General features: G+C 36.8%; 6 protein-coding genes and 1 pseudogene across 7 annotated transcripts in view; 1 reads left to right on the top strand and 6 right to left on the bottom strand.

Annotated features, from left to right (window-relative positions):
- Positions 1 to 664: 664 nt before the first annotated feature.
- On the bottom strand, positions 665 to 3,297 carry LOC132854288 (uncharacterized). The gene is made up of 5 exons (XM_060882575.1): positions 3,259 to 3,297; positions 2,581 to 3,009; positions 2,372 to 2,488; positions 1,560 to 1,582; positions 665 to 1,073 (listed from the first exon to the last, which is right to left on the bottom strand). Exons 1-5 carry the CDS (start codon positions 3,281 to 3,283, stop codon positions 969 to 971), a joined length of 699 nt encoding a protein of 232 aa, XP_060738558.1. The 5' UTR covers positions 3,284 to 3,297; the 3' UTR covers positions 665 to 968.
- Positions 3,298 to 6,640: 3,343 nt separating this feature from the next.
- Positions 6,641 to 7,808, bottom strand: LOC132854289 (class I histocompatibility antigen, Gogo-B*0103 alpha chain-like). Its single transcript, XM_060882576.1, has 2 exons — positions 7,539 to 7,808; positions 6,641 to 7,113 (listed from the first exon to the last, which is right to left on the bottom strand). The coding sequence occupies exons 1-2, from the start codon at positions 7,798 to 7,800 to the stop codon at positions 6,707 to 6,709; spliced, it is 669 nt and encodes a 222-aa protein (XP_060738559.1). The 5' UTR covers positions 7,801 to 7,808; the 3' UTR covers positions 6,641 to 6,706.
- A 7,830-nt stretch (positions 7,809 to 15,638) lies between these two features.
- On the bottom strand, positions 15,639 to 27,368 carry LOC132854286 (major histocompatibility complex class I-related gene protein-like). The gene is made up of 7 exons (XM_060882573.1): positions 27,230 to 27,368; positions 25,281 to 25,526; positions 24,714 to 24,965; positions 17,576 to 17,704; positions 17,001 to 17,138; positions 16,799 to 16,879; positions 15,639 to 16,692 (listed from the first exon to the last, which is right to left on the bottom strand). The coding sequence occupies exons 1-7, from the start codon at positions 27,279 to 27,281 to the stop codon at positions 16,679 to 16,681; spliced, it is 912 nt and encodes a 303-aa protein (XP_060738556.1). The 5' UTR covers positions 27,282 to 27,368; the 3' UTR covers positions 15,639 to 16,678.
- An 8,403-nt stretch (positions 27,369 to 35,771) lies between these two features.
- Positions 35,772 to 48,878, bottom strand: LOC132854281 (H-2 class I histocompatibility antigen, Q10 alpha chain-like). 2 transcript variants are annotated; one of them, XM_060882565.1, is made up of 6 exons: positions 48,674 to 48,878; positions 44,654 to 44,899; positions 40,113 to 40,403; positions 37,968 to 38,264; positions 37,655 to 37,878; positions 35,772 to 37,477 (listed from the first exon to the last, which is right to left on the bottom strand). In XM_060882565.1, exons 1-6 carry the CDS (start codon positions 48,741 to 48,743, stop codon positions 37,451 to 37,453), a joined length of 1,155 nt encoding a protein of 384 aa, XP_060738548.1. In that variant the 5' UTR covers positions 48,744 to 48,878; the 3' UTR covers positions 35,772 to 37,450. The 2 variants fall into 2 exon arrangements, with proteins under 2 accessions (XP_060738548.1, XP_060738549.1); XM_060882566.1 differs by having other exon boundaries at positions 35,773 to 37,477; positions 37,655 to 37,818.
- A 3,275-nt stretch (positions 48,879 to 52,153) lies between these two features.
- LOC132855037 (immunoglobulin kappa variable 1D-33-like) lies at positions 52,154 to 55,098 on the bottom strand (annotated as a pseudogene).
- Positions 55,099 to 59,339: 4,241 nt separating this feature from the next.
- Positions 59,340 to 63,663, top strand: LOC132855376 (uncharacterized). The gene is made up of 6 exons (XM_060884272.1): positions 59,340 to 59,696; positions 60,865 to 60,995; positions 61,705 to 61,951; positions 62,311 to 62,453; positions 62,548 to 62,767; positions 63,212 to 63,663. The coding sequence occupies exons 1-6, from the start codon at positions 59,504 to 59,506 to the stop codon at positions 63,322 to 63,324; spliced, it is 1,047 nt and encodes a 348-aa protein (XP_060740255.1). The 5' UTR covers positions 59,340 to 59,503; the 3' UTR covers positions 63,325 to 63,663.
- A 5,659-nt stretch (positions 63,664 to 69,322) lies between these two features.
- The window catches only part of LOC132855035 (uncharacterized), a 3,934-nt gene continuing 1,167 nt past the window's right edge, over positions 69,323 to 72,089 (bottom strand). Inside the window, exons 2-6 of the mRNA XM_060883750.1 lie at positions 71,566 to 71,907; positions 71,213 to 71,335; positions 70,308 to 70,336; positions 69,934 to 70,011; positions 69,323 to 69,349 (exon numbers count right to left, since the gene is read on the bottom strand). Coding sequence (XP_060739733.1) covers positions 69,323 to 69,349; positions 69,934 to 70,011; positions 70,308 to 70,336; positions 71,213 to 71,335; positions 71,566 to 71,907 — 599 coding nt within the window. The remainder of the gene's footprint in view (positions 69,350 to 69,933; positions 70,012 to 70,307; positions 70,337 to 71,212; positions 71,336 to 71,565; positions 71,908 to 72,089) is intronic.

Below are 72,089 nucleotides of genomic sequence, written 5' to 3'. Positions count from 1 at the left end.
TTATAATGGATTAAAATGTGCCTCCTAGTGTAGTCAAGTCAAGTTTATTGGTTATCAGTTTAGTGAACATTCTCAAAACTTCAGTTTGAAGTTTTGGGGATATTTATTTCATGTACTGAGTTTATTTGGAATGAGTCCAAATGTTATGTATAGCAGTTTGGGTTATCTTTTGTAGCCGGGTACTTTAATTATTGTGACACTGCCAGCGCATGTGCAGCGCAGTGGCATAGTAACGGCAAAGACTGGTTGATACTGGTACTGGCAAGATGTGTTTTATTTATTTCTCTCTTAAAGCTTATTTTCCCCCATTCGTAAAATGAGATAGAAAAATGAGTTTAGCCTTTATACTGTGTGATTCGTATTTGTTTGTATTCATTGTATACAATCTTTTTGTAGTACATTCTTTTGCTGTGTTTTAGGAGTTTGCAGACACTTCCGTTCCTCTTTCAGCATTTAAGCATCTAAAAGCCGTGCTCCTACACTATATGTGTGGCTGGTTTAACAAAGCTTTTAAAAGAATGTAGTACAACACGAAGCTTCCTGCATCTATAGTCGTGATTATTCACATTTATGCTTCAGTCACACTTAAATTTATAATTAGTAAATATTTCTGGTTCATGATGAAATCACTAAATCAAAAAGGCCTTACGGGACATTGGGATGACTTCTTTTTTATTTATTTTTTTTATACAATATCATTACCAATTGGTATAAATAGCACAAATGTAGTACTCATCAAACTCTAAACTTGTGAATGTTTTATTATACTGCATAAGTAATTGAGACATTATGACAGAGGGTCATAGGAAAATTACAAATTGTATTAATTAAAAGAAATTAAAGACATTTTCCCTGATCTAATACTGAATACACATATTCCACAACCCATTCTATATATTACATAATGTAATGAAAAGATAAAAGAAAACACTCATCCCGCATTGTTTAACAGCTTATTAAAGCTCATGCTAAGCTAAGTTCTGGTATACGACACAAGTATATACATCGTGTGGAATAGCTGCTTCCTCGTGTCTGCTTGTCTGCATGTCTTTCTTGTTAGAGAGCTGCTCCTGCTGTGGCAGAGGATACACAGACAAGTCAGTTTTTTAATTTAAAATGAACATGTGACTGAATAGTCATTTGTTAGGCTTAAGTTCAGTTTAATGAATGTATAATTTCATTTTAAAAGTAATGAAATTATAATTTCATCCATAAGATCTTCCTATAGATAAACTGTTTGTCTGTTTAAAATGCTGCTTAAAACCTTTTTATGTATTTGGACATCAACAGAATCCCATAGGAAATTTGTATGTGTTTTTACAGCCAAAACATACAGTACAATTCAGCCTGACACATTATGGTTGCATCAAACTGTAAAGACAGGAGTGCTAAAAATGTGCTCCTAGAAAATAGTATGATCATTTGCATTTTGGACAAATAAATCTATAACTAATTAACTTGCACCATCTTAAATTACAACTTGGAAGTCACTACGAATTAATGGCAGTAAAGCTAGAGGTTACTATCTTTTTAATTTAAATTCAAAGTCTTAGATTTACCTCTTCATCTTGTTCTTCAGGACCTACAGTAAAACAACAGAGAAAGCAAATAATTTATTATTATAATATGTTTATGGGGGCATGGTGGCTTAGTGATTAGCACGTTTGCCTCACACCTCCAGCGTTGGGGGTTCGATTCCCGCCTCCGCCTTGTGTGTGTGGAGTTTGCATGTTCTCCCCGTGCCTCAGGGGTTTCCTCCAGGCACTCTGATTTCCTCCCCCGGTCCAAAGACATGCATGGTAGGTTGATTGGCATCTCTGGAAAATTGTCCGTAGTGTGTGAGTGCGTGAGTGAATGAGTGTGTGTGTATGTGCCCTGCGATGGGTTGGCACTCCGTCCAGGGTGTATCCTGCTTTGATATCCAATGACACCTGAGGTAGGCACAGGCTCCCATGATACGAGAATGGTTCGGATAAGCGGTAGAAAATGACTGACTGACTAATATGTTTATATATTCATTTTCAGGAGTGGTTTTCCTACACTGGTTCGTGTAGAACCTGGAGTCTATCTGTGGGGAATTAGCTCAAAATGCATGGGAAAACCAACCACAGGGCACAATCACACACGCACTACAGACCATTTACAGATAGCAATTAGCCTACAACCCATGTACCTCAGCAGAGAGAGGAAAACCCCAAAGGACAGGGAGAATATGCAAACTACACACACACAGTGGGCAGAAGCATGAACTGAACACCCAACCCTGTAAATTCTTTAGGAAGTTTTCAGCTTTTGAGTTATTAATCATATTATATTATATTGTATTGTATTGTATTGTATTGTATTGTATTGTATAATATGACTTCAGTACCTCTGTGTGTTCTTGGTTTGTGAATAATGAAGATCATGACACAGAGAGGAATCACAATCACATTCATTGCCACAGAGATCATGCTCAGTATCATGAATACACCAGAGAAGACATAATCTTGAAAAAGAGGTTATCTTACAATTAAAACTGCACAAAATGTTTCTTTCTAGAAATGAATCTACAGACATGATAAGAGAAGCTTCACAAACCTTTTAAAGAACAGAGAACTGGATCTTCTGGTCTAACTGAAGTTATGGTTATTGTATTATTTCCCTCTGAAACGTTGTCTACTTTCACATGTAAGTAGCTGGAGTTACTGAATATTATTTTGTCCAGCTCAGTGAAGCTGCAGTAATATAGTCCTGTATCAGTGACATTAACTGCAGGGATTGTGAGAGACGTGTTCTTTCTGTGTACAGACATCACCATGTGCTCAGGTTCAGGGGAGAAGTAGCACTTTTGCATTTGGCCAGATAAAGTAAACTGTTTGCACCCAACAAGAAGTGGCACTGAGGTACTTGTGTGCTTAAACCAGAAGATATAACTGGCACGATACAGGTCATGGTGGCACCAAAACGTGACTTTATCTCCAGCTTCTGCCTCCAGCAGTGAAGAACTGAGGGTCTCTGAGAGCAAAGCTGCAGGCCAATAAACAATTAACTAATTTATAACACTTCAAATACCACTTGAGTTTCTGAATATAACCTTCTCAGAAAACTTAAATCGCTAAACCAAACCCAAAAATAGACTACATATTTGTTTACTGTCTATACTTTTCATAGATAATATAATGTTTACTGGTAAGGTTTATTGCAAAAGCATTAATGTGGATCATTTTCCACAATAATTCATTAATTAAATTAGTAAATGAGATTCTTAATACTTACTTCCGGTACAGAGAAGTAAAAGCATAATCACAAACTGAACCATTGCTGCACTGTCAGGTGAAAGATGAAAAGGGAAATGTCTATCTGGTAAAGTGATCTGAGTGAAGGAGGTGTGGCTTGAGTATAGTCAGTGGACATTTAACAAGGAAGCCTTGATCCCAGTGAGTCTCTCAACAAGTAATATATTTGCATAATAACATGAGATTAATTTTCCTCATACTTTTAATCTTTAACCGTAAGCAAAAAACTAATTTTATGGCTTGTTTTATGCTATAAATGTTGCACATGAATAACATGCAAAGTTAAGACTTTTTTTTTCTGAACTAAAGAATTCAGTTGGTCTGTTGCTGGTCTTTTACCACAGCACACATTTCTAATGGACAAAACAATTACCTAAAACACACACAGAATTAAAATCCAGTTACTTTACTAGTTAAATTATAGATAGTATCTATAATTTAACTAGTAAAGTAACTGGATTTTAATTCTCTGTGTGTGTTTTAGGTATCATACTGTGATGTGATCATTTAGTGGGAAACAAAAGGACAAACTGAAATGTGAAAATGGAATTTGTGTGGGTTTAGTGCAGCAAAGGTGTGAAATAAAACACTGATGGTCAGGTCACAACTGAACACAGCTACATGTGGTTTTCTCTGGTAGATACAGCACAGAAACTATAATAATCACAAACAGAGAATGTCAGGTCTGTGGTTTAAAAACTGCTAGGTAGGGCTTCCTCTGAAATGGACATACTGCAGCATGCAAACAGTGTGGTTTGTGGTGAATCTGGTGTGTATCTACCTAAGAAACAATCCAAACAAGTGGAAAAACCTATTAAAAATATTTAGTATTGATGACAAGAACTCTGTTCTGTAATGAGTAGGAAAAGTGCAGTGTTTCACCTCCACAGAACATGCATATTTAACTTTGTTTTATCTCTTATATCTTGCTCCACAGATTATACATTCAACACACCTTTGATAGTGCTAAACAAAATTATAGTTAAGGTTGCATGGCAACAGACTTTCAAGATATTCGACTTTGAAAGGAAAAAACCTTTCCTGAAGAATCCAAAAACAAACAAAACAAAACAAAAAAAAAAAGGTTATTACTAGCCTAAGGGGGTGGGATGGGGTAAATGGAAAGTACTTAATGGTATGATCACTAGGTGCACTGGTGAGTCCTGTTGTTAAAATGTTTTCACTTGTTAATGTGAGACGTTTATGGGAGTTACTGGGTACTGGGTTAATTCAATGTTTAAACTTTAATGAAAAGATTTCAGTTCCTCAAATAAGATCACACAAAGTCCAAACATGAGCAGTCATGTTGCAGGATTATTAAAGCAATATTGTGTACAATCCTGGAACTGTACACTGAGTTGACTTCCAAGTCCCAACAGTGGAGACACGGAGCACAAGTCAGTCAATCACCTTTCAGTGCTTAACGAATTCGAAAATAGGCAATGAAAGATGTAATGTAATGTCACTCACCTAGACAAAAAAAATATATATATTCAAAAGAGCCATGGATGAAAATCAAAGAGTTTATTGAAAAACAGCGATGAACCTGAGATCAATTCATCAAGATTTCCCAAAAATGATCTGGTCTAATACCCAAACACTCTTTAATTTCTAGTATATTAGTGATGTTCCCGCCATATTTTTGAAAATCCCCATTATTTTCAAGTTTTATCATTGTCACATGCCATTGTTTTTGGTTTTCTCGTTTTCCATTAGATTTAGATTTTAGGTCTTCTACTTTACCATTATTTTTGCCTCCACCTCCTTTTTCATATAACCCCCCACTCTGAGCATTATCCACACATTCAACCTGAGCAGCCCCAGCTGGGTCCCAAACGGCCTCAATGCATCCGGAATGTATTCACAGCACTGAATTTTTTCTGTACCCTTCCCCAGATCTGTGCCTCGATACAATCCTGTCCCGGAGTTCTACAGACAATTCCTTGGATTTCATGACTTGGTTTGTGCACTGACATGCACTGTTAACTGTGGGAAGTTATATAGACAGTTGTGTGTCTTTCCAAATCATGTCCAATCAACTGAGTTTACCACATGTGGACTTCAATCATGTTTTAAACACATCTCAAGGATGATCAGTGGAAACAGCATGCACCTGAGCTCAATTTTGAGTGTCATGGCAAAGGCTGTGAATGCTTTTGTACATGTGATTTTTGTTGTTTATTTTTAATAAATTTCAAACAAACATCTTTCACATTGTCATTATGAGGTATTAATTGAAGAATTTTGAGGAAAATAATTAATTTAATCAATTTTGGAATAAGGCTGTAACATAACAAAATGTGGAATAAGTGAAGCACTGTGAATACTTCCTGTTTCATAAGCCTCATTTTCACTTAACAAAGAAGGTAACTATATACAAAAAAAGCTGATCTATGGACCTTTCTTGCTCTTTAAGTCAACTGATATATAGTTATTCCAATTTCAAATAGTCTAACGCAACATTGCCTCACAACTGATTACATCTGGTGCTCCTGTAACTTCCACAATAGATTTTTCAGAATACTTTTACAAGAGGCCTTGAGCAATCCTAGTGCGCCTATCAAATGCCATGTTACTGTTCAACTTAAAATAACACTGCAACCGTAGCACATGCCTCAGACTGCCTTATTAGATTATTGTCAAGCTGTTTTTTACTAATTGGTTCCCAACGTCTCCCAAAGTTCTCAGATAGGTCCCCATGTTGCCCACTACATTGAATTTTTGGGATCTGATTGGGTTAGAACTTCTTCCCTAGTTTTGCCAATTGTGAGGAAAATTCCCACCCTGCCAGCACTATGTGCTCGTCAGTAATATCACCTGGCTCAGTATTTCAGAAGTGTTCTTTCCAGTGTACAAACAGATACATTACAAATACATTGTTATATGACAATCCTCTTCAACATTACTAAGTCCATATTTGAATCTGTCTCCATATCTGAATACAATGAATCTGTTGGACACTCTTTCAGTTGCTATGAGTCCTTTGATAGCCCATTTATAATGCATCAAATTAATTTCCTGTCTTGCCAGTTTTCCTTCTTGGTATGTTATCTTGTCTCTGCTGTTTTCAGTTCATATTTCACAGAGCGGCTCTGTGACTGTCATGACTTGCTGAAGCTTGACTTAACCCTTGTCTTGACTTCGGGGAAGTCGTGGCCTAATGGTTGGAGAGTTTGACTCATAACCCTAAGGTTGTGGGTTCGAGTCTCGGGCCGGCCACGACTGAGGTGCCCTTGAGCAAGGCACCGAACCAATAGCAGTAGCAATTCATTGGTCAATTCATTGTCCAACCCCTGTACGTTACACATGCTCAGACAAAAGTCCATTAAATCTGACGTTCTCGTTCCTCCTCTTACTGAAGTTTTTCTTCTTCCGAACAAAGACTACTACAGCAACAATGACGACGACTACAGCAACAATGACGACGACTACAGCAATGATGATACCAGTCTGTCCTCCATCTGATACTCCACCTGTTGAATCAGCACAGAGTCTTTATTATCTGCTGCATAATTTAGGTTTATTGTTTCTACTGTATACAGTATGTGGTGTTGATCAGGACCTTTATCCTCTAACTCCTTCTCTAAGCTGCTGTGCTGAATCACACAGGTGTAGGTGTGTTTCTGCAGCTCCTCAGCTGGGACATTCAGAATGCTTCTCTTCTGGAAGCTTCCATCCTGGTTGGGTAATGTCTCTCTGAGCTCCACGTCCTCATGCACATCCTCTCCGTCCGTCCTCCAGGAGATCGTCACTACTTTGGGGAAGAAACCTGTAGTGTAACACACCACCTCTGGAGAAGGCGAGTGTTTCTGGAACACTGACACTGTAGGAGCATCTGCAGACATACACAGAATTAAACAGATGCATATTAGATCACTATAAAATTTAAGAAAAAGTGATTTTACACATAGCTAAATTTTGCTGTTACATGATTTTCTGATCAACTGATAATGATATTCTGGTTGTTATGAAAGCTTGTATTTTAGGAATACTGTAAAAGTGTAACACTTGATAAAGGGTGAAAGGATCACAGTGTGTGCGTTTATCGTATCCTTTTCACACTTCTGTGATACAAATGAGGAAGCTGGCTGGTTTAATTGAGGTTGTTAAAAATATATTAATTACAATCTGAATAAACATGTATTTCTGTAATGAGGGCTGAATATAGTCACTTTATGTTTGGATTCTGAATCTATAGCAAAGTTAATTGTATTTCCAACCAAGCCTCTTTACAGAAACAAAGCAGATCATACACTTTACCTGTCTTCTGTGACGTATTTAGGTGAGACACATATTCCTTTAAACGATCAATGCACTTTGTCTTCAGGTAGCTGATCATGTGCTGAGCCTCATTCCCTTTAATGACCCAGTTGTTTTTGAAGATCTCAGCTTTCTCGTTAAATGCAGTCCAGTTGAGATTGTTCGTATTGAGATGGAGGAAATCAGTTCCATCAACACTGTAATGGTTGTAGCTTCTGATGGTGCTGTCATCAGCAATCCCGCAGCCATAAAGCCACTGCATTGTGTGATCTCCTGTGTACAAACACACACACACACACACACACACACACACACACTATGCGGTTGTGCGTAAGATCGCTGCTGGTATGAGGCATTTGTGGTGGTACAAAGAATTCTGTGAGTTTTGTGGTTTGTTCAGATGCATTTTCACAAACTCAAGCTGCTATATTCTTTTTGGATAGACAGAGTTTTCCTAGCCAATGTTCCCTGAAAGCCATAATTATAATACTGATTGTGGTATCATAAAATAAATAAGGCTCGTACTGTCTATATTGTCTCACATTGTGGGTATTGTCTTGTATAGTCCAAGTTAAATGTATAGTATAGTGTTATTTATGTCTGTACTTTTGAGAGTCACCAACAGCTGGGACCAAATTCCCTTTGTGTGTCAACACACTTGGCCAAAAAACCTGATTCTGATTCTGATAAATATTAAGGCTGAAACGATTCGAGTAACGCGATTAAGTCGAATGTAAAATATCAGAATCAGAATTTTGTTTACTCCATTTACTGTAACTACACACAGAGCATTGAGTTTCCCTGTGTACCATTATTACTGATGCACAACCCGCTAAACTCTGGACATGTGATGTAAACACAGACTCTGCAAAAGTCTGAAAAATGCAGGAACGGGGAAAAAGCGTCGAGGGATTTTTGAAAAAATTTAGGCGAAAGAAAGCGGCTGAAAGTTTATAAAATTGTAAATATTTCAAATTAAAACAGAAGGAAAACTCTATACAATATGCTTCAACATCTCATGTGAAAACACTCAGTCCTAGCATCAAGTCTACTGAGTCGACACAAGGTAACTCTAGCTTTCGCATTTATCCTAAATCATAATGATTGCTAGTTGAAATGAAGACTGTAAAGAATGTATGTTGATTGTGGCTATATGTAGTGATTTTTTAAGACCGTAATTAATTATTAATGTATGCAATTTAAGAAAAAAAAAATTTTCCTAAAAAGAAAGAGACCGGTCTTATTTTCTCTTGCATATTTTGTATTCCTCATTAATAAAGAAAAATTACTTCTTATCCGATTACTCGATTATTCGATGAAATAATTGATAGAATACTCGATTAATAAAATAATCGACAGTTGCAGCCCTGAAGAATATAAACATTTAATGTATTTACAGAGCCTTGTAGGCCACATGATTTAGTTCTTAAGTTTTTCTTTATATTTCTGAGCTTTAAACCTTTTGATCATGGACTAAACTTCAGAAAATTACAGAAAGCTTGTCTGCCCTTTTGTCAAGCTCTTAGCTAGTTTGTGTTTTTGCAATGTCTTGCTTTCTGGGTGTTCCAGTTGGTGCTTGAGCAAGATCCAGTTAGACCAGTATGCAGCAGTGGAGCCAGAGAATTTAAATTCATCATCCCTATCTTATCCACACTGCACTAGCACCCAGTGACACTTCATATTGTTTACTAGATACTACTGAATAACATGGACAGCACTGAAAGGCCTTTGAAAGACACTGCAGTAAAACTGTAAACTTGCTTGTTTTGCTTGTTTAGTCAAGCCCTTTGTTAATAAGCTTGTTAATAAGGTAAATATCTGGAGGGTTCATGAGTATTTTGATAAACAGGGATGTTTGGATGCTGTCAGAATTAAAATTAGAATATTTGACTTTGTTACTGTACTTAAGTATTTTTTTGGCTACTTTGTACTTTTACTGAGTATCAAACAGAAAGTAGCTTTTACTCTCTACTTTATATTTTTGATTGAATATATGTAGTTTACTCCACTACATTTGAACTGACACTTAACTGTTACTCATTACATTGTGCACGGCAAGCCGGCAACTTTATTTGCCATGGCTTTTTCAGTGGAGGAGGCAATATCTGCAGTCACTGAGAAAGTCGAAGCCAGCACATGCAGTGACAGTAGCACTGATAACCATGGCTTTGATGGCCTTATTTAAAAAACATTTTTATTTGCTGGAATGAAGAATGATTCTTACAGGATGCAGTGTCTACATTGTTTGCCATGAACCACGGAAATAAGTGCTTTCAAATTTGAAGGAACACGTTGAGTTAAGAGCCTATTTAATGGTAATTTAATGTACTTTTTTTTTTTTTTACTATTACATTATAATAATGTAATGATGTTAGTTACCATAACGTTGCTGTTTGTCAGCAATACTGAAAGTTACTACAATTACTAAAATGAGAAAAGCCAGTACAACATATGACACTATATTTTAGTTTAAAATTTGAATGTAATCAATCAATCAATCAATCAATCAATCAATCAATCAATCAATCAATCAATCAATCAATCAATCAAATTTTATTTATAGAGCACCTTACAACAGCCAAAAGGAGCACAAGGTGCTTTCCAGTGAAACAACAATAAAAAAATAAAATCAATAAGAACACAATGAACATAAAATAGCAGTTGAAACAGGGTCTACATGTTAAAAGCTTGTATGAATAAATGAGTTTTCAACTGCGATTTAAAAACACTCAGCACAGTGATGGATCGTAAGTGTGCTGGAAGTGCGTTCCACAGCTTTGGTCCCTTGATGGCAAATGACCGGTCTCAGAGAGGTATGTCCAGAGGAGCTGAGAGATCTGGCTGGTTGGTAGACCTTTATTAATTCTGTGAGGTAGGCTGGGGCCAGACCATTGATGGCCTTAAACACAAAGAGAAGGACCTTATACTCCACCCTAAACCGCACCGGAAGCCAGTGAAGCGAGTGGAGGACAGGGGTGATGTGTGAGCGTTTGGAAGTGTTGGAGAGAAGACGTGCTGTCGCGTTTTGTACCATTTGAAGCCGATTGAGAAGTGATTGATTAAGTCCAGTGTAGAGAGTATTACAGTAGTCAATCCTTGAGCTGATGAAAGCATGTATAGCTTTTTCAAGGTCAGCTTGAGACAAAAATGATTTTACCTTGCTGAGTAGTCTTAGCTGTTAAAGGCTCGCCTTCACTACTGCACTGATCTGCTTATCGAAGTGCATACTCTAGTCAAAGATAACACCCAGGTTACGCACGGTAGGAGCAAACTGAGGTGTTAGAGGACCAAAACTAAGAGAACTGCTGGGTGAATCTGGGCTAAACAGGATGTACTCAGTCTTTTCTTCATTCAGATGAAGGAAGTTCTGGGAAAGCCACTGTTTGATATCCTGAAGACAATTATGGAGCGGGTCCAATGCAGAACGATTACTCGGAATCACAGGAAGATAGATCTGGAGATCGTCAGCATAGAAATGAAATTGAACATTGTTATTGGAGATGAGTTGACCAAGTGGCAGCATATAGAGTGAGACCAGAGTAGGACCAAGAATAGATCCTTGAGGCACAGCAGATGACAGAGGAGCAACCGAGGAAGAATAATCATTAAGCATTGCTGAAAAGGTTCTGTTAGTGAGGTATGATGAGAACCAATTTAGCACCGCACCCTGCAGTCCAACAACATGTTGAAGACGAGAGATGAGGATGGCATGATCCACGCTGTCAAATGCAGCGGTTAGGTCCAGTAACACCAAAACCACAGAGCTTTTACCATCCAGGGCTCCAAGAATGTCATTATGGACCCTCAATAGCGCTGATTCAGTGCTATGTCTTGACCTGAAACCGGACTGAAATGTATCACCAATGCCGTGCAGTTGAAGGTGAGACTGAAGCTGCGCGAAAACAAGCTTCTCCATCAACTTAGACAGAAATGACAGGTTAGATATAGGACAGAAGTTGGAGAGTATGGAAAGATCAAGGTTGGGTTTCTTGAGCAGCGGTCTAGCAATAGCGTGTTTGAGAGCAGCGGGAACAGTACCCACCCTAAAACAGCTGTTTATGAAGGGGACAAGGATGGGTCCTATGATGTCAATAGCCTCCTTCAAAATCCTGGCAGGAACAGCATCTAGGGGGCAGGTGGTAGGCTTCAACTCGTGGACAGCTTTTTTGAGGTCCACCAGAGTAACTGCATCAAAGTTCTCTAACACACATTGCGCCGCACGAGTAGACATGGCAACAATGGGGACTTGTGTAATGGTTTGCCTAACAGACAAAACCTTGTCCAAAAAATGTTGTTTGAATGCACTGCACAGAAACGTCATTCAAGGCGACAGACACCGGATTCATAACAGAATTGATAGTGCTGAATAAAATTCCAGGGCGGTGGCTATTGCTATTGATGAGAGCAGAAAGATACTCTATGTAGTATGTAGTCACTTTATGTAGTCCAATTTATTTGAACATAGGAAATCTATGCTAACAGATTATACATGGTGCATCAGGTGTATTTAGCTGTGTGTTTATGATGTATTCATTATTGAATGGAATTTATATGTATTTTACTAAGTACATAACAGAAACATAACACTGCTCCTTCGTTTTATTTAATACAGAAAAAACATCCTAATCACTTGAAAAAATACTGACCTCGATTGCACAGAAAAGAAACAACTAAGAATTGAAAAGACAAAAATAATTTCTCAGGAAACCGTTGATAAAGCTGTACTGTGATTTCACTGTACACGGTCTCTAACCTTTTAGTGTGGTTGAAAAAGATGAATTTACTGTAAGAACCTGATTCATGATTTGCAGCCTAACGCTACTGTACAATCAAGATTCACCATCTTGTACCAAAATAGTAAGAAAAGTGTAACTGAAGCAATGCGAGGGGTGGAATACATCTGGTATTTATAGGTATAGGTAAGCTTTATAGGTATAAATATATAGATTTCACCTGTATATATATATATATATATATATAGAGGGGGGCACGGTGGCTTAGTGGTTAGCACGTTCGCCTCACACCTCCAGGGTTGGGGGTTTGATTCCCGCCTCCGCCTTGTGTGTGTGGAGTTTGCATGTTCTCCCCGTGCCTCGGGGGTTTCCTCCGGGTATTCCGGTTTCCTCCCCCGGTCCAAAGACATGCATGGTAGGTTGATTGGCATCTCTGGAAAATTGTCCGTAGTGTGTGATTGTGTGAGTGAATGAGAGTGTGTGTGTGCCCTGTGATGGGTTGGCACTCCGTCCAAGGTGTATCCTGCCTTGATGCCCGATGACGCCTGAGATAGGCACAGGATCCCCGTGACCCGAGGTAGTTCGGATAAGCGGTAGAAAATGAATGAATGAATGAATGAATATATGTATATATATTCATTCATTCATTCATTCATTCATTCATTCATTCATTCACCTGCTGTCACTGCAGTACCTCACTAGTGGATGGCTATTCAAATGCAAATACAATCTTGTAAGTAATATCATATTTAAAGACATGGTTCTTCCAACTTCTATAAACAAATAACCACATATAAAAAACCCAACAGATTTCAATTTGTCACAATCATTAAGAGAGTAACACAAGATTAAGAGATGCACAAGATTAGTCCAGTCATCAAGAATGTGTCTGAATATGTAAAAATAGAAGTTTGATGTTTTGAGCAGTCAGGTGTGCAGCTACATCATATCAAGAAAAAAGGACACCAGCCATACAATTATTGCCCGCATCCATAATTTATTGCTATTTCTTCTTTTCTCTATATTTCCATCCGTTCTGTTTTACGGAACATGTTATCACCTTGCTGTTATTGTTACTTTGATATTGTAGAAAGTTAAAGAATTCAAAACTCAGCCATCATAAGGCAAGTCACTGTTTATTGCTCTCAACCCGGTGCTTAATTTAAGCTGGATTCTGCTGGATCCTGTTCCAGAAAATGTCAGATTTTTGTGTTTTCCGTTCCTGCATTTATTTGAATAAATCTGGTGTTCTATCAGTTCATCCTATTCATCATTATTTCCTAACCAAGCTTTCTGCGCATGCGCATTCTATCTTAGCCTCTCTCTGCGCATGTGCATTCCATCTTAGCCTCTCTCTGCGCATGCGCATTCCATCTTAGCCTCTCTCTACGCATGCGCATTCCATCTTAGCCTCTCTCTGCGCATGCGCATTCCATCTTAGCCTCTCTCTGTGCATGCGCATTCCATCATAGCGTCATCATAGCATCATATATACATATATATATATATATATATATATATATATATATATATATATATATATATATATATATATATATATATATATATACACGTATATACGTATATATATATATATATATATATATATATATATATACGTATATATATATATACGTATATATATATATATATACACGTATTATCTACGCATTATTATATACGCATTATCAAAGGCGTTAACAGTAAACAGCTTTACCACTTGGCTAGCACATGACTTAACTGTACAGCATGTAATTTATTAGACAAATGTGTGTGTATATATATATATATATATATATATATATATATATATATATATATATATATATATATATATATATATATATATATATATATATATACGTATATATACGTATATATACGTATATACGTATATATACGTATATATACGTATATATACGTATATATACGTGTATATATATACGCGTATATATATATATATATATATATATATATATATATATATATATATATATATACGTATATATATATATATATATATATATATATATATATATATATATATATATATATATATACACACATACACACACACACACACACACACACACATTTGTCTAATAAATTACATGCTGTACAGTTAAGTCATGTGCTAGCCAAGTGGTAAAGCTGTTTACTGTTAACGCCTTTGATAATGTACCTTAAGTATACTAATGTTTAATACACTTTTACTTTACCGCAATATGATCAATTATCAGCACACATGATAGTAGGTAGCTACATGCTATGACTAACTTTTTTCTGTGTTAATGATAAAATAATGTTATGTACTTTTGGTTATTCTCGATTACAACCTCTGTATACAAATTACATGGAGCTGCACGTACACGTTGGATTCGCCGCGTTTGGATGCCAATGTTGTGTCTTGTTGTCATGTTGAGTCGAGTCCTCTTTTATTCTCCACTTTTTCACTCGAGACTGGCTAACCTAGATATTTTCCATATAACCAATATATTTCAAGTGTTTACTAAGGTCACACAGTCAATATTAATTTGTTGAACTGATGTGAAATTTAGTTTTTATGCCATCACTTTGTTTACTCATATTGCTTTTTAGGTTCCTAATTTATTTAATAAATAAAGGTCATTATTTATATAGAATTTGATTCATGATTTCAGAGAGATATGCTACATGAGACTTAAGCAGCACTGTGTAGATTACTACAAATTACACAAACTGCTGTACAATATATGATAATAAAGTGCAATATATTGATAAAAGAGTAAAAACACACAAACACTTCACTGGTATGCAGGTTTTTTGTTAATCAAATAGAAGCAAACAAATGTGCTTTCTATTCTTTATATTCATGTTCATCAGGCAATTTACCAGTAGTAGAGTAAAAAAAAAAATAATATAAATCCTATCTGGTAAAGTGCATTCTTTTATGCAGTAGGTAATTTATTATACTTATCAGTTACATCAAGCATGTCCTACAAGATGAAAGAGTCTCATATATACATGTCGCTCTGCAGAAAACACTATGGAAACACTTCCGTAACAATGCCCAGGTGAGTGCAAAAGTTTGTATCTCCTCCTGTTGTTGGTTTAAAAAAGAAAACTATATGTTTCAAAACTAGCACAAGGGGACGCCAGAAGGATCCATATGCAGCGCAAAAACACAGGCCAGAATAATCCAAAACCAGGAAGTTAAACAAAGTATCCAAAATCCAAATCATAAAACTGAAAATCATAATTTTTTAACGGTGATTTCACCTTTTAATTTGAAGCTCTCAAAAATGTCTTTAAAAAGTCTTAAATTTGATGTTTAAAAATCCTCCAGATACTTTGAATGTTTTTTTTTTTGTTGAGAAGGTGGCCAAGCGAAGGTGGCCTGGGATGGAGTCAAATTCCATGCCTGAATTATTGTCTTAGTCCAACACTGACTGGAGAGGAATCATGGTGGGTTACAACTAGTTTCAAAAGTAATCTTGGATTTCTGTGAGCTCCTGTTGATAGTTGTTATATAATAGCATAGAGGAGGCTGGTGATTTGGGAATTGGCAGTAAATTGGGGAAAAGAAATTGGGGAAAAAGTCCTAAAAACTCTTATCTGAAAAATGTTATCATTGAGGTTATGCAAACATTTGCACTCAGAGAAATGTCCTGGTTTATAAATACATAAATGTCACTTCATTTTCAATATACAGTAAAAACATTAGTAAATATATGTAAACTTGTCCTTAATGAAGTGAACAATAATTCATGTACTCAGTGCAGTGTCACTTGATCCATTCATATCACATTTCATATAGTCAAAACCGTTACAAAAAGGCATTAAATAATCTGCCGTAAAACAGCAAAAAAAATTTCTTATTCATATCAGCAAATACTGCTGTACCTGATCCACTTGTACACAACAGCAGAACAGGCAGCACAGTGGCAAACACATTTTCACAGAAAACTCTAAGGTTTAAAAAAAAAAAAAAATTCAGTCTAACATTCAAACTCTATGTACTGCATCTGTAGCAAACGTGTGGATAATCAAATCCAAACGATCCAAAGTTTTTACTTTTTGCCTAGATTTGAACCAGCAAAACACACACACACACCATGTCAGTGGTGGACAACTACCATGTCAGTGGAAGTCGGTAATTGCACACCAACGAACCTACTATACCGGCATGATAACAGTGACAATGAGTGTGAATACTAATTGTTTTAGTTATTTCTCTCACCTACTGCCAAAATACTGACCTCAGGATGTCAGGACCTCACACATTCACTACTGATGCAGTAAAGAAACGTTTCAAGTTTCATAATAAAAACCTTCATCTTTAAGACACATGATTAAATCACCTACTCCTGATAAACTAAGTTACTTCAAATGGACACTAATGAACAGAAATAGCAGTGGATGATAGCTTCAATCTTCAAAGGCTGTAAAAACATGCAAACCTTTAGCAATTGTATGGTGAATGTAGGAAAAAATTATTAAAAATTGACGAATGCTATATTTTCCAGTATGTGTCAGAAATTCACTTACAGGGTTCAACTGGAACAGCTGTGAAGTCTGAAAGACGGGTCTTGAAAGGACAGTTGTTAAAATTCACGTTCTGTAAATAATCTGTAAAAATAAGTTACACATAGTAAATCCAATCACATCTACACTCTCAATACTGGTTTATGCAATTAAACCTCCAATATATTTAATATTTTAAATATTAAAATATGCTAATTTAAGACACCTTTCAATGGAATGTCTCCATTTTTCATCTTCCACTTCATGCAGCAAAAGGCAGCAGCAGCAGCAGCGACAACAACAAGAACGATGACACCAAAGATAGTGGTTAACGGCAAATCTGGTCTTCCATCTGATCCTTTACCTGTTAAATCAGCACAGTCTTTATTATCTGCTGCAACATTAAATAAGGAAAAACCTCTATATGTCTAAAAATATGGCCAAATATTTCATTCATTTTTGCTGTAAATGGATAAAACAATGTGTTTGTTCTTTTCAGATTGCTGCAGGATAAGATGAATAACATACAGTCACCAAACCATCCTAATGCAACTCCACTCCATCACTGTTAATTTTTATTTTTTTATAACAGCATGTTATTAAATGTTTTAATTTTTATGGTTAAATGGTTACAAATGAGACCAAATCTGAGCCAAACTACTGAGCCAAATGACATTTAACAATAAAGGTTTCAATTTTTTTTTATTCTTTTCTTTATTATGAATACATACTATCACTGCTTGATTTAGACGAGTCTATGGATTTCCAGGGGAAAAAAATGTCTCTGTTACTCTTTCTTACCAGCATCAGTCTCTGGGAACTTTGTGGCGTTTGTGCACAACAGCAGCAACTGCACATCAGCAACCAGTTGACCACTTGTAGAGTTGATTGCTGGTGTGATGGGAGTGATGTTTTGCAGCATGTGACTGGCTACAGAAGTGCAAATACAGTGATTTTAATTGCTGTCAATTTTTCAACTTCTTAATGAATACTGTGTATAGCATTTAATCAATATTTTCACAATTATTTTTGAAACCCCCCACACAGTGCCTACTATTATGTGTGTTTGTTTATGTGTGTTGTGAAGAAGTGTGTAATTAGTGTGTACAATATCAATGTGTGTGTGTGTGTGTGTTGTAGTGAGGTAGTGTTTTATTAGTGTGCACACTATAATTTGTGTGTATATGTGCACAAGTGCGTTATTGTGTGCAATATCAATGTGTGTGTGTGTTGTAGTGAGGGAGTGTGTTATTAGTGTGTACACTATCTGTGTGTGTGTTATTAGTGTGTACAGTATCAATGTGTGTGCATGTGTGTGTTGTATTGAGGGAGTGACCACTGAGATTAAGGGAGTTTTTCCCTTGCCACTGCTGCCTGAGTCACCTCAGACTTGCTCATTGGGGATAAATACAAACACATTGTGAACTAAATATCTAATATTAATCTTGAATTTTGTATTCTATTAATCTTTATATTATTCTTTATATTAATATTATGTTTATGTTCTGTAAAGCTGCTTTGAGACAATGTCAATTGTAAAAAGCGCTATACAAATAAACTTGAATTAAATTGAATTGAATTGAGAGCAGTCTGAGCAGCTGCATCACTGTCTGGTTTGGGAACTGTACCATCTCGGATCGCAAGACCCTGCAGCAGATAGAGAGGACAGCTGAGAAGATCATTGGGGTCTCTCTTCCCTCTATCATGGACACTTACACCACACGCTGCATCCGCAAAGCCAACAGCATTGTGTTCACCCTACTGCCGTCTGGAAAAAGGTACCGAAACATTCGGGCCCTCATGACCAGACTGTGTAACAGTTTCTTCCCACAAGCCATCAGACTCCTTAATAACTGGTACTAAACTGTTCTGAGCACAACATACACACGCACATCACCTGTATGGACTGACCAGACCTACACCAAATACACACACTTCCAGGCCATCCTTAAAAATATTCTCGTAACCCGACAGACCCTGTCAATTTAGGACCGACTCAATTTTTTATTTTTTTTGCTTTAAGTCCGACCGACTTGCCGGTTGTAAATTTGCGTTAAGACCGACCAAATTTTTTTTTACTCTTCAAACAACTAATACAAAAGCAATAAAATAATATTAATTATATTTTAGTAAGTATTGTAAACAGAGCCGATCCTGACCTCCCTGGGGCCCTAAGCAAAATTCTGATAAGGGGCCCTCCTACCTGACCCGTGAGCCTTGTAAACCATTTGCCACACATTCGCACTTGACAGCATCTCCTCTACTAACAAATTTCAGCATAGCACCTGTAAGGTTTAGATAACTACTATTATTCATTTTATAAGCTGCATTAGGCCCCACTTAAACTGCCTCCCTCAGATTCCTCTTTATCCATTTTCAAATATAAAATACTATTTATAATATGACTTGGCTCTTGCAATATTCAACTAGTGAATATGCAATAGCAGATATCAGCGATTACGTTTTTACTAGTGTACAATGTAATTCCTGATATCAAAAATATGGTTACTACTAGAAATCACACATTTTAAGTATTGAAAACTGAATTGATATCAAAAATCCATATCATGTGAATGTATAAAAGCTAAAATGCTTGCCATACCGTGTCACTGTGTTTTATAGTATGTATTAGAGCAATACTTGATACTACGATCCCTGATGGTTATTATTTACTGAGGGATGTGCATTCATATTGACCTGGCATTATGCTCATTCCAATGTAAATCCATTGGTTTCCATATTGCATAAACGTTGTTGTAACCTTGAGAGACTATAAACATTGTCATTTAGGAGTGCTATCACGCTACTTTTTGTACTGGTCCACTTTTTTTTTTCACTTTTCATGGCCAGATGGATAACTCCGCTTCATATTGTCATCTACACAGCAGGGGCGATTCTAGGGTCAGAGCTTTAGGAGTGCTGAGCTCCTTTTCAGGGGTGCTGAAGCTAAGGTTATGATCAAAAGGCACACCAAAGGCGTGTCATTTTAAGTATTTGACTTTTTATTAAATGACAAATTCCTTTCACAAGATCATTATGGACTGTCCCTAGTCTCTCACCTGATTCTGTCTTTTTTCTTTTAAAGAACTGTCGTTTGTCCGTTGCTCACTGGCAGGCCACACACACACAGAGAGACAGAGACAGAGACAGAGAGAGAGAGAGAGAGAGAGAGAGAGAGAGAGAAATGCTAGGAGTTCAGGAGTTAAGCCTGGTTCAGGTTAAATCCTCTGTGTGTGAGGAATGAATAAATACAGCAAAGTGAGTGAGTGTTTTCACACATACTGGTGGTATACAGTGATATGTCGTTTATTTTCACTCTGGTCAAAACGCCAGCGCTTCCATGTTTCCAAAAGACGCACGTGACGTCATGTTTACATGACTCCCGATTGTTAAAATAGCGTGACCAGATTTGGGTGTGTGAAAAAGAGGACACTTCAGACGTCTGGTCACCCTAGTTAAAATGAGTATCAAATTAACGATAAACTTTAACAACAGAAACACACGTACACACTACACAGGTACGCAGTTTATTTGTCGCGCTGCTGTTTTTGTTTCACGCTCTAGCAGTTAATAAACAGAACTGCATGCGTCTTGCGGAAGAACATTGTAACCGGCGCTACTTCTCTCCGTTTATGACTATGGACGAGTCACTCACGTCCTGTGCTACTCTACAGCGGCGGCGACCCGCTGGACTAAAATATTAATAAAAATTTTAGAGGTGCTGAGCTCCTTTTTAGCCTCGCCCATGCTACACAGTAAACATTAACACACGCTGTAAAACGAGGCAGGGGAGGCGGGGCCTTGCGTAATTTGCGGGGCCCTACGCAACTTGCGTAGAGTGCGTATCGGGCCGATCGGCTCTAATTGTAAATATATAAATTGCCTAGGCCTACATACAAATGAAGGCTACGTTCTTTCTTTTAAATAAAAACCCGTGACATCATCCATGTTTACCAGATACCAGATGGCCTGTGCGTTCGCTTCGTCTCTTACTCTCGTTCACTGTCAGAGTCAACGGTTCGCGCTTGGTAATGATGGCTGCGGCTGCAGTAAACAAAATGTTCACGGTCACAGTTCAAAATCATATGGGTTCGGGAAAAAATCCATCAAAACAGCTCGACCCCGCTTTAACTTGTCAGTTGCAAATGAGGTTTGCAATGATGCGCCCGAAGGCACGGGTTGAAGACCCAGTCAGTGACGTCACGATATGCTAATTTGTTTAAATTCATACCTACGTAATCACCATCACCAAAATTGTACTATTTTTTCATTGAAAGTTGAAAAAAAAAATAGACCTAACAACCGACCCTTTTTTTTTTTTTTTACTGTTACTGCAAACCAAAATATTTTTAAGGATGGCCCCAATATACGCCCATCAACCTGTTTACATGCTGTTTACATTCATCGACCTTTTTTGCTCTTTTTTTCTGCATTGTCTTGTCTGTCTTGTCCTGCACTGTTTGCACCAGGCTGCACTTTATGTGGCTAAGACTTACTTACTAAGTCCCTAGCACTGTCTTTGTTTTATGTAGCACCATGATCCTGGAGAAACATTGTCTCATTTCACTGTGTACTGCAACAGCTATATATGATTGAAATTACAACTAGATTTGTAAAGTTCGTCGAGACAAACTTTGATGTTGGCTTTGACGGTGCAAGTATTCACAAAGGCCGGTGCTTTTTGGAGGCGAGTGGACATAAGGGTTAGTGTTACTTTTGGAGGCAAGTGGACAGAAAGATTGTGAAAGCTACTGGACCGCTAGGGTGCCAATACTTTTGGAGGCGAGCGGACATGAGCATGTGACATGATCCGAATACCCATGAGGCAGTTCCCCTCATTGTGCTGAGTGTTTTGATATGTCACATGTCCATGTTGTGCAAATTTTTTATTTTCACGTGATGACACGTGACGACACGTGACGTGACGTGACCATAACACACGTGAGGCACTTCCCCTCATTGGGCTGAGTGTTTTGATATGTCACATGTCCGTGTTGTGCAAATTTTTTATTTTCACGTGATGACACGTGACGACACGTGACGTGACGTGACCATAACACACGTGAGGCACTTCCCTTCATTGGGCTGAGTGTTTTGATATATGACATGTCCATGTTGTGCTAATTTTTGATTTCGCTTATTTTGGGGGCGGGGCTACACGTGACGTCACGTGACGTGACCAAAATACACGTGGGGCAGTTCCCCTCATTGTGCTGAGTGTTTTGATATGTCACATGTCCATGTTGTGCAAATTTTTTATTTTCACGTGATGACACGTGACGACACGTGACGTGACCATAACACACGTGAGGCACTTCCCCTCATTGGGCTGAGTGTTTTGATATGTCACATGTCCATGTTGTGCAAATTTTTGATTTCGCTTATTTTGGGGGCGGGGCTATACACGTGACGTCACGTGACGTGACCAAAATACACGTGGGGCAGTTCCCCTCATTGGGCTGAGTGTTTTGATATATGACATGTCCATATTGTGCTCATTTTTGATTTCGCTTATTCTGGGGGCGGGGCTACACGTGACGTCACCAGTATACCCGGTGGGGTGCCAATACTTTTGGCAAAAAGTGGCTACTGAGGGTTTGGACATTTCATGTCAATACTGCAGTCATTATGGGCTTCTACTTATTATTATACTGCATAGAACACAGGAGAGAAGCCGTGCCTGAGCTCTGCGCACGCTGCGTGTGTGAAAGCTTAGAGGAATTTTAGGAATTCCCCATTCAAGTCTATGGGACGTTCCATCGTCGACTACGGGAAAACCGAAAGTTCCGTTGGAACGCCGAGTCCGGAACTTTGTCCGGAGTAACGTCCTAAAGAACCTGTCCGAGTTTGGTGTAAATCGCTCGAAAACTTGCCGAGTTATAAACCTCCAAAATTTATAATGGAAGTGGATACGAAAAAAGGCCACTTTGAGCTTCCGTACCGGGAATGCCGGAATTCCGATCGCTTAGAAAAGTAGGAGCAACAAACTTCAGACCAGGGTCTACGACATATCCGAATTTGGTGCATGTGGCTCGAAAGCCCTAGGACGAGTTACTCTTGATAAATTTGTGGCTAAGAATAATAATAATAATATTATTATTATTATTATTATTATTATTATTATTATTATTATTATTATTAACTAGATTTGTAAAGTTCGTCGAGACAAACTTTGATGTTGGCTTTGACGGTGCAAGTATTCGCAAAGGCCGGTGCTTTTTGGAGGCGAGTGGACATAAGGGTTAGTGTTACTTTTGGAGGCAAGTGGACAGAAAGATTGTGAAAGCTACTGGACCGCTAGGGTGCCAATACTTTTGGAGGCGAGCGGACATGAGCATGTGACATGATCCGAATACCCATGAGGCAGTTCCCCTCATTGTGCTGAGTGTTTTGATATGTCACATGTCCATGTTGTGCAAATTTTTTATTTCGCTTATTTTGGGGGCGGGGCTACACGTGACGTCACGTGACGTTACCAAAATACACGTGGGGCAGTTCCCCTCATTGTGTTGAGTGTTTTGATATGTCACATGTCCATGTTGTGCAAATTTTTTATTTTCACGTGATGACACGTGACGACACGTGACGTGACGTGACGACACGTGACGTGACGTGACCATAACACACGTGAGGCACTTCCCCTCATTGGGCTGAGTGTTTTGATATGTCACATGTCCATGTTGTGCAAATTTTTGATTTCGCTTATTTTGGGGGCGGGGCTATACACGTGACGTCACGTGACGTGACCAAAATACACGTGGGGCAGTTCCCCTCATTGGGCTGAGTGTTTTGATATATGACATGTCCATATTGTGCTCATTTTTGATTTCGCTTATTCTGGGGGCGGGGCTACACGTGACGTCACCAGTATACCCGGTGGGGTGCCAATACTTTTGGCAAAAAGTGGCTACTGAGGGTTTGGACATTTCATGTCAATACTGCAGTCATTATGGGATTCTACTTATTATTATACTGCATAGAACACAGGAGAGAAGCCGTGCCTGAGCTCTGCGCACGCTGCGTGTGTGAAAGCTTAGAGGAATTTTAGGAATTCCCCATTCAAGTCTATGGGACGTTCCATCGTCGACTACGGGAAACCCGAAAGTTCCGTTGGAACGCCGAGTCCGGAACTTTGTCCGGAGTAACGTCCTAAAGAACCTGTCCGGGTTTGGTGTAAATCGCTCGAAAACTTGCCGAGTTATAAACCTCCAAAATTTATAATGGAAGTGGATACGAAAAAAGGCCACTTTGAGCTTCCGTACCGGGAATGCCGGAATTCCGATCGCTTAGAAAAGTAGGAGCAACAAACTTCAGACCAGGGTCTACGACATATCCGAATTTGGTGCATGTGGCTCGAAAGCCCTAGGACGAGTTACTCTTGATAAATTTGTGGCTAAGAATAATAATAATAATAATAATAATAATAATAATAATAATAATAATAATAATAAAGGAAATCAGAATGTTGGCTTCTACAAAGCCAACATAATAAAAGCTTATTTACTTGACTTCTTGACTTGAGTGTGTGTTATAGTAAGTAATGTGTTAGTAGTGTATACACTATAAGTATGTGTGTGTATATGTGCAGGAGTGTGTTTTTATTGTGTACAATATCAATGTGTGAATGTGTGTGTTTTGTAGTGAGGGAGTGTGTTATTAGTGTGTACAATATCTGTGTGTGTTGGACTGAGGGTGTGTGTTTGTGTGTATATGTGCAGGAGTGTGTCATTAGTGTGTACACTTTCAGAATGTGTGTGTTTCTATGTATGTGTGCTGTAGTGAATGAATGTGCTATTAGAGTGTGTGCTGTAGTGAAGCAGTGTGTTATTAGTTTGTTCACTATCAGCACTTGTATGAGAAACAGAAAGACTTGGAGAGGTGTATGTGTGTGTGTAAGCATTGGCAGTTACAGTAATAAAGATCAGATGACATACTTTACCTTTCCATTCCAGCAACAGCCTTAACCATTTAATGCAGGTGTTCAGGTGGTGCTTCCAGTGATTGGACTCATGTATGGCAGATTCCCAGTTCTTTAAAAAGCTCTCAGCTCCGTCATTAGCTGCAGTCCAGTTTCCATTAGCCAGATTCAGAACGATGAAATCTTGCCAATCGTAATAGAATTTAATGAAACCTTTCTGGGTGCCGTTATCATCAAGTTCACATCTATGCATCCTGTGTAGTGTATGATTACCTGCACATATATGCACACAAACAAGGTAACTGTTTTATCTGTATTGTTGATATGTTGTGACAGTAATAATCTTGAAATGTCTTCTTAAAACTCTACATGTCTATTTAAGCAAGACAGCAAAAAAAAGTACAAAAATAACTTCTGTGAGTATGATGCTAATTTTTATATTATATAAATGTGTAACTGTTATTTTACATAGAGTAAGATAAAAAAATGAAAAATTTAAAAAAAAAATTCCAGTAATGAAACTATTTCCCAAAGAAGCAACAGCTGGAAAGAAGATAATGTGTTGATTGGTTGTCTGTTTGTTCTCACCTTTAATATCATGAAAGTGTTCCACTATTTGATTTAGATGATGTTGCAGGTCCTCATTTTCACCCCACATGCGGTTCTTCTCATTTTCCCAGTAATCTGGGACATCATTATCAATGTGCTCTATCCACTGAGCTTTTGATATCACCTTTGTACTTCGGTAGCACACAAACTGCTCATCATCCAGTTTACCAACTGTGGAGTTGATTTCTGGTGTGATGGCAGTGACATACTGCATCCAGTGACTGGCTACAAAAGTGGAAATACAATTATTTAATTGTTGTTCTGTCTTTTCAACTTCTTAATATTTCCCCTGTAACTCTGAGTAGGAAAGGTAGTATGGAAGATGGATGAACCGAAAATTCATTACAATCAGAAATCACCATTCCAATGTAATTACCAAAGTAAAGATAAACATTCAGTTTGAAATACAGATATCTCTTTGCTGTATGTAAACATGTAAACATTATTACATGTATTTCTTGATGATTTATGAATTCAGGCAATGCAGCCATCCTGTCTGGCATCCACATTTTTATTGTGACTATTTTTAAAATGTTTGAGTTCTTAAGTTCTAACCCTTGTCTGAGTTCTTGAGTTGACAGATGAGATATTTATCTTATAAGACATAAAAGGAAATAAAACCCTAGGGTTATTATAATTTACCTCTTAGATGGCTCATACTTAGCTCAGACAGATTTTCTTGATTTGTGAATTCTTTCATACAGTAGGTCAGTTTTTTCTTTTAACACTTGTTTGACTTGCGTGTGAGCTGATAAAGCATTGTTCATAGTGGGATGGGGTGGTTACAAGGTTACATAGTGGTTTCAACCACTACAAAGTGTAAAAATCCTTATTTTTATAACATTTATTTTATTCACTAACCACCTTCACCAATATATGCTAAACTGACAAGCATGTGCTTCTTTAAGTCTGTATTTCCACATTAAATTTTACTGAAAATATTTTTAACCCAGGCAGAGTATTGAATAGTAATAGCCTGTCAAGTAATACTCCTTTTTTTTTTGCTACACTGTTTACTGAAAAACTCAAAGAAAGGTTAAAATCTTGAACTCTAATACAATTCACAAATCAGGATAACTCATGTCAGTTCAGTATTACCTACTTTGTGAACAAATTATAAGAGTTTTATGGGTTAGAACATAAATTTCACAATGCCACTATGTATGAAGCCTTTTAAAATCAACCTATAAAAGCTTACACAACTCCAATAATTGTAATTGGAAATAATGTTATATCCTAATAGGCAAAGTGTTTCATGAATATGACCTTCCAAGTGATATTACATGCATTTTTTTAAGTGTTGACTAAGGAACTAAAACAAGGGTTAAGCTAAAAAAATGTTGTTTAAAATGATTCACAAATGGAGATGGTCTAGTTGATGCTAGTATTTATTTTTATTATTATTTATTTCTAAGCTTCTATCTACTGGCCTGGATCATTTTCTACTGACAGCCTGTATATGCTATTACACAGTGCCTTGTGAATAGAGCTGTAAGACGATAGCAAATGCGACTTAGGGGGTTCGGGTTCCCTGAAAAACGTCCCCATTCAGCAAAATACCAAATTCACATACTACATATTAACACATTGATTAGCATTAACCTGGTAGTTACCTCTCCTCAGTCCTTAGCTACAATTCGGCTTCGTTTCGGCTCTTTGAAACGTAGCGGCAATGTCGAGGAAAGGGACCGAAAAGTGTTTCTTTTTTAATGGATCTACTTAACAAGGCTGTCAAAACGGAAAGTAAACAAAACAAAAATCGTAGCAATAAAAAAACCTGATGTCGTACAGGAGAACTTGAACTCACAAATCATGAAGAATAACTCGCAATAATGTTTATATGTTTACAGCAGCGCACTGCGCTCTACCGATTGTTATTGCTAGTTTGATAGAACTTACACTAAAGTTTAAACAACTCCAGAACTCACCTGTCGATTTTCTAAAAGAGCATAACAAGATAAGCAAGAAGATCGTTTTCATATTTGTCTCACTCTGTGATCTACAGCGTCAGATAAAACTTATGAAGAACGTGGGTCTGAATATTTTTTCTAGAAAGATTGCAACACAGGTGAGTCGGCGTGACGTAAAAATAAAGCCCCGCCCCTTTTCCTGCCGGATGAAGATTTACTAAAATTAAAGTACACTGCATAAATAATATTAACGCAAATTCACAAATAAATAACTGAATTTAGGGGAAATAAATAATCAAAATAAATGAAGAAGAATCTATTATAACTGTCAGGAAATTCTGGGACAATTCTCAGAGACATTTGTGTTCTCTCCCATGTTTCTGGTTATTCCTGTGTTGCTCTATTTTATTATTATTTATTTTCATTGCAATAACATGAAACAATACAAATCAGATCACAAAAGGCAACTACAGTCACAAAATACATTAATTACAGTAAAGATACACAATAATTACAGCAAGGAAATTTAAAGTACAAAACAGGATCAATAATATAAGTGTACAAAATAAGGGACAAAGAGATTTGAGGACAGTCACATGGTACAAACAGTTTGAGAATAATAAAAAAGCAACACATTTTCTTTAGTTAAACACAATGTCATATAAATGTAAAAGCCTGCTGTTGTTTTTATTAAATCTAATTCATTTTAAAAGTGAATTGATTTCTATTATAAACAGGGGGAAAGATTGTTGTGCTTTTGAAATCTTTGTTTATGAATGAAGAATTTCGCATTTAAGACAAAATAATTAACTAAATGTTCAAAAGGTTTATTTTCTAAATTTTCATAATATAAAATTATATCTTTATTACTTAAGGAATGAGATACATTGAGGTGGTCAAAGAGATGACATTTTAGGATAGTTAAGAATATTTTTGTCTTCTCACAGTCCAAGAACAGATATATCAGAGTTTCATCTAGAGTATCACAGAAGGCACATTTATTATCTATCTCCAAATATCTGCACAAAACAGAGTTCACTGGGTATATCTTGTGGAGGATCTTAGACTACTTTTGTTTAGTTAGAAATGCAGTATTTATTCGGCATAAGCCAGGCTTTTAATATCTTCACTATAAGATCTCCAGTAAAATTTTCCTCTAGGAGTAATTGTTCTTTAAGTCTGAAAAATACAGCAAATAGGGTTTTTATTACATTTCCTATCTGTTATATCGATACCATCCGAAAGTAATATAGACTGTATAATCTCATATGAACCAAAGGCTAAGTGATTCTCAATGAGAACAATTAAACCTCGGCGAATAGCTCTCTTTAATAGATTAAATTCTCTTGACATTATGGGCAGACCATAGAAAGTCAGTAATTTGCCGTAAGACAACATATCATCAGATTTGTCAAACAAAGAAAGAATGTTACATATGTTACTGTCAACCTATCTAGGGAAAAACATATTCCAAACCATATTTTCTTCATTGTTCCAAATGAGCATCTTGTGAGCTGAAAAGTTGTGAGAAAAACAATTTCCAGGCAAGAAGACATTGCTGGTAATTTAGAAGTGGAATAATTATATTTTAAGACAAAGGAGAGGCCACTTTTTTATACTAAACATATTTGGAATAAAAAAAACGTAAGGTAACGTAAAGTTAGACATCTTTTGATCCAGTTAACTCTAAAAGTACTGACAGTGTCTGTAAAGCATAAAAAAAATCAAGGCCCCCCAAGTCTTACATCCAGAAAGCCCATCCCTTTTAAGTTTATGTGGTTTATATTTCAAAACAAAACTTTAGAAAAGCGTAGTGATTTCTTTGATAAAGTTGTCATTAATAATAGTGTTAATTTCGTCACCTATTTTTAATTTAGTCTTAGTCTTGTGCCAAATGTCCTTGTTAGTTTTAGTCATATTTAGTGATTCACATATCTTTTTTGTTAGTCAAGTTTTAGTCGACTAAAAGTCTCGTCATTTTAGTCTAGTTTTAGTCAAAAGAAAACTCAAGGTATCTTAGTCAAATTTTAGTCGACTAAAAGTCTTTTAATTTTAGTCTAGTTTTAGTCAAAAATTGTAGTATTTTTTTTTAAAATAACACATTATTACTGATAAACATTTCAGTAAAAAAAAGTGTTTCACTTATCTCAAACATTGGTTAAATGTCATAATTACCTGACAAAATACACTTGTTGAATGATTTTTGTTGAATGCAAATGTTAAACATGTCTGGTTTTCAATTTCTGATTTAGGAGATAATATAAAAAATAATATAAACGGTCAAGCAATAACCTTATGTTATTAGACATATTTAGATTTTTAAGGAAACCTGATTGCGTCTCTGAGATGATAGTATCCAAACCCGTTCCAGTTCCAGTGTGCCAGTTATTAAATAAAAGTGTATCTTTATCAGGTTTCGGAATAAGTGAGATAATCCCCTATTTCATTGTAGTTATCATTTCTTTCTGCTCTATACATTCTTTGTACATACAGAATAATGGGTATTTTATATAATTCAAAAAATGGATATAAAATTCCACTGAGAGCCCATCAAGAGCAGAGGTGTTACCTTTTCTCATTGAGTGTAAAGCATTCTTAACCTCATTGATTGTTATATTAGAATCACAGGTTGCCTTATAATTTTTGCTAATTATAGGGATCCACCTTTTAATTTTATTGATAAAGGAGTTACTGCTATTGGGGTCAAAATTGAAAGAATAAAGTTTACCATAAAACCTAGAGTCAGAGTTAAGATTACAATGGGGTCAGTGCTAAGTACTCTGTTAATCTTAAGGGTTTATAAAGCTTTACATAGGCTAGTAAGTTTAACAAGAAAACATAACATAAAAAGGGTTACCCACACCAGGAGTGTGGGTAACCCTACCACAACTATTTGCACAACAACTTGTAATGATGATTATCAAACAAGGAAGCATTGCCTCTGATAGAGTGTATTGGCTCAAACTCAAAGACAAAGAAACTTCAAGACTCTGGTAACAATTCACAGAGTGGAAACCATGGATCACGTACATGAGACCAGATTGCTATGGGGCCAGACATCCCTGGCATTGCACTGTGAAGTATGATGACGGGGACATAGAGGAAGAATACAAATCATTATTGGATGAACGACAGGAAGGAAAGAGGCATGAAGTACAGATACACAATATAATCATTAGAAAACAAGGGCTTGCGGCAAGTGTTACTCTACCTGCTAAGTTACAGAAGTGGCATGAAATAAACAATAACCAAGAGATCAGGTTATGTAGATGTATAAAGGGCCAACACAGAATGTAAATGTGAAGATATCAGATGACAACAGTTTACTAATTATTATTAAGCTTCAGCAGCCACACGTGGAGGTGATGATAGCAACCCAAGTGCTAGTGGGACAACAAAACAAAATATGGTTGAGAGTAGACATAGAGATCCATATGCTTTCAATAACAGTAGAACAGGAGCTTTCTAAATAAGGACGCTGCCTGCACATGGTTTTTGCCAGATGGTCTTCTCAGCCTGCCTAGTGCTCCTGATTAAAACCATTAATTACCTTATCAAATGCAATATTTGTTGTCTCAAGCCTCTCAGATACAGTATATGATAAGGATGGCAGATCAAACAAAACCAAATGCCCAATTAACGTGGACAGCTGATGGACAGACGGCTTTTGAACTGTTGAAAAATAACGGCTTCTGCTCCAGCGCTGGCTAGCCCTGATTACAGTAAGCCATTCCCTTCATATGTGTCAGAGAGGAAGGGTTTTGCATCTGCAGTATTAATGCAGCAACAGCATGGAATAGAAAAACAACCAGTATCACAATTGTACAGAAAAGTCAGAGAAGTTTTTAAAGGCTAGGCCAGACCTAGAGCTAGACCCTCTGGTTAGCTACCTTTTTTTTTTAAAATGGGTCATGTTATTGTACTAATGAAGGTAATTGTGCAGGCTATGCAGTAGTAGAATATCAACCAGATACAGATATGTTTGTAACAGTGGCAGCGGCAACAGTGGCTCAACCCTGTTTGGCCCAATTGCAGAAATAAAGGCCCTAACAGCAGCATGTAAATTGGAAACAGAAAAGTCATGCACTGTTTATACTGATTCAGCACATGCTTATGGTGTGTCATGTGTTTGGCGCAATTTGGGTACAGAGAGTTTTTTTTAAATAGCTGATGGATCTGTAATTACCCATGGTCCAGGATCTCGAACTTACTACACTGCTATAATGTTGCCCCTTGAGTTAGCAATTGTCAAATGTAAGGCCCATAAAACAGATGGTCCTATGGTCACCCGTGGGAATGCAGCAAGATAGCACCTTGTATGAAACTCTGGTTTACATTCATCCGAAACGACTTGGTAGCATGGATCACGCAGGGCCTGCAGTCAGTCTCACTGTGGGATTATATAAACTCGGTGATACATGTTTGATACAAGTTTAATGTGGCTTATGACAAATTAACTCGGGCAAATATACTGCTTGAGCAAGACACTAATTGCATGCCATTTCATTCCCTTTGATGCCGTCTGCATAACTGAAATGTGGGCAACGAATGAGGTGTTTAAACATCGCTTCCTCTTTAAAAAGGCGTGGAGTTTACCAAAGGTCTGGGTTTACCAAAGAAAACCTGCTCCCGACCAGGTTAGGTTCACAGAGTAAGTTACTATGGTAACTGACTCTGAATATAAGTTAGCTCTCTTTCAGAAACGGGCTTGACTTAACCTGCTTTCTTGGGTTTAACTTACCTCCCTTTCTGAAACGGAAAACCCAGTTTCCCCCATTTCAGAGTTAACATACTCAGAGTTTTCACTTAACCTCCTTTCTGAAACAGGCCCCTGACCAGCTGCATTTCCTTGTAGTATAACAACACTACTGTGATGGACCATAAACATCTGCAGAGAGAAGTGAAGACTGTTGAGAAGATTCTCAGACCTCCACTGGACTCTGTAGGCCATTTACACTAGCAGAGTTTACATAACTGCCTCTTAAAGAACCACTAACCAGAACACACACACACACACACACACACACACACACACACACACACACACCAAACCACGCCCAAAACACGGACTGTTCACACTCCTACTCTCTCAGGGGGGAGTTTAAAGCAGTGCGACATGCAGGAATGTTAAATAAGACAAGTGTCATTTATTTCATAGAATAATAGACTGAACTGTTTCATCTTGAACATTTGTTAATGTTATTATTACTATTATTGCACATTTGTTAACGGTACCGCTGTGTTTTTGTAATTTCATGTAAAGACGCAGATAAAAACATTTTTGTTTAATATTAGACTTCATTCTTTCACTGAAGAGTAAAATGAGACCCACAGTTTATATTCAGTCTGCTGTTTCTACTGACCAACATTTACAGAATATAACTTTATAATTATTTAATAACTTATATTTCTAAACTTAGGCTACCTGCTGCAGAAAGATGAACAGAAAATGTGGGTAAAAGCAAAACATTAAGTACAGCGCTATTGTCCTCCATTTTACAGTGCAGACTTTAACTAATCAGAAATAAACAGTTTCACTCATAAAAATGTTCATCACCGCGTTTAACGAAATTCAGGGTAAAACTCAGGTCTCTGTAGTGAGTGTCTGACTAAAGTGGCGAGGTTTTTCGAGGGAGTCTTTTTCAGTGGGCGGAGACTGTTTTTTTTTTTTTTTTTACACTTACAGCATCTGGATGGCCTTAATCCAGAGTGACGTACAGAATTGCAAAGTCTGTGTCATCATCATACTCTGGTTCACTAGGTTACATATTTTTTTGTGTTTTTGTTTTTGTTTTGTTTTTATAAACACTTGCAACAAACAGGTAAAAAAGTTCTAGTTGAAGTTTTAGAGGTGAAACTTTAAATGAAGTGAGATTCAGTGTTTAAAAGAATCTAAAAATTACATTACTGATGGATTGTGTTATAGGAGGTGTGTGGTGGCGTTGTGTAGAGTAGTATTACACATTTCAAACATAGCAATAATATAAACTTCTTCTTCTTCTTCTTCTTCTTCTTCTTCTTCTTCTTCTTCTTCTTCTTCTTCTTTCGGCGTTTCCCTTCAGGGGTCGCCACAGTGAATCATCTCTCTCCACCTATCCCTATCTTCTGCATCCTCAACACTTGCACCCACTAGCTTCGTATCCTCATGAATTACATCCATATACCTCCTCTTTGGCCTTCCACTTTGCCTCCTGCCTGGCAGCTCCATTTCCAACATTCTCCTACCAATATACTCACTCTCCCTCCTCTGAACATGTCCAAACCATCTTAATCTGGCCTCCCTAACTTTGTCCCCCAAACGTCCAACATGAGCTGTCACTCTGATGTACTTGTTCCTAATCCTGTCCAATCTTGTCACTCCCAAAGAGAACCTCAACATCTTCAGTTCGGCTACCTCAAGCTCTGACTCCTGTCTCTTCTTCAGTGACACTGTCTCTAAACCATACCGCATGGCCGGTCTCACCACTGTCCTGTACACCTTCCCCTTGATTCTTGCTGATATTTTCCTATCATAAACTATTATGCCAAAATAAGGTCAATTTCAGAATCAGAATCAGAAAGGTCTTTATTGCCAAGTATGTTTTCACATGCGAGGAATTTGTTCTAGTACAGGAGCTCCACAGTGTAAACAAAATGGCAATGATAAGACATGAACACATATATAATAAAGACAGTTGTATGTACAGTGGAAAATGTGCAAATTGAAATATAAATGTGCAAATTGAAATATAAATAAGTATGTGTAAACAATGTAAGAATAGAGTTTGTTCTGTGTATATCAAGTGTTCATCAAATGGATTGCCTGAGGGAAGAAACTGTTCCTATGTCTGGTCGTTCTGGTGCTCAGGGCTCTGTAGCGTCGACCAGATGCCAACAGTTCGAAGAGTGAGGGGTGAGATGTGAGGGGTCCAGAGTGATTTTCTTTGCCATTTTGCTCACTCTGGAGAAGTAAGTTCCCACCGAGATTTCACCCAATTATTCAAATATGTATTACAATATTCACTGTAAAATTGAAGTAAAATGATCATCAAATTAATGTTTATATTAATGAGATGGGAAATGAAGATTTCTAAAGCTATGAATCATTAAAGGTTTCAATTGTCTGGAAAAAGAGATGATTTGTTGAAGCTTTGATGAACGCTGCATGCCAGTCGCTCCTGCTGGTCAAATATATTTATAAATGATATCTAATAATCAAATAATATCTGAGTTGATAACGTGGTGATTTAGTAGCAATTTCATTTAACGATGAAATAAATATCCTGTGTTTGTGTGACTTAATTATTGTGTAAAACACATACACAGGTTGATACATGCTACATGTATCTACAACAGATATTGTATTAAATTGTCAAATCACACGCATATAAAATCAGTTATTTCACCATCAGTGTGTTGAACCCTAATAAAGAGAACTATAAGATTAAATTCAGGTTAATTCAATTAAAGTTTATTTGTATAGTGTTTTTCTCACAATTGACATTGTCTCACAGCAGCTTTACAGAACATAAACATAGAACAAAAGGTTAATATAAAGAATAATTTAAAGATTAATATAATACAAAATTTCAGATTAATATTAGATATATTTAAATGTGTTTGTATTTATCCCCAATGAGCAAGTCTGAGGTGACGCAGGTGACTGTGGTGAGGAAAAACTCCCTTGGATGGTAAAGGAAGAAACCTTAAGAGGAACCAGACTCAAAGGTTAACCCATCCTCATTTGGGTGACACTGGGGGGGTGATTATAAATATACAGTCTGATAAATGTTGTATTGATGAGGAGATTGTTGTCCTCAAAGACCACATGGAGCTGGCATCTCCTCTTAGTATAGCAGAGACTAACTAGAGCTGGTAAATCTCTAGATGCCTCAGGATCCTCACATGGTTGGCCTCATCTCGGTGGAGGTCAAAAAATCTCATGGAACGGAAGACATTCAGATCTGGTACAATTTCTGGATGCCTCAGGATGGGTAAAAAGAGAGAATAGGTGGAGATGGATTAACGTAGCTGCTGTTCATAACATACTAAATGATAATATGCATTTGGTCAGATGTACTAGAGCACAATATTATGGGATGTATTATGTGTACGCCTGACTAAAGAGATGAGTTTTTAATGTACATTTATACTGAGAAAGTGTGTCTGAGCCCCGAACACTATCAGGAAGACTATTCCAAAGTCTAGTATTTTGTATTTAGGAGCTAAATACAAAAACACTGTGACTAATTAATTTGTCAAATAACTTTCACAGTCAAGACATTTATATTATTATTTATTTCTCTGTTTCAATGAGAGAAATGATGTAAGATTGAGGTTCTGTGCAGATTCCATGTTACACAACCAAACGCTGTTTATTGTGCAGGTTCATTAAAGGAGTCTCTCTCTCTCACACACACACACACACACACACACACACACACACACACACACACACACACACACACACACACACACACACACACACACACACACACCTTTTGTATGCAATCTTTGTTAATGAAATGGACTCAGTGGAAAAAGTATAGTGTAATATTTATTTTCATGTCCATCAGGTAATTTACCAAAAATATATATTAAATAAAAAACATATATACTTGGTAAGTAAACATTTTCATTCATTTTCCAGTTGAGTACAAAAGTGTGTGTCCCAGGTTTGAGTTTGTGAGCTTAAAAAAAGTGAAAGAGTTTTAAAAGCCAATTTGACTTTGGAGCAGTATTGTCTGTGCTGTCAGGGTGGGAGGGGCTAACCTCTGTTTCCTGTCAATCACAGATAGCTCTTTCCTCTGGGTGTTATACTGAATTTGGGCAGAAAAGTAAAAACACCCTCTAATTGTACTGATGTTTCAAGTTACTGGGTATTAATACTTTTGCTCTCAAATGTACACACTTTTGCACACACATATTATTCTAAAATATGTCTCATGTAACAATACATAAATATATCATCAATCTTGATACATTTAAGTTTAAAAAAGTGCAAAGTGACTCATATTGCCTTTAGTTCATAGTATTCAATACATCACATTTCAAATAGTTAAAAAAGGCATTAAATAATACATCATAAAAAGCAATAACAATAACTTTGCTAATAATGCTGCACATGATCCATAATGTAAAAAGCTTAAAAGACAAGAAATGACAAAAAGGCATCAAAATAGCCTGTCCATAAATATTTCTCTGTAAACATTGCAGTAAACACTGCCAAAAAACACTCACAATTGTGAGTATAAACAAAAATAATACAGATTATTACAGTAATTACTGTATTTTTCCTCTGTACCTGTTGTGCATGTTTCATGCACTGAGAAAAACAGAAATATCCTTTAATAAGCTCACTGTATGTCTAAAGGAAGCTGCTGACTTCAGTTACTGAAGGATTTGTGAAAATTTGTCCAGTTTTGTTAGTAATCTTTGTTGTTCTGGTTGTTGAGATTCTCCTAACTGATGTAACACCACATTAAAACCCACTGGACTCTAAAATAAACCCCCAACATAAACAAACCCAAACACATAGAAGAAACATTACATGGATCTGGATGGAGTTTTGGTTTGAAGTAAAACTAATAATAAATTTTGTCTTAAGAAAACCCTTCCTGGGCCTCCAGTCCTTCACAGAACACAAGCCACACAACAATTTCTCTTAGACCACATACTGACAAGTTTTAGGAGGAAAAATAAAGCAAATGCATCTCTACACCAACACTAGCTGAGTTTCTGCTCCAATCTAGTTTGAAAATGTCAAAATGTCACAGTTAATAAACTATAGTCACCCTGGGATCCTGTGTGTTGGTCATTAAGGTAAACATCATTTGCTTCATTCACTGACTAATATGGAGTAAAGCACGTTTACATTTACTGGCTGTTGCTGGGATCCTCTGAACTCCTTCCTCTGCTCTGTACAATCAGGAGTTTTATTTTAAAAATAAAGCTGTGTAGTGACTCAGCTTCAGTTCTTACACCGCTGTTCTTTCTCTTTCTTTGTCTTTAAGCTTGTACTTTTATCCACAGTAATAAAGTACTTATTGTACTATTGTACTTGTACTATTTATCCACAGTAGTAACTACTGATAAAGTCCATAAGTTCTGATAAAGACTGAAAATAAGCATTACACTGGAGTCTGAGTTAAACCCACATGAAAGATGTATGTATTCACTCTTCACACCCTGAATGGAAGCTTCAGTAGAGGAAAACCTGGACAGGAAATCGCTCTTCAGTGTGGAGGCTCACTTCCTGGTTTAGACCGGAACGTCACTGTGTGGAGTCTAAAAGACAGATGATAATCAGAACAAAATGTCTTCTGTAACTGATCTTCAGAAAACAGCCAATGTTCCACTCAATATAAATTCAGTGAGCTGAGAGAACAGTCAATACTGCTTTTCTAAATTAAACTTAAATATAATAAATGTAATATAAATATCAAAATATGTACTTTAACACACCTTTAGGGGATGTATCTCAGTTCCATTCTGTTGAATTTCAGGGGGTTTGTCTGCACCAGAACATTTTATCTTCTTCCAGAAGAACACTCCAACAGCAACGAGAACAAGGAGAGGGACGACTACAGCAACAATGATGCCAATATTCCCTCCATCTGATCCTCCATCTGATCCTCCATCTGATCCTCCATCTGATCCTCCACCTGATCCTCCACCTGATCCTGAACCTGTTAAATCAGCACAGGCTTTATTCTCTGCTGCATCAGTAAATTACTTTAACTGTAACTGTGTAGTTTTATAGGAAAGTGTTTCTGACCTTTTGTGTTTGATTGCTTGTTCACATTCAGCACTAACTCCTTCTCCAAGCTGCTGTGCTGAATCACACAGGTGTAGTTGTGTTTCTGCAGCTCCTCAGCTGGGACTTTCAGAATGCTTCTCTTCTGGAAGCTTCCATCCTGGTTTATTAACGACATTCTGAGCTCCACGTTCTCATGCACGTCCTCTCCGTCCTTCCTCCATGTGATATTCACTGCTTCGGGGAAGAAACCTGTAGCGTTACACACCACCTCTGGAGAAGACGAGTGTTTCTGGATCACTGAAACCTCAGAATGAACTGCAAAAACACACAGGAAGAAATATTACAATTCTTAAGCCAAGCTCAAACTGTGCCATTTTTCAAAACACTTTCCGATTGTTGCTGTACAAAAATGATCCCCATGTCACACTGTAGGATCTCAGTTGTCGTCCTGTCAGACTTCAAAATCGGACACACACGAGAAGACTTGTACGGGGTTTTACGTCATCAATCCAGGACACGATCAGTCCTGCATTCTCTCACTAAAATGGCAGGTATCAGCAAACAAAAACAATCTGTAGCATTAATTTTGTTTATGACAATCCTTGATGAAAAAAGACATGGAAAAACAGCAATCAAAGACGACAGATTTTACCCTAGGATTCTAGAAATCTTTCAGAATTTTCAAAATTTGTCTTGGACGATGAAATTATGGCCAAAATCGCACAGTGTGAGCCGGAGTTTACATATTAAATTATAAATCTGACAATGTCACCATCAAAGTGAGTGTTAATACTAAAGAAGTGTGTTATTAATCAAATGTGTGCGTGTTGTGAAGTGTGTATACAATCGTTGTGTGTGTTGTGAAGGATGTAAGAGTATGCTGGAGTGTGTTTTGAGGTGTGTGAGTAACAGCTGTAGTTACAGTAACAGAGCAGGGGTCTCATTTATAAAACTGTGCGTAGGATCCCTACTAAAAGTTTACGTACGCCCAAAAGCCAAAAATGGCGTACGCCAAAAAAGATTCCGATTTATAAAACCGTGCGTACACACTCCTCTAAGCAATGTTCCCTTTATAAATCACAGATCACCCGCAGATGTGCGTACGTGAAATCCCGCCCTGTACACGCCCATTTTTAACCATAAATAGTCAATGCAAATCACTGCGCGGGCACGAGAGTGGGCCTCGTTATAATGAGATATACCAGACCTATAGGGTGAGATGATAGATTCTAATAGAATTATTTCATATACAAAAAGGTCTTAGAGTCAAAGTTGAGGATTACTTATAGTTTTTTTTATATAAATAATTTACCTGTCTGACAATTCCCACTGGAAACAGCCGGTTGCCAAGAACCCCAGAGTGGTGAGGACTTGTATTTGGACTGGGATGGCATGGTTCCGGCGTGTTGCCCTCTCTAATATCGTACCCAATTCAGCACATAGATCTAAGAGCACAGCTCTAGGGAATTTAAATCGGCTTATTAACCAGTCATCATCATGGGCCAGGAAATCATCACGGTCCCTGAAAACTCGTTCTCTCCTTATTCTGCAATTGGCGTAATCCTCCAACAGTGCCAGCAGTGCCATCATGAAGCATTACATACCCGGGTCGAGGATTTATATGTTTCTAGCAATTAGACTGATCGTTAACACCTTGACAAAATCACAGAATTAATTTGTGGGCGAAAATTTAAGACGAAAATGTTATAGTGAACACATACTTCTTCATGACGGTTTTGTAATGAACACCGTAATAGTTAGGACCGATGATGAGTAGCGATTGTGCTTCATGACTGTATTTGCAGACTTTGACATTTTATGATAGCTATATGTACATTAAGGAAAATATTTCGTTTTTACACTGTGTTCTGCAGTTCTCTAATAAAAGGGCATTTCATGCTATTTTGTATCACATGTAGTCGCGCCATCTCCTCCTGCGCTCCCGTTGTGGACAATGTGACTGTAAGGCATTCCCTTTGTCTCCAGAATGTGCGTACGCACAGCTCAAAGTTTGCTTAAAGGTGCGCACATTTTCGCGTCAAGTTTGTTTTTTATAGATCACAACCTTTGCGTGAAAACTGGCGTACGCACGTTTCCAGCCCCGTTTTGTGCGTACGCACGCTTTATAAATGAGACCCCAGGTCACACACTTTCCTCACATACCTTTCCTCTCTAGAGTCTCTCTGCTGTGATTCACAAACTTCTTTAACTGATCAATACAGTCGTATTTCAGGTAGTCCATCCAGTATCTGGCCTGGTCTCCTTTAGGGTCCCACATGTTTATAAAGATTTCAGCTTTCTCATTAGCTGCAGTCCAGGTTCCACTTCCAAGTTCCTGGTTCCAGTTCAGATCCAGACTGATGAAATCTTCTCCATCATAACGATACTGACTGTATCCTCTAACAGTGACGTTATCAAGCCCACAGCCAAGCATCCACTGGAGTTTATGATCTCCTGCGCACACACATTCACACACACACACGTACACACACATGCACGTGCGCACACACACACACACACACACACACACACACACAGAGCAATATAAAAAGCTGCTAAAATATTTTTTTTTAATTTCCAAACTAAAGCATATTGTTGTTTTTTCAGTTGTATTTTTTTGTTGCTGCACCATAAGACTGAGAGAAACACAATTTCAATCCTCTGTATGTCCTGGACATATAACAGAATTGACAGCTGATTCTGACTCTGATATCACTCACTCACTCACTCATTTTCTACTGCTTATCCGAACTACCTCGGGTCACGGGGAGCCTGTGCCTATCTCAGGCGTCATCGGGCATCAAGGCAGGATACACCCTGGACAGAGTGCCAACCCATCGCAGGACACACACACACTCTCATTCACTCACGCAATCACACACTACGGACAATTTTCCAGAGATGCCAATCAACCTACCATGCATGTCTTTGGACCGGGGGAGGAAACCGGAGTACCCGGAGGAAACCCCCGAGGCACAGGGAGAACATGCAAACTCCACACACACAAGGCGGAGGCGGGAATCGAACCCCCAACCCTGGAGGTGTGAGGCGAACGTGCTAACCACTAAGCCACCGTGCCCCCCACTCTGATATCACTGAGACTTTATTACTGGATATTACAGATTTCTGCACTGGAATCTCAGATATACAGTTAGCTCCATATATATTTGGACCCAGGCACAATTTTTGTTTTTTTTAGGTATTTACCAAAACATATTCAAGCTATAGTTGTATATGTGTATTGGGCTGAAAATGCAGTCTCTCAGGTTTAGAGACTTGGTCCCCCTTTTTCATGGGACCAAAGGTAATTGGAAAATTGAATCAAAAGCTGTTTCAAAAGCTGTACTTTTGCCTGGGATTTCTTGTCTCTGGCTGGCCCAGCACTTGTCTCGCTGTTTTAATGCATCACATATTAAATAAGGTGCACACACATTCATTTGGAGAATTAAAAAAATAAATAAATAAAAAAACATATAGTAAGGTAAGTGTGGCGTGGGCGTGGCAGCCTGGGCTTTGCACTGGGCTGGTTCCATGCTACACGCCTTGCTTTTTTTAATGCATTACACACTAGTTGACAAACATATCATGAGTACGACAATAAAAGCAGCCATATTAGTTTAAAAAAAAAAACACAAACAAAAAGACAGGGTAAGCATGGCATGTGTGGGATGGCTGGAGATGGGTATGGATTTTGGGACCCCTGGACTCCACAGCTCCTCACCTTGCTAGCCTGTTGCAATACGACGCTGGTGGGGGTCTATCCTATGCCATGTCCATGAGGGGTATCAGAGGCAGCTTTTCTAATACCTTATTATTAATAGCTGTATCAATATTACCATTATTATTATTATTGCTATTATAACTACTACTATTATTATTATTACTATTAATGGCTGTATTAGCATTATTATTGCTATTACTACTACTACTATTTTTATTTGTTCTCTTCCTGATCCTTTAACCTCCCCCTCATTCCGGATGAAATGAGTATATTTGTAAATATGTTTATTATTACTACTACTGCTAATACTATTATTACTATTTGTCATTTCTTATTTTTCATTATGATTGTTGTTATTCTTATTAATATTGCTATTACTGTTGATATTGTCACCTTCCTCATACCCCTTTTTCCAGTTTTTTTTTTGTAAAATTTATTTTATTTATTTTTTTGTTTTGTGTGATACTATTATTATCTTCATCATTATTATTGTCATATATATATATATATATATATATATATATATATATATATATATATATATATATATATATATATATATAAATATATATATTTAACTCCAGTTATGTCTGTTGTACTTCCCTACATGCTCCTTTATTCATATATCTCCACTCCCACACCCAGTTACACTTACAGTTACACCCACACACACACGTTTTGTTGGTCTTTGTATTTTGCATGTAATTTCTCTTCTGTAAATATTGTAATTGTCTCTTTGCATAATAAAAAAAAGTTATTCATACTAAAAAAAAAAAGCTGGACAGGTGTAGGCTATTCCTTCATTATGTCTTCATCAATAAAGCAGGTAAAAGGTCTGGAGTTGATTCTAAGTGTGGTATTTGCACTTGGAATCCGTTGCTGTGAACCTACATCATGCATTCAAAGGAGCTCTCCATGCAAGTCAAACAGGCCATCATCTTCAAAAAAAAACCAACTCCATCAGAAAGATAGCAGGAACATTAGGAGTGGCCAGATCAACAGTTTGGTACATTCTGAGAAAAAAGAATGCAATGGTGAGCTCAGCAACATAAAAAGGCCTGACCGTCCACAGAAGACAACAGTAGTAGATGATCACAGGATCCTCTCCATGGTAAAGCAAAACCAATGCACAACATCCAGCCAAGTGAAGGACACTCTCCAGGAGGTAGGGGTGTCATTGTCAAAGTCTACAATCAAGAGAAGACTTCACAAGAGCAAATACAGTGGGTTCACCACAAGATGCAAACCATTCATAAGCCTCAAGAATAGAAAGGCCAGATTAGACTTTGCCAAAAAAAAATCTAAAAAAGCCTGACCAGTTCTGGAAAAGCATTCTTTGGACGGATGAAACTAAGATCAACCTTTACCAGAATGACAGAAAGAGAAAAGTATGGAGAAGGTTTGGAACAGTTCATGATCCAAAGCATACAACGTCATCTGTAAAACATAGTGAAGGCAGTGTAATGGCATGGGTATGCATGGCTTCCAGTGGCACCGGGTCACTGGTGTTTATTGATGATGTGACAGAAGCAGCCGGATGAATTCTGAAGTGTATAGGAATATACTGTCTGCCCGGATTAAGCCAAATGCAGCAAAGTTGATTGGAGGGCATTTCACAGTACAGATGGACAATGATCCAAAACAGACTGCAAAAGCAACCCAGGAGTTTTTTAAGGAAAAGAATGGAATATTCTGCAATGCCCGAGTCAATCACCTGATCTCAACCCGATTGAACATATTGAGGCAAAACTTGCAAAACTTGCTGAGGCAAAACTAAAGGCAGAAAGACCCACGCACAAACATCAACTGAAGTGATTTCCATGGGCTCCAGACTTCAGGCAGTCATTGCCTGCAAAGGATTTTCAGCAAAATATTAAAAATGTACATTTTATTTATGATTATATTCATTTGTCCATAAAAATGGTTGCAGTTCCTGAACATTTTACTTTTACTTGATAGTTCTCCCCCTTTAATTAAAGCTGAATGTCTGCTCTTCAAATGCATCTTGTTTTTTTATTTACATTTTATTCTGGTAGCATACATAGCCAAAAGTGTGAAAATTGTGCCTGTGTTCAAATATATTGTGCCTGTGTCCAAATATATTTGGACCTAACAGCATTTAAAATGTTGATTCTAGACCAGAAATATTTTGTTCATCGTTCTTTAATCAACAGTTTATTTGGATAAAAAATATTGGTGTTTCTTATAGTTTATTTAGGCTTGAGTAGTAGTTGGAGTAGACTCTGCAGATTTTAGGGGAAAAGGATATGAATAATATGTAATCTCAAACAGAGCACCTCTAAGAGTAGAGTAGAATGTCATCTTCAAACATCTTTATGTTATATTTCATATACTGAAATATACAAATTTCTGTCTCATGCCAAAAAAACGGTCTAAAGCACAGAATACTTCAGAAATAATGATATTAAACATTTCTACACAAAAATTCTCTAAAGTTCAGTAAACAAATAAACTAGAAGTCGGTTTCTGGTACAGTGTGTGTGTAGTTTTATAATGAAATAAGCTGAAGCTTTACTGAACATCTTACAGAATCACACACAGCTCTTCAGGAGACTGAGTCTGATACTATCTGTGTTTTCCTGTCACAAAATGTGTGAGCTCATATTGTTCTACAGGAGCAATCAGTCATACAGGCTACAACACTGAGTAGAAGCTAATTGATGTTTTAATCATTTGGTAATTTTCATCAAATCTACAAATTGTTTGGTAGGCAACACTGACAAGGGCACAGATTTAGGAACATTGTCTGTTAATCTATACCAGTTATTTCTGAGTAGCTTTTATTTGTGTTTTCTGCTAAGCTAGCTGTTTCAGTAAAGCTTTTGTGCCTCCTGCTGGAGGAAGGTGGAATTGGAGTAAGGTTTTGAGGTTTATTTGCTTATTTTTCACAACTCCTGTCCCATCAGTTAACCATTCATCAAAGGTTTCACAGTTTGTTAGTGATTAAAGCTCTGAGTTTCACCTTCAGTTTGATTCAAGCTTTTCATTACTGTAGCCACAGAGTCCTGATGAGTCTCAACACGCTCTGTTTCTCTGTTCCAGTAACCTTTATCATCAGCAGTGATCTTCTGTATCCACTCTGTCTTTGGGATCATCATCTTGATGTTACTGTTGTAGTACACAAACTGTTCCCCATCCAGCAGACCAACAGCAGTGACATTTATTCCTGGTGTGACAGCGGTGTAGAAGAACTGCTGAGAGTGTGTGTCTGTAAAGGATAAAATACATTTTTAACATATCTTATGTAACAAAACTATTTTTGGATAAATTCTAAATTCTACAAAATTCAGAAAGAAATCACCAACAATTTGTGAATTACTAAGGCACACCTGACACACACACACACACACAGAGAGAGAGAGAGAGAGAGAGAGAGAGAGAGAGATCAGGTAAAAATAACTGTAAATGTAAGAGTTGATTATTTGAACTGAATAAATTTGACAAAAGTGTAAAAACATAAAAATTAACAATCAATTTAAGCCATTTTAATTATACCTATAATGCAATGAAATGTGTAAAACCTGAAGGGTCTGAATCTGTTCAGGACTCATAGTAACATTTGTGTGTAAGGTCTGATTTAGACTCTTCATATCCGGTCACCAGCTGGTGGCGCTATAACAGTATTTGTAGCACCAGGGTCATGGAGAAACGTTTCATTTCATGTACTGCGTCAGCTATATATAACTGAAATGACAATATCTTAACTTGACTTAAAGTGAACACAGAGATGTGATTATATCTCATCACTGACCATACATGTGAACTCTGGATCACACCAGATGAAACACTGTTCAGAATACAAGCAGTTCTGCTGGAATTTAACATCATGAATGTCTTTACATCTTGCTGATCATAAGGGATATGAATCTAATTTAAAAAAATATAATTTAATCTTCTATGTAGTGTATTAAAAGGCTTGATTTAAAGGTCACACATCCTCTTGCCAAAGAGAGTATTATGATAATCAATCACTAATCATGAGACACACCAATTAAAAATAAAGATTATTTTAAATAAAAATATGATAACACATCTACAAGGATACTGAGAAGAATTGGTGTGACTTTCTGTGTCCTAACATGGCCTATCACACTTATTCATTACATTTCCATAGCAACAGTGTTTGAGACATTAAAAATTCTTTCATCATAAATTTACTGACATCATCGGACAAAATTGTATATAAATTTAAATGGACACCCTGGAAGGAGTGCCAACCCATCGCAGGGCACACACTCTCATTCACTCATGCAATCACACACTACGGACAATTTTCCAGAGATGCCAATCAACCTACCATGCATGTCTTTGGACCGGGGGAGGAAACCGGAGTACCCGGAGGAAACCCCCCGAGGCACGGGGAGAACATGCAAACTCCACACACACAAGGCGGAGGCGGGAATCGAAACCCCAACCCTGGAGGTGTGAGGCGAACGTGACAACCACTAAGCCACCGTGCCCCCCTTCATTATAATACTGACAACTTTATATTAATAAACTTTTAAGAGCATCATTGCAGTGAGTAAAGAGTTGAAATGTAATACAAAAATTTATAATATAAAATAATAAAATAAAATGTAACCCAAATGATTATTAAGGATTTACCACAAGAGAAATGCTGATATTATTATTATTAAAGGAGAGTGGGGCACAACCTAACACTGTGTTTTTAATAGTTAGTTTAACATTATTGTTACATATGTCTTGTACAAATATGTGAAATATATATATATATATATATATATACACACACACACACACACACACACACACACACACACACAGCTCAAAAAATAAAGGGAACACTTAAACAACACAATGTAACACACTTATGTGAAATCAAACTGCCCACTTAGGAAGCAACAATCAATTTCACATGCTGTTGTGCAAATGGAATAGACAACAGGTGGAAATTATAGGCAAGACATCCCCAATAAAGGAGTGGTTCTGCAGGTGGTGACCACAGACCACTTCTCAGTTCCTATGCTTTCTGGCTGAAGTTTTGGTCACTTTTGAATGCTGGTGGTGCTTTCACTCTAGTGGTAGCATGAGACGGAGTCTACAACCCACACAAGTGGCTCAGGTAGTGCAGCTCATCCAGGATGGCACATCAATGTGAGCTGTGGCAAGAAGGTTTGCTGTGTCTGTCAGCGTAGTGTCCAGAGCATGGAGGCGTTACCAGGAGACAGGCCAGTACATCAGGAGACGTGGAGGAGGCCGTAGGAGGGCAACAACCCAGCAGCAGGACCGCTACCTCCGCTTTTGTGCAAGGAGGAACAGGAGCACAGCCAGAGCCTTGCAAAATTACCTCCAGCAGGCCACAAATGTGCATGTGTCTGCTCAAACGGTCAGAAACAGACTCCATGAGGGTGGTATAAGAGCCTGACATCCACCGGTGGGGGTTTTGCTTACATCCCAACACCGGGCAGGACGTTTGGCATTTGTCAGAGAACACCAAGATTGGCAAATTTGCCACTGGCACCCTGTGCTCTTCACAGATGAAAGCAGGTTCACACTGAGCACATGTGACAGACGTGACAGAGTCTGGACCACAGTTGCATCACAGACTGTCCAGGCGTTGGCGGATGCTTTAGTCCAGGTCTGGGAGGAGAAACCCTCAGGAGACCATCCGACACCTCATCAGGAGCATGCCCAGGTGTTGTAGGGAGGTCACACAGGCACGTGGAGGCCACACACACACTACTAAGCCTCATTTGGACTTGTTTTAAGGACATTACATCAAAGTTGGATCAGCCTGTAGTGTGTTTTTCCACTTCAATTTTGAGTGTGACTCCAAATCCAGACCTCCATGGGTTAATAAATTTGATTTTCATTGATAATTGTTGATTTTGTTGTCAGCACATTCAACTATGTAAAGAACAAAGTATTTAATAAGACTATTTAATTCATTCAGATATAGGATGTGTTGCTTAAGTGTTCCAGTGGTGCCCCCAGAAACTTTTAATAGGGGTGGCCAGAGGAGGCCACAGCAAATCTTGGGGTGACACAAAAAAAAAATCAGTGTAGTGTGTGTGTGTGTGTGTGTGTGTGTTATACTTGATGAACTATTGTGAATTCATTATGCATTCAAATTCATTGTAGGGGTGGCCGTGGGACCACTTGTGGGCGCCCCTGAGGTGTTCCCTTTATTTTTTTGAGCAATATACGTGTGTGTGTGTGTGTGTGTGTGTGTGTGTGTGTGTATATATATATATATATATATATATATATATATATATATATACACACACACACAGAGGCCTACAGAGTCCAGTGGAGATCTGAGAATCTTCTCAGCATATATATATATATATATATATATATATATATATATATATATATATATATATATATATATATATATATATATATATATATGCTGAGAAGATTCTCAGATCTCCACTGGACTCTGTAGGCCATTTACACTAGCAGAGTTTACAGCAGCGGTGTCCAATCTTATCCACAAAGGGCCGGTGTGGGTGCAGGTTTTCATTACAGTTTTCATTGGTGTGGCTTCTGCTTGGTTGGAATGAAAACCTGCACCCACACCGGCCCTTTCCGGATAAGATTGGACACCGCTGGTTTACAGAGTTTACAGAACTTCCTCAATCTAAAAGCACCACCCACCAAATCCCGGACTGTTCACGTTCCTCTCTCATGTTTAAAGCAGCGCGAAATGCAGGACTTTTAAGCACCCAGCGGTCACAGACAAGTGTCATTTATTTCATAGAATAATAGACTGAACTGTTTCATCTTGAACATTTGTTAATGTTATTATTACTATTGTTGCACATTTGTTAACGTTACCGCTGTGTTTTTGTAATTTCATGTAAAGACGAAGATAAAAACACTTCCGTTAATTATTAAACTTCATTCTTGCACTGAAGAGTAAAATGAGACCCACAGTTTATATTCAGTCTGCTGTTTCTACTGACCAACATTTACTTTATAATTATTTAATAAATTATATTTCTAAACTTACCTGCTGCAGAAAGATGAACAGAAAATGTGAGTAAAAGCAAAACATTAAGTACAGCGCTATTGTCCTCCATTTTACAGTGCAGACTTTGGCCAATCAGAAATAAACAGTTTCACTCATAAAAATGTTCGTCACCGCGTTTAACAAGTAATAAAAAAACAATTCAGGATAAAACTCAGGTCTCTGTAGCGAGTGTCTGACTAAAGTGCCGAGGTTTCTCGGGAAAGTCACGTGATCGCATACGGTCTTTTTCAGTGGGCGGTGACCGGTTTGTTCTTACATTTACAGCATTTGGAAGACGTCCCTTTATCCAGAGCGACTTAAAGAAGTGCTCAAGTCTCTGTTATTGGATACATTAACTGGTTCACTAGATTACAGACTTAAGATACCATGAGTCTAAATCACTGTTCAAAATTTTTTTCTTTTTTTTTTTCTTTTTGGTTTTTATAAACACTTGCAACAAACATGTAAAAAAGTGCTAGTTGACGTTTTAGAGGTGAATCTTTAAATGAAGTGAGATTCAGTGTTTAAAAGAATCTAAAAATGACATTATTGATAGATTGTGTTATAGGAGGTGTGTGGTGGCGTGGTGTAGAGTATGTTACGTCCAAGGACGTATGTTTTTGCGTTTTATTTCCCTTTCTTCCTGTTTCCCCTCTCTACTTCTCGCAAGCAGGAAGTAATAGGTACCACCTGACCGCAATGTGTTATTGGGCTAGTCATCTTGTTGTACAGGTTGCCTATTATCAGATAACCCATTTTTGTTGTAAGTTTACTGTTTTGTATATACTTTTGTTATGTCTTGACCTATTAAGTTATTGTTAATTCTTTGGGGAGGGATTTGTAGAGAGGTGGGTGCCATTTTTCTTTCATATATTGTTTTCTCTTGTTTAAGCTAGTTAGGGAGTTAGTTTAGTATTGTAAATTCTGTTTTGTTTTCTTTTGTAGTTTAGTTAGTCTTTTTCTAATAGTTAGCGGGTTTATATTATGTTATTTTGGCCTTGCCCCCTCTTGAAGCCTTGAAATCCTCCCACATTTGAAAAATAAAAGAACTTGTTTTGATATTGAGTTTTGGTCTTTGTAAAGCCCTGGGGTTGGGACTTGAACCTCGCTGCCTCCACACATCACACCAGTTTTATTCTGTTACTCATTCCCCCCCACCCCTAGACTAGCTGGGGACGTAACAGTAGTATTACACATCTCAAACATAGCAATGATATGAACTATTATGGCAAAATACAGTAAATTTCACACAACTATTCAAATACGTATTACAATATTCACTGTAAAATTGAAGTAAAATGATCATCAAAGTAATGTTTATATTAATGAGATGGGAAATGAAGATTTCTAAAGCTACGAATCATTAAAGGTTTCAATTGTCTGGAAAAAGAGATGATTTGTTGAAGCTTTGATGAACGCTGCATGCCAATGGCTCCTGCTGGTCAAATATATTTATAAATGATATCTAATAATCAAATAATATCGGAGTTGATAACGTGGTGATTTAGTAGCAATTTCATTTAACGGTGAAATAAATATCCTGTGTTTGTGTGACTTAATTATTGTGTAAAACACATACACAGGTTGATATTTACTACAAAAGATATTGTATTAAATTGTCAAATTTAAATTGTCACACATAAAATCAGTTTTAAATAAAGGTCATTTATTTCACCATCAGTGTGTTGAACCCTAATAAAGAGAAGTATAAGATTAAATTCAGTTCAATTCGATTCAAGTTTATTTGTATAGCGCTTTTTACAATTGACATTGTCTCAAAGCAGCTTTACAGAACATAAACATAGAACAAAAGGTTATTATAAAGAATAATTTAAAGATTAATATAATACAAAATTCCAGATTAATATTAGATATATTTAAATGTGTTTGTATTTATCCCCACTGAACAAGTCTGAGGTGACTCAGGTGACTGTGGTGGGGAAAAACTCCCTTGGATGGTAAAGGAAGAAACCTTAAGAGGAACCAGACTCAAAGGTTAACCTATCCTCATTTGGGTGACACTGGGGGGTGTGATTATAAATATACAGTCTGATAAATTTTGTATTGATGAGGAGATTGCTTTCCTCAAAGACCACATGCAGATGGCATCTCCTCTTTAGGATCGCAGAGTCTAACTGGAGCTGGTAAATCTCTAGATGCCTCAAGATCCTCACATGGTCGGCCACATCTCAGTGGAGGTCCAAAATCTTCATCGCATGGAAGACATTCGGAGCTGGTACAATTTCTGGATGCCTTGGGATGGGTAGAAAGAATGAAGCAGTGGAGAGGGATTAACTTAGCTGCTGTTCATAATATTAGCAAGTACTAGATGATAATATGCATTTGGTCAGATGTATTAGAGCACAAGATTATGGGATGTATTATGTGTACGCCTGACTAAAGAGATGAGTTTTTAATCTACATTTAAACTGGGAAAGTGTGTCTGAGCCCAGAACACTATCAGGAAGACTATTCCAAAGTTTTGGAGCTAAATACTAAAATGCTCTACTGCCCTTAGTAGACTTAGATATTCTGGGAACTACCAGAAATCCTGAGTTTTATGATCACAGAGAGCGCAAAGGATTGTAATGTGTTAGAAGACTAGTTAGATACATGGGAGCTAAACCATTAAGAGCCTTGTACATACATGGCAGCAGTTTGTAATCAATTCTAAACATAACATGTAGCCAGTGTAAAGAAGATAGGATTGGGGTTATATGTTCATATTTGTTCTGGTAAGAACTCTGGCAGCTGCATTTTGGTCTACCTGTAGCCTATTTTTTAAAGATGCAAGACATTTACCTAGTAATGCATTACAATAGTCCAGTCTAGATGTCATGAATGCATGAACTAACTTCTCAGCATCAGAGAATACAGCGGCGTTCGAATACTGTAGTAATGATCAAGAAATACACTACTATTGAAAATATTCTCCTTGTCATAATACTTTCAATCTATTTCATTTCAGTTTACATTAAATGGTAAAATGAAGAAAGAGTAATGAAGATGGGAAAAGACAGAGGAGGAAAGAGCAGTGAGAGAGAGAGAGATCAGTGCAGTGAGGAGGAGGACTGGAGATGTAGAGGAGACAAGAATAACATCTTAGGAGAATAGCAAGAACATGCAATGTCCAAAAAAGCCTACAGAGAAGAGCCAATGTCTAACACATACAGTGTCACTTGAAAGTTTGTGAATCCTTTAGAAATTTTTATATTTCTACATAAATATGACCCAAACATCATCAAATTTTCAAACAAGTCCTAAAAGTAAACAAAGTGAACACAATCAAACAAATGAGCCAACAATATTATATTATTGAGAAAAATAATCCAGCATTACATTTCTGTGACTTGCAAAAGTATGTTTACCTTTGCTTTCAGTATCTGTTTTAAGCCCTTGTGCAGCAATAACTGTAAGTAAAGTGCCCGGTAACTTTTGATCAGTCCTGCACAACAGTTTATTAGAATTTGATTCCATTCCTCAGTACTCAGGTGGGTGTCCTCTGAGTCTGAGTGTGGTTTCTACATGTAGATCAAAACTGCCACCACACCTCACATGAATTGCTTGCTTCAGGTCCTTCCACAATTTTTCTTTTAGATTAAAGTCCGGACATTGACTTGTCCATTCTGAAACATTATCTTTGTTTCTCTTTAATCATTCTTTGGTAGACGGACTTGGTTGTTTGTGCTCATTGTCTTGGTGTATGACCCATGTTTTCTTGAGATTCAGTTCATGGACAGAGGTCTTGCCATTTTCATTTAGAGATCACTGGCATAATTCTGAATTTATTGTTTTATCAATGATGGCAAGCTGTCCTGGCCCAGATGCAGGAATACTGGCCCAAAGCATGATACTACCACCACCATGATTCAGGTATAAGGTATAGGGTTCTTATGGTGGAATTCAGTATTTTCTTTTCTCCAAAAATAATGCTTCTCATTTAAAAAAAAAAAAAAAAAAAGTTTTATTTTGGTTTCATTCCTCCACAAATTATTTATCCAAAAGTTCTCTGTCTTGTCCACGTGAACTTTAGTAAACGTCACGGGCAGCAATGTTCTTTTTGGAGAGTAGTAACAAACGTCATGAACATCAGACTTTGATATATCTCTGTTCTTTAAATAAAATAGGACACTCAGAGACCTGATTGTCATCTCATTGACTGAAATCAGTTGGCCTCTAATTTGACCTTGAAATTAAAGTGCTACACCTAGAGGTTCACATACTTTTTCCTCTCACAGTTATATAATATTGGAACATTTTTCTGAGTAAATAAATCACCAAGTATAATATATTTGTCTGATCTGTTTGTCTGGGTTTACTTTGTCTACATTTGGGCTTCTGTGAAAATCAGATGATTTTTTCATCATATTTATGCAGAAATATAGAAATTCAAGTGACACTGTATATGTTCATATTTTAAGATAAGATATTTATGCATTTTACAAGCAAAACAAAAGAGGGAAAATATGTGCATTTGACAAGATTAAAGAAAGAGAAAAGTGTCTCACTTTAACAATATAACAGGAAACACAGCAAGAGATTTAAACAGAGATGTAAAAAAGGCTATCTTAGCTGAGTTGGGTTTTTCTTGATTATATTATACTATATTATAGTAGATTCAACTTTATCATCATTGTGCATTGTACAAGTACAGATGGTGATGTTCCCTTTTAAATAGTTTAAGGCAGATTTAAAGATTTTTCTAAAGATAGCTTGTTAGAAGATATGACAATATACGCATCTCTTGTTCCTCATTATTATTATTATTATTATTATTATTATTATTATTATTATTATTATTAGAAGAGTATATATTTGACCTCTGTGTGTTTTTCTGTGCTTCAGTATGATGAGAAGAAACACAGTCACTGATCCAAACACCACAATCAGCATGAAGAACACAGCAGGAGACACAGAACCTGGAGAAAACATTAAAGAAAGACTTTTACTCAGTAAACATGCATCAGATTTAACATAAAATGTACAGAAGAGAGAGAGAAAAAACACAAACCTGTTTCTTTGTCCAAGTTCTCAGAAACTGTTTTATTTAATCCTGAAAGAAGAAACATTAATTTTATAACCTCAATCATCTGAATCATCTGTTACTGAAAGTATTCAGTGTATTAGATTGATAAATTGACCTTTCACTTGTAAATATGTGGAGTTACTGAAGATCATTCTGTCAGTGAAGCTGCAGTAATAGAGTCCTGTATCAGAGACGTTTACTGCAGTGATTGTGAGAGACGTTTTATTGCCATGAACAGCATCACTATTCTCTCACTCTCATTAAAGAAGTAACACGACTGTGATGGAGCTGATGTTTTAGACTGTTTACACCCAAGAAGAAGTAGAACTGAATCACACAACTGTTTATACCAGAAGATGAAAGATGTTACAGTCAGATCATGTTGGCACCAAATAGTGATGTTATCTCCAGCTTCTGCCTCCAAAGTTAAAGAGTTCTGAGTTTCTGAGAGCAAACCTTGCAGGTTTTCTATTCTTGCCTTTGCAAGTTCTCTGTTATATCCAAAATAGGTCATGTTCCTTCTCCTGGCTTTTGTCTTAGATCATAGAGTTTTTCTACTTAGTGGTGTTTGTGAGTTTACTCTACATAGTGTACATATTGTACTACATGGTAATCTACACTGGTTCACTGTGAGGCCTCAGTTGTAAAGGACTGTGCTTACATCCATCTCACCATAATCAATATTTATTCTGTTTATTCTTTTCCTTTTGGCCAAAAAATATCCCCATTATTTCTTTACAAATCATGGATTTTTCTATTGAATGTACAAGCTTAAATTCACTTGTTTTTTCTACTTCCTCAAAATCACTCGCTTTTTGAGAGGTCAGTTTGAGAGTCTCATAAATTTTGATGTTCATTTTTCTAATTCTTTATTTTATATTAATATTTATTGAAAATTTCCTACAAGCACTTTTCAAACAGAAACCATAATGACGGCTACATAATTTCACATGCAAAAGATTCAAATGCAGAAAAACTGATTCTCCAAAAGTCTCCAAGATGCTCAGTAAAAGTTACCATCATTTTAGGAGCCAGCAGCAGTTTACTAAAGCAAATGTAAATTCAAATATTGACTTTGTTCAGTTTATCGCTGTTCACTGCTCTTTATAGAATGTTTTGTTTTTTAGACTTTTTCATAGTACTGTGTATATATACTAAACATCGTGGAGAATCTTGCCCCAGGTTTTCTTTATTATGGTTTCTGTCTAAAAAAGGTGGTGGTACAGGATATTTATCTTGATATTTGGCTTGAATAATTAAATTTTTCAGTTACACAGTCGTGACTAATGACTCATTTCTATATTCTAAATATAATAAGCATTAAGTAAAGTAATAAATGAGATTTTAAACACTTACCCATGACACAGAGAAACACAGAGAGCGTTTTAAACTGAACCATTGTGTATCAGACCAGAGACAAAGAGGAAACCCCTTACGAAACAAAAATATATTGCAATATACTAGAATTTATATTGCAATACATTAGAAAATATATTTCAATGTATCAGAAACTTCCTCATATATTTGAAAATATATAGCAATATATGGACGGAAAACCTATTGCTATATATTGATTCATATATTAAAATACATTGATATACAAACAAAACTGTATTACATTATTGCATGTATGTTTATTGAAACAAAGTAAGCTAGGTTAAGCAAATTCATGCATAGGTTTACAGAGAGGTTGATTAACAATAGTCCAAATCAAATTTTGCATGACATTCATTATATTTTACATTATATAGCCATATGGATGGACCATATATGGCTATGTATTGATGCATATATTGTAAAATGGAGATGAGAGTATTATAAATTAAATTATCATTAACAGCAGCAATTACATTTCTTTTGAGTCCACTTTTTATTCCCCCACATGACATTTCATCCTCAACATTTTATTCCTCCACATGACATTTCATCAACAACATGACATTTCAGTCCTCCACACTGCAACGTGGAGGTATACATGCATAAAGGTTGGCATAATGTGGCAGATCAACTAACATACATTTCCTGTTGAATAGCATCACATCAAAAACCTTTTTCCTGCCCTGTAACACTCTTTTCAAGCCAACTACATTTTCTAAATTTAGCACTGAACTGTGTGATTTGTCATACTGTCTTCCAACAGCAAAACATTTTCTGTCATCAAGTCTCTCTACCACAATGTAATAATACACAGTGATTATGTGTCCATTATCCAACAAAACAGTGAAGCTGTTCCTTTTCATTACTCTAGTGAACTGCTCTGAGTAATACAGTTCTCCTCTGACGAAAGTTCTACTGAATATTTTCACAGTTGTATCCGTGGTGACTGAAAGTTTCTCTCTCATAGCCAGTATCTCTTCGTTAGTAAGTTTTCGAACATAGTGTAAACCAAGGGTCACAACTTGATCTGCTACTCTTTCAAACTGTTTCAGCTTTTTTTCACCAGTCAAGTTGTTATACAGCTGTATACATCTAGGCACAGCATTTCTCAGTGCATTGTTTTTCAAAAGAGGCAACACTTGTCTATATGTGAATTGTTTCATTATTTGTAAGGGAACACACTGGGTGCCATGAAACATCTTTAGTATCTCCCCATTAAAAGACTCAAAAATATATCCTGAATGTGCCCACAAAGGTCCCCAATTTCTCACAGAGTCCGGCAAATGAAGACATAAATGTACGTTAAATGACACATTTTCCTTTCCATACAGTGTTTCAAACTGTTTGACAAACTCAACAACTAGTTTTTCACATCTTTTTAACCCCTCTGATGTGACAGTGTCCTTACATAGCAAGAACATGAAGGTGACAAGGATTAACCAGTGCTGGTAAAATGCATGGGGTAGTATTCCCTTTAGCACAAAGATGCTATAAAAAAGTAACCAGTTCTGCCATTCACTGGCTTTCCAAAACTTTCTTTGCTGAAAAGAGCGGGGCACTCTTGTGATATTGCAAGGTGGTTTAATTCTCAAGAGTTGTTTGTCAAGCTCAGGAACACGATTACCAATATAGTATGGCTCCTCATGGTGTTCACTATCCAGCCACATACTTGTCATTTGCCGAACAACTCCAAGATGTACATTATGCATATGGTCAGGAGGCATTCCAGATATGAGGTCAAAGTGTGGGATGTTGACAAGACATGTGGGCCCTTTAATGCCCCTCACAGATTGTGTGGTACGCACAGCCTCCCTTGCATCATTTAGGGTTGAAGCATGATCCCTTTTTGGAACTTCTTTGTATGGATAAACCCTAACAGTTCCATTTCCCTTTGGAACTTGTTCACCAGGATGTAGGCAGAGGCTGCACCCATAATGACCATTAAATTGAGTCATGTTTTGCAGAATGGGCCTGGCAACTGAATCACACATCATAACAGCTGCTATCACTCTACAATGATTCACAATGTTGTTGCTGTGTAACTTGAAGCCAACAGTTGACAAAGACTGACACTCTTTTGTGAATGGTTTTAAAAATATATTAACATTTGGCTTTTTAGTACCAAACCATAGGCCAAAAAGTAAAACATTCTCTTTACGGACATGAAAAGGAAGCTCGTTTACCATCCCTTGTAATGGCCAAATTCCATACTGGGATGATTTGAATACTGGAACTCCATCACAATTTAATGTTAAGGAGAATGCATGAGGACTATCTAGTGGGCCGCCACCTTTGTTCAGATTATGATACATTTTACCACAACATATGTCATCATAATCGTCTGAATTACATGTGCCATTTCCAGACTTAAGACAAGATGCAATATCTTCTCTTTGAAGAAGATGTTCCAGTTGTGTTTGGATGGGTAAGTATAGGAAGAAATTTCCATTCTTCAGTGAGCTGTTTCTATCCCACGTAGAGTTACATACAGAACACTGCCCTTCAGTGACTTGGTCGCCGATGTAATATTCACAGTTGGGACAGTATATGTGACATTCTAGGTGACCTTGTATTGGTTTAAGCTCTTTTAAGAACAGATGCTTTGAAGTTAAAACATTTTCTGGACAGTGGATATTAATCAAATCTAAAAGATCAGACAGGGCCACACCAGTAAGTGAGTGTCTCAAAGCATATGAAAGGATAAGTAAAAAACTCTGAGCTTTGGTTAGTTGTGAGCCTGTGTAAAGTGGCTCATCATTTACTGGAGGAAATATTTCATTAATGCCTACACTCAAATGTAATTCTTCATTTACTGACTTGTCAGTGTTGTCTTCCATGGGAAATTCTTCTCCACTGAAAATGGATTCAGAGTCAGTAAAAGACTGCCATAGTGGTTCAAACACACCAAAATCAACACTGTCCTCAAAACTGAAGATTGATGACTCTGTTTTTTGGCTCAAATTTGGTGGTAGTTCATTGGATTCAGGGTCTGCGTGCAGGCTCTGTAATGGGAAAATACAGTAAGTCCAAGGCATAGTTGACAAGCATAAACACTAGGAATTTTGCACAAAATTAAAATTTGACCAAAATATTAAAGATGTGGCATTGTTGTATACAGAGTAAAAATAAGGCTTAGGTTAATTTTAAAAAAGGCTAGGAAAGCAAAGTTTGAAGACACGGAAATCAGATGTGAGATCATTGCACTGTTAAAATTACTTACTTTATTGTCATCAACATCACATGCATTTTCAGATCTGTTGTCAGAGGAATCCTGATCCAGGTTCTGCTGTGGAAGGATTAAGTCTTAGAAGAAGTGCGTTCAGTGAAATAGTCAAACACAGAAAATAGTAAATTAGTAGTAGTAGATATTAGTAGATTACTTACAGTAATCCCACCACCATCATGTGCGTCTTCTGAGCCACTGTCAGAGTCGTGGTCAGAGGAATCCTGGTTCTGTTGTGTAAGAATAGCAATTGCAATTGGGTTAATGTTCTCTGACTTGAATATATATATATATATTCTCTGCTGGTGTATGTTTGATATGCATTATAATTAGGCTGTATTTCATATATCAATATTTAATAAATCCTAGCAAAAAATGTACTTCAAGGAACTCTTAAAAAAGGGAGGGCGATAAGTGTCCAATGCTGACTGCTGAAAGTGGATGGCAAGATAAGATTTTTCCACCAAATGCCTCAAATGGAGGGCTTTCCAATTAGCCCACTCAACATTTGGTCTGACCCAGGACTACTTATTTACTCAAGTTTCTTAACAGATAGTAATCAAGAAGGATTACATTTCAATTAACTGGTTATAAAATGTGGCCATTTAGTGCAGCATACTGTCTAATGTCTACAAAATACACACAATAGATGATGTTCATGACTCACCACTTCCTGGTTTGACTGATGCATGTTGATGGCCTCAATCAGTTTCCTAAGATAAGAATGAAAAAATGTCCTTATTTTAAATAACTTAAAAACTATAATTTCGTTATTTTATTTTGCGGCATACTGAAACTCAGCTTGAATCATTTCAGAGACTTTGACATGTAAATACAGAACAACTGTTTAATAACTTAATTGGGCTGGAGTAAAACACAAACCTCCTTTTCCAGTATCTCCTTGTTCTTGATGGAATCATATATTCTGAACCAGGGGCAGTGTATTTTCTTCTCCTTCCGTCCATGCCTCTCTTCTTCTGGAACGGAACCCGTCGGTACCACTTTGCTTGCACGATCCGTCATGCGCAGATGATAAACCTGTTTATGACTGCACGATCAAACGCTTGCGCACCTTTGTACCGCGCGCGCGCACATATTGCGCATGCGCAGAACCGATCGTGCCGGCAGCACGGGACACAAGCAACAGCTACTCTGAGTCTGTGCGCACGTGCCTCAGCGGTGAGAGGAGAAAAGAAAAAAAAAGATGAAGTTTGCGCTAGTGAGCTGGTCAAAGGGGAAGGATAAAGATGCTCTCAGTATAGTCCCCGTAAATTGGATCGTAGACTTCGATCCTGAAAACTCTAAAAAGGAGTATCTTATCGAGTGCCGCTGCATCGGTGGCAAGAGGCCTACTAATGGGTGGACGGTTGAAACAGCACACATTTTGCAGCTGGCAGGCAAGTACAGTGCTTTTTTATATATTTTTTTACTTGGTTATTCATGCAACATTATTGATAGCAATTATCCTGTTGAGGTTTTTGCATTATTGGCTAAGTAACGTTCGTTGTAGGCTATTAGCTTCGGGACAGTGACGAGCTAGCTAACGGCCGTCACGATCGAGTCACGCTTCTTTTGAACTTTTAGCTAGCTTAATTTTAGCTAGCTTAGTTGGCCTCCAGACAAAACAAAAGCTTCACATTTGTAAACATTTCACACACACACTAATTGGCTATTGCATTTCATTAGGTCTCCAGAAAAAATAGCTACACATTTGTAAATATTTCTCACTTTTGATATGCCTTTGCCTAGCAGAGGACAAAATATGATCTACCGAAATGATGATATACACACACACGTTGTGTTTTCATATTCAAATCATATTTGTTTCCTCTCTCTTATTTATGAATTTAGTTGCATCAGTCAGCTTTGACCTGGGGATGCTTGACATACACCAGCCAGTGGTTATCCAAAATAATATTTAATAATTTCTGCTTATTTTACTCAAAACCATGGCATAATTTCATGAGGTTTATTGTTTATAAATTAAATATAATAAAAAGCATAAGTGGTGTAAAGGAAGTTTTTTTTACTAGAAAATGAGGCATTTTTGTATATTAATGAGGTTTATTATACCAAATATTACAAAAAAATTTGCAAAATATATGTTAATATGTTGTAAACAAGTTAGACAAAAAAGGTGAAAAAAAAAGGCTATCATATATACTTAATTTTTTATAAGCTTGTCAAAACAGACAAGGTCAACTTGACCCAGTGCTCCTAATCAGCGCTCCTAGATGAGGTCTGCAGAAGAGTTAAACACTTACTTTAAAAGTCCTAAATTGAAGATTGTCAGCTAAGATTTGGGTTAATAAGAATGCTTAACTGTCAACATTGTCAGCCAATAACATTGTATAGTGAAAATCAGTTTAGCGGCTGTGTATGGCAGCAAAATTTAAAGTGTTAAAATGAACAGATTAAATTTATAAAAAAGCAGGGGGAAAACAATACAAAAAACTGTAAAAACAGCACAAAATTTGACAGTAAAATACAGTATTTGATAACATAAGCCAAATAGTTTTGTTTCTAGGCATTAAATTCTGTCTTGCTACTATTTCTTACTAACAGAAAATGAGTCTACACTTAAGACTGCTGAGCAGAAACTCTTGCAAGAGGACCTACCAAAAAGCAAGAAGAGAAAGAGGGTACCCAACAAACTTTACCTTGACACACAGGAGGTAGAACAAGTTGCAAAAAAGGTAATAGGGTTTGTTAGCACTGTCGCCTCACAGCAAGAGCCCAGCAAGCAATTTTGCCTTTAAAAGACATCTAATAGCCGTCCAAACACATCCCAGACTTCTAGGCTAAAACAAGGCAAAATTTGGGCTGTCAGTGAAAATTTAATAGACCAAATGAAAACACCTTGTAATCACTGTTGACTTTATGTGCATGATGGAATCATCTCGCAAGTTATTTTGGCAGAAGCGACATGTAACCAAATTCAAGGTTATTTTGCCTAGATGTGTTAATCATTGCCGGACTATATTGGGTCTATAGTTAACCTAGACGGTGAAATGACGGCTATTGCTTGCTGGGAGGGTTCTGGGTTCAAACCCGCTGGCTGGCTGCGGCCTTTCTGTGTGGAGTTTGCTATTCTCTCTGGGTACTCTGGCTTCATCCCACAGGCGAAAGTTTGCATGCATGTTAGCTTAATTGGTGACTCTAAATTGCCCGTAGGTGTTTGTGTGTCTGTATTTGTTAGCGCTGCTGGGTTGTACAAGAACGTTCCTGGCAACTAAAAAAAAAAAAAAAAAAAGGAACTATAGTACTACAGCTATGAATTTAAACAGAGTCTAACCATGGAACCTATTAAACTTAGTGATTCATTTTAACCAGGTTTTGGTTTAATTTTCCTAACTTGTGTGTATTGTTTCATACATAATTGATTTTATCATTTTTACCCATTAGAAAAACTACAGACTCATAGCTGCAAGACAGTCTGAATTAGAGGTTCTTCGCCAAGAAGAACCTAACCTCAGCCCAGTGGGGACTTCTTTAGAGGCACTTGAGGAGGAGATCAGGGCCCTCAGGGAAGAGAATAAAAGACTGCAGGACCAGCAGAGTGTAGGATCGTCTGCAGCCAGTAAAGATCTTGAGACCCAAGTCAAGGCTTTACATAAGGAGAACACCAGGCTGTGCAAAATGGCAGTCAAAGGCAACTATCTCTTGTAGATTAAAATAGTGATTCTTTCAGATTGAATAAATCACGTCTCCTTATTTTTGGTGTTATTGTTAGAGATGTATCTGTGACTACATTTGTAGGGGATATCTACTGATGTAGTATAGGGTTTCCTGTAGGAAAAAATTAGCCTAGGGCTAAACACTGTAGCGCCACTGAGGCAAAATTGGTCTGGCAGAAACGCTGTAATGCTTTCAGAAGCCCTTACCAACACATTTTGCTACACTTTGAGACACCAAAAAATGAGCAGAGGTGTATTTTGTTTTTTACATGTTATGTATTTACAACTTGTTTGGAGTCCTGTTGTGGTAAATTCGATGGGCCATATGTTCCAGAAATTCCATCACTCTTAGCAGCTGTGAGGACCCTCATTTCGGACAAGATCACAGAGAGCTCAAGCAATGGAGATGAAACCGAATATGAGGCCAGTGTTGCTCTACCATCACCTCCTCAACCCACACCTCCCAAACCAACATCAGTAAGTACATTTTTGGAATGGTCAATTAAAAACATTCTGTGGTGATTTTCTTTGTTTTTATTCTGGTTTGTCTTTCCTTCTTACAATTAATTAGGTGCCACTAGGGAATGATGACTCCACCAGAGTGTCTGCCCATTGTTGGGAGACTGCAAAAGCACAACCTACAGCGAAAGCAATGGCCCGCACCCTCCTGTTGGGCCTGTTCAGCATTGATGTCCTACTGAAGTCCAACCTGACGGGAGGGGTCAACAAGGTCGATCCATCTGCAGAGAGACGCCAGCCTCTGGACCCCAAGAAGCTTACAGCTTTACTCAGTAAGACAATAAGAATTTATTTTTAATGGATTAATATATTTTGCAAAGTTATTGTAAATGGTAAAGGGTAACAAACACTTTAGGACTGAAATGTACACAACTAATAGCGAAACAGATGGACAAATGCAAAGCTTTAACAGCTTTGATATTCTTTTAGATCTAAAGCGATTTCTCTATCTAGTCAGAATACAACAAACATTTTTTAGCATTAAAATAGATCCCCTGTAGCAGCTTTAAAATCCCAGCACCAATTCACCTCCCACAGGCATACGCTTCGCTACAGCAAAGAGAAGCCAATTCTGATTTCAGACTGAACTATTTACAGGTAACCCACTGAAGACTGAGGACTAGGCATATAAGAAAAATATTAGGTATTAGGATCCACCTCATCTTTTGCAACAATCAACAATATGGATGTCTTTCTTATTTTCTTTTCTTTTACAGATGCAGTTGTTCAGCAACACCCAGGGGCGAAGATTCCAGACATACGAACGGCCATAAACAAAAAGATCTGTGAGTTAAGACACCAGGAGAAGAAAAAGTCCATGGACAACTGAAGGACTATCAGAGTGGGTCTTGATACAGTATGTTACTATGCGGGATCCATAACACTGAACTAAAGGATTGTCATGTTTTTTCCACTGAGGGATTGTTCTGTTTTTGTTGCACTGAAGACTGATTTATTTTATTACAATGAAGAACAGTTGTCCTTTAGGAAATGTTTTAATAATTCTTTTAAGTATTTTTGTTCATTTATAGTTGTTGTTGTTGCCATCTATTGGATCACATGATATTTTTATGTGATCCAATAGATGGCAACATGTTTAAAAAAAGAAAAAAAAAGATTTTATTGCCTTGGTGACATGCCTTTCATTCTGTTTGTTCTCAGGTCACTGTCCCTTCAGCTGCTTTTTTTAAATAAACCTCATTCAGTTACTGTGAACTATATTGATGTCTTATTCAATCTATTATATTTATATTTATAAAATATGACAGACATTGTACATTAGATTATTTCATATTTACCATGTATACAGTACAGTATATAATATGATAAGTATATATATAATATATTATGTAATATAAATCAATATATTTAAGACATAATATATTGATTTATATTACATAATATATTATATATATATATATATATATATATATATATATATATATATATATATATATATATATTGTGTAATATATTGTGTAATATATTACACAATATATTACACAATATATATATATAATATATTATGTAATATAAATCAATATATTTAAGACATATGTTCCCATATAAATCTGATTATATTATTTTGTACATTGAGGTATATTATCACATATATATTTACATATATACAATGGCTCTTCCAATATATAATTTCATATAATGTGGTACATATTTCAATATACATAACAATATATTAGATAATATATTGATGTATTTTTTCAATATATGGAAACGGCAATAATTGCAGTATTTTCCCATATATTGCAATATATAATATATTATTATATAATATATCATATGATATATTACTATGTAAGTTTCACAATATATGGAGACGCATGAAATATATTGTCACGTAATATATTGAGAAATATATTTTTGTTGCGTAAGGGACGGTTTGTTGGGTGAATCAAACGCTGGTGTATCTGTGTGTAGGGGTGTGGACACTTCTACAGAATACAGCACTACAGGAAAAAAAATAAAACTAACATAGATGTCAATGATCTCAACAGTTTCTCTCAGTCTTCAGAGTCTTCTGTTTCTCAGTTTTTTATTCTGACACAAAACTGATATAATCTCACACAATGATACAGATGACTCTGGTTAAAGAAACTCTGATTAAGTGTTGATGATTTACAATCAGTCCTCAAGCAGTAACATGCAATGAATATCACACCTTTCCAAGATCATTCTTAATTAAAGAAGCTTGAGTGATTCAATGAGCTTTTCCCATTAAGTTTTTGGTTGTTTGGGTTTTTGTGCTTCAGTAAAATGACTAATTTTCAAATATCTGTTACTGAATGGATTCTTAGTCATGTACTACATACACAATAAATGAACATCCCTGGTTCGATGAAAGAGTATCTGATCTACTCTTCTGATTAACTTTAGTCAGAGATCTTGTGAGATGTTGACATTCATACCTGGTTAATGGCTGATATGTGTTGCTTCCGCTTGCAGATAACAGGCATGATGGTGTTTATAAGAACATTTAGGAGCTAAGAAATCTAAGATGAATTCTATGATGAGTGAAGGTTGAGGAAATAGAACTAATTAATGCAATCAGCTGTTTTTTTTTTTTTTTTTTTTTTTACTGTGTTCAGTACTTTTTTCTGTCACTCAATTTTTTCTGTGTAGTTGTACTGAGTTCAGATAAATGTCTGGTCTACATTACATGTAAACTGCTACACTGGAAATGTGTGTTTGTTTAAAATGTATTTCCACCACTGCATATGGCACAACAAGCACAACAACCATTAAAGCTGTCACACAATGTATTTTACTGAGGATTAAAGAAAAAAACTGACGCTGTTATTCTGAGTGGGAGGGGCTGTTGGCAATGACTGGATTGAGAGTGGAGTGAGCATGGTAGGAAGTTTGGATGATTCCAGAAGATATCTGAAAATGGAGGACGAACCACTGGGAGACGATAGTATAGTGAATGAAACCAATGAGTGGAATATAGTGGAAAATAGGAAAAGAAAAAACAAATTGGGGTATATTCAAAGATTGACCCCAATTTTTCTTTCTTCTCCTATTTCCATATAAGAGGCATCTTAGCTTGGCTGAGGAGAAGAAGAATTGGACTGTTGCCGATTGGTCCAAAGTTCTCTTTTCAAATGAGAGCAAGTTTTGTATTTTATTTGGAAACCAAGGGCATAGAGTTTGGAGGAAGAGTGGAGTCCATTGTTAAGTTTCCACAGCCTGTGATGATTTGGGGTGCAATGTCATCTGCTGGTGATGGTCCACTGTGTTTTTTGAAAATTAAACTCACTGCACCAATTTACCAAGAAATTGTAGAGCACTTCATGCTTCCTTCTGCTGACCAGCTTTTTAAAGATGCCGAGTTCATTTTCCAGCAGGACCTGGCACCTGCCCACACTGCCAAAAGCACCAAAAGTTGGTTAAAAGACCATGGTGTTGTGGTTGACTGGCCAGCAAATCACCAGACATGAACCCCATAGATTCTGTGGTATTGTCTAGAGGAAAATAAGAAGCAAGCGACCAAAAAATGCAGACAACCTGAAGGCCTCTGTCAAAGAAACCTGGGCTTCCATACCACCTCAGCAGTGCCACAGACTGATCACCTCCCTGCCACGCCGAATTGAGGCAGTAATTAAAGCAAATGGAGCCCCTACCAAGTATTGAGTACATATATACTAAATGAACATACTTTCCAGAAGGCCAACAATTTACAATTCTTATGAAGTATTCTATTTTTTGATTTTTTGAATTGGTGTGTTTTTGTTAAATGTAAGCCAAAATCATCACTATTAAAAAAACCAAAGACTTAAACTACTTCAGTCCGTGTGTACTGAATTTGTATAATACACAAGTTTCACTATTTGAGTTGAATTACTATATATCTATATCACTTTTGGATCGCATTGATATAATAGTTAGGAAATGTAATAATAAACACATTCACCATATTTTTCATACTCAAAGAAGAATTCTTGTGTTGTTCTTGTGTTTCATCTTTAACACATACTGTATATAACATCTGGTTGAGTGCAAAAGTCTTAAGTTTGAGATTTTGGGGTTAAAAAGTATTTTTTTTAATGTTTTATGTGTTATTTAAAGGTTGATCAGGCTCAACATCAAATCTGGAGCAATATTAGGCTCGTTCTCAGGTGGGAGGGGCTAAACCCTCTCTCCTGTCAATCACAGTACCACAAGCCAACTGTGGGTTCCTGTGAGCTCATGTATAAACACAATAAGATACAAAAAAGTTTAATGAAATCCATCATAAAAAGCAATAAAAATATTCTCACAAAATGCACAAATACTGCTGTGCCTGATACAGTTCACAAGAAAAATGATTGAATAATCTGTCATTAATATTTGTTTGTAAACAATGCAAAACAATGTGAGGGAAAAAGTCATCTTCTTATAATAATTTCACAAAATCATTTTAAAAAAACAGTTTCTTCCAGCAAACACTCAGACTCTTCAACAACCAGAACTGAACTGAACTGCACAGAACACACACACACACACACACACACACACACACACACACACACACACACACACACACACACACACACACACACACAGTGTGTGATCTCCTGTTACTTGGACCTCAAAAACACACTTGGACACTCATTCAATATACATCCATATCTACAGTACCACCATATTAAACTGTTTACATGCTGGTTCTGCATACTGTTTTGTTATCTTTGCACATGTTGTCCTGTACATTCAGTCAGTTGCTGTTTTACACACCACATTTCAATACTCATCAAACTGTTACTAATATTACTATTACACAAGTGTATATATGTTTACTAGAACCCTCTTTGTCAGAATCCTTTATTTCTGCACAATGTTCAGTATAATATACAGTATGTACACTGGGTGGCGCTGTTTTGTGTATTTGTCCTGTAGTGTTTGTATTGCCTGTTGTACTGTCTGCACCAGGTTGCACACAATGAACTTTATATGGCTAATACAACTTACTTAAGTCCTTAGCTCTGCATAAGGTCGTATGCATTTTGCATAAGCATTTATTAACCTATAAATTATTTAAATAAATAGATTATAGCAGTGTAGGTTCCTGTGCACAACAGAGATTCAGACCTGACTACTCTATTTCACAGGATATATAAACATTTAGAGACTATGTAGAATTATAATTGAGAAATTATACATTAAAATGATACTAAATGTGCCTCGTTTTAAATTAGCACTAAAAACAGAGCTGAAAATTAACGTCTTTGTGAAATTAATTAAGCTATGGTAAAATTATATTCTCGTTTGCAAGTATATCAATGATACCTCATTCAATATCTTCTAATAATTACTTAAAATATCTATTAAACAAGTAGCACAAATATATGTTTTTGCAATCACCATGTAAAGACTAACGCAGAAAAACACACTTCCGTTATCAAACTTCATTCTTTCACTGAAGAGTAAAATGAGACCCACAGTTTATATTCAGTCTGCTGTTACTACTGACCAACATTTACAGAATATAACTTTATAATTATTTAATAAATTATTGTTCTAAACTTACCTGCTGAAGAAAGCTGAACAGAAAATGGGAGTAAAAGCAAAACTTTAAATACAGCGCTATTGTCCTTCATTTTACAGTGCAGAATTTAACCACTCAAAAATAAACCGGAGTACCCCCCGAAACCCCCGAGGCACGGGGAGAACATGCAAACTCCACACACACAAGGTGGAGGCGGGAATCGAACCCCGACCCTGGAGGTGTGAGGCGAACGTGCTAACCACTGAAAATGGATTCACAGGCAAGAATATTGCTGCTAATAAGATTACACCTAAATCAACCATTTATCAGATCATCAAGAAAAAGCATCCTCCAAAAGCAAAAAAACAAAACAAAAAAAAAAAAAAACATTCTCTGAGCTCCCAACCATCCTAGAACAATTTGGTGATGAACAATGACTTTTCCAGCATGATGGGGCACCTTGACATAAGGCAAAAGTGATAACTAATTGGCTCAGGGAACAAAACATCAAAATTTTGGGTCTATGGCCTGGAAACTTCCCAGACCATAATCCCAAAGAGACAGTCAACACTCATGAAACGCTTGTAATTATACTTCAGAATACTGTTGTAACATCTGACAAAAATATCTACAAACACTGAAGCAGCAGACTTTGTGAAAATCAATATTTGTGTCACTCTTAAAACTTTTGGTCATGGCTGTACATTATTCAATGTAAAATGAAGTCAGACATCATCAGGATATGTAACACATTCATATGATCATCATTAATACAAATTAATGTTTGTACATTAGGAGGTGCAAAGTGTGTAGAGATGGGAAATGAAGATTTTTGAAGCAATGAAGCATTAACGGTTTCAGTTGTCTGGAAGAATTGTCCAATTATTGAAGCTTTGATGAATGCTGCATGACAGTGTCTCCTGCTGGTCAAATATAATCTCGTTTGTGTGACTTATTTATAAAAGTGCTTGTGTTAAATACATACACAGGTTGATAATTAGTAGAAAAAATATATCAAATGTCAAATCACACATTAAAATAATTGTAATTTTTTTTCTCTATCAGTGTGTTGAACCCTAATAAGTGAATAGTAATCTTAAGTATAAGCAATATGTATATACATATATATATATATATATATATATATATATATATATATACACACATTTATGTATAAAATCCATTAGTAGTGTATAGTAATTAATCAATATTACAGTGATTGATCTCTGCTGTATTTGCTGTATTATTTCTTATACTTAAGATATATATGTGATAAAATGAAGAAAGAGAGCAATGAAGATGAGAAAAGACAGAGCAGGAACGAGCAGTGAGTTAGAGGTTTAGATCACTGCAGAGAGGAAGAGGAGTGGAGCTGTAGAGGAGACAAGAATAATATCTTAGATAACACGTATATATTTACATAATACATGCAAAGTTTTTTAGTCATTTTACAAGTAAAACATAAGATAAACAAAAAATATGTGCATGTCTTCTGGTTAAAGAGAGAGAAAAGTGTCTTAAAGAGTAAAATGAGAAAAGAGAAAATTTAAAGAAATGTTAAAGAGAAAATGTCCCACTTTAGCAACCTTGAACATCAGCAACTCAATCTTACTGAACAAAGAACTGCAAAAACCATTCAAATACCAGATCAATAAACCATTTCAGACTCCTGAGATTCCACTTGAAACAAGTGGATTAGTAAATATTTGTTAATTATTTCACTGACAAGACTAAAGTCATCCTGGAGATATTATACTGGACCATATCATCAGATTAGATTCAGTGTAATTCACATAAATTCTGTAACTGTGATGTCATAAAAGCTTCAGTTCCTCTAAACACGGACCATCAGAAACGTCAGTATAATATGAAGTAAACAGTAAATTATATGTGACTTTATGCACACACATGACTCTGTTCCACTGAAGAAAATACAACATGTGTATACACCTTTACATCATGCCTCTTGTTCTTTTTGGTTTTCTTCTTAGAGAACTGAAGTACAGCACAATTCACAGAGTCAGAGTCAGAAACCTGCAGGAACACAGAAGATACACGAGACGAAAAAATATAACAAATAAATCAGGGACACTTGCTTTAAAGATATGGTATTTGAAGATAGAAGATATTTGTCTTCAAAATAAGCCCTAAATGAGATAATAGTTAATAAACACTTCACCTGTACAAATAAACACCCCTGATGTTCTGACTTGTGTTTAATTAGCATGAATCAATCTGGAGGTCTGTGTGTGTGTGTGTGTGTGTGTGTGTGTGTGTGTGTGTGTGTGTGTGTGTGTGTGTGTGTGTGTTTACATTTTTCTCACATTTACCTCATTCACTTCTTCATCATTATCAGCACCTAATGGAACACAAGGCCAGGATTAGGTTATTTTATTTATTAATTTATTTGTTTATTTTTTATTATAATTAGAGGAGTATACAGCTCTGGAAAGAATGAAGAGACCACATCAAATTTTCAGTCAGCATTTCTACATGTCTTGCAGCCATTACATACAATGATAATGATAAAGAAAATGATAAAAAACACTGATGCTGTCATTACTATCCTTTTCCTATAGCACCAACTGGGTGGAAAAAACAGTGTTAGTAGTAATGCTAGTAATCCGAGTCAAATAATAAATACTGGCCATGTCAAAAGAGTTGAAAACAATGAGCATCAGGTTGATTCCATTCTTTAAATTTTTAAGACAAGGGTTCATAAGAAAAATGTCATGGTTCAGACTCTGGAGACATAAAGCTACAAAGGTTTGGAGGGTGAAAACGACTCTCCACTGACCGGATGACCACCAAGTCATTGGAATGCCACTCAACAACTATAGGATGGCATCAAGTGACCTACAAAAGAATGACAAACAGAAACTGGGGTGAAGTGCACAGTGAGGACGGTTTGAACCTAGATTCAGGGCTATAATTGTGTAAAAAATAAAAAGTCCTTCATCAATGAGAAGCAATGAAAAGCCAGACTGAGGTTTACAAAAAACCATAAGGATTAAACTGTAAAGGACTTTAGTAAGGTTGTCATCTCTGATGAGTTTTCCAGCTTTGCCCAATACCTGCTCATCTAATGGTGAGACTGAGACCTGGAGAGGCTACAAGCCCAGTGTCTCACTCTCCATGTTCATTTTATTCAAACACATACCTATAAATAGTAAAACCAGAGAAACTGATCATTTTCCAGTGGTCTCTTAATTTTTCCCAGAGCTGTATGTTTTACCTCTGTGTGTTTTTCTGTACTTCAGAATGATGAAGATCAAAACACTGAGAAGAAACATGGTCACTGAACCAAACACTGCATTCAGCATGAAGAGCACATTCAGCATAAAGAATACAGCTGAACCTTGTAGAAAACATTAAAGGAAACATTTTGATGATTTAATCCACATCAAATTTGAATAAAATAAAAATGTACATTGAAGTCTTTGGGAGAAAAAAATAACAACAAACCCGTTGCTTTGTCCTCAGAAATTGATTTATTTAACCCTGAAAGAAGAAACATTAATTTTATAACCTCAATCATCTGAATCATCTTTTACTGATAGTGTTCAGTGTATAAATTGATAAATGGACCTTTCACTTGTAAATATGTGGAGTTACTGAAGATCATTCTGTCAGTGAAGCTGCAGTAATAGAGTCCTGTATCAGAGACGTTTACTGCAGTGATTGTGAGAGACGTTTTACTGCCATGAACAGACATCACTATTCTCTCACTCTCACTAAAGAAGTAACATGACTGTGATGGAGCTGATGTCCTAAACTTTTTACACCCAAGAAGAAGTGGAACTGAATCACTTGTGTGTTTAAACCAGAAGATGAAAGATGTATCAGTCAGATCATGTTGGCACCAAATAGTGACGTTATCTCCAGCTTCTGCCTCCAAAGTTAAAGAGCTCTGAGTCTCTAAGAGCAAACCTGTAACTTATAAAACACACAATCCACATTATAACATCACACATTTTTATATATTCACACACACACACACACACACACACACACACACACACACACACACACACACACACACACACACACACACACACATATATATTATACATTACATTTAGGTTCCCGGCCTAATCACATTTCAACACGTT

This window comes from Tachysurus vachellii, chromosome 12, assembly GCF_030014155.1.
Source record: "Tachysurus vachellii isolate PV-2020 chromosome 12, HZAU_Pvac_v1, whole genome shotgun sequence".
Lineage (NCBI taxonomy): Eukaryota > Metazoa > Chordata > Actinopteri > Siluriformes > Bagridae > Tachysurus > Tachysurus vachellii.
This window is presented reverse-complemented; position numbering and strand designations above follow the sequence as displayed.

Coding starts and splice junctions, on each gene's coding strand:
- LOC132854286 (XM_060882573.1), bottom strand. CDS start 27,281: ATGAAAACGATCTTCTTGCTTATCTTGTTATGCTCTTTTAGAAAATCG. Junction 25,527..27,229: donor CTCTTTTAGAAAATCGACAG/GTGAGTTCTGGA, acceptor CCACTTTTGTAG/CCAGTCACTGGATGCAGTAT. Junction 17,139..17,575: donor GTTCCCAGAGACTGATGCTG/GTAAGAAAGAGT, acceptor CTGATTTAACAG/GTAAAGGATCAGATGGAAGA.
- LOC132854288 (XM_060882575.1), bottom strand. CDS start 3,283: ATGCTTTTACTTCTCTGTACCGGAA. Junction 2,489..2,580: donor AGTTCTCTGTTCTTTAAAAG/GTTTGTGAAGCT, acceptor CTCTTTTTCAAG/ATTATGTCTTCTCTGGTGTA. Junction 1,074..1,559: donor CTGAAGAACAAGATGAAGAG/GTAAATCTAAGA, acceptor CCTCTGCCACAG/CAGGAGCAGCTCTCTAACAA.
- LOC132854289 (XM_060882576.1), bottom strand. CDS start 7,800: ATGCAGTGGCTTTATGGCTGCGGGATTGCTGATGACAGCACCATCAGA. Junction 7,114..7,538: donor AAATACGTCACAGAAGACAG/GTAAAGTGTATG, acceptor GTATGTCTGCAG/ATGCTCCTACAGTGTCAGTG.
- LOC132855376 (XM_060884272.1), top strand. CDS start 59,504: ATGAAGTTTGCGCTAGTGAGCTGGTCAAAGGGGAAGGATAAAGATGCT. Junction 60,996..61,704: donor TAGAACAAGTTGCAAAAAAG/GTAATAGGGTTT, acceptor TTTACCCATTAG/AAAAACTACAGACTCATAGC. Junction 62,768..63,211: donor GAAGCTTACAGCTTTACTCA/GTAAGACAATAA, acceptor TTTCTTTTACAG/ATGCAGTTGTTCAGCAACAC.
- LOC132854281 (XM_060882565.1), bottom strand. CDS start 48,743: ATGGAGGACAATAGCGCTGTACTTAATGTTTTGCTTTTACTCACATTT. Junction 40,404..44,653: donor AAGCTTGAATCAAACTGAAG/GTGAAACTCAGA, acceptor GTGTGTGCGCAG/GAGATCATAAACTCCAGTGG. Junction 37,478..37,654: donor CTGAGATACATCCCCTAAAG/GTGTGTTAAAGT, acceptor TCTGTCTTTTAG/ACTCCACACAGTGACGTTCC.